This window comes from Bombina bombina, chromosome 2 (genome assembly GCF_027579735.1).
Source record: "Bombina bombina isolate aBomBom1 chromosome 2, aBomBom1.pri, whole genome shotgun sequence".
Lineage (NCBI taxonomy): Eukaryota > Metazoa > Chordata > Amphibia > Anura > Bombinatoridae > Bombina > Bombina bombina.
The window spans coordinates 1,333,321,137-1,333,393,225 of record NC_069500.1 but is presented as its reverse complement, the minus strand read 5'-3'; the positions used below and the strand labels follow the sequence as shown (position 1 = coordinate 1,333,393,225).

Sequence of the window (72,089 nt, the reverse complement as noted above, 5' to 3'; positions counted from 1 at the left end):
CATCACCGCCACTTAAAAAATGTATTAACCCCTATTCCGCCGCTCCCCGACATCGTCGTCACTATAATAAACCTATTAACCCCTAAACCGTCCCCTCCCGCATCGCAAACACTATTTAAAGATTATGAAGTGAAGGTAAACTTTGGTGAATGAAAGCCTATTTTTTAAAAATACTATTAAAAACAGGGGCTCTTTCATTTATCAAAGTTTACGAAGCAGCCGTTTTGTTAAAAAAATTACCTTTTTTTCTTTTCACAGCTAGAGCAGCTTCCCCCACCTAGAGATCCTTTATTCACATGTCAACAATGACTAATCCAGCTTCCTCCAATCACAGCTTTCCCCCCCCCCAGGGTAGTCATTGCCTGAGGCCATGCTGTGATTGGAGGAAGCAGGATTAGTCATTGCTGACGTGTGAATAGAGGATCTCTATGTGGGGGAAGCTGCTCTCGCTGTGAAAAAAAAAGAAGTACTTTTTTTAACAAAACTACTGCTATGTAAACTTTGATGAATGAAAGTGCCCCTTTTTTTAAAAGTATTTTTTAAAAAACAGGCTTTCATTCACCAAAGTTTACCTTCACTTTAACCCCTAATCTGCCGTCCGCCCACACTGCCGCAATAATATACTATTAACCACTAAACCGCAAGCAACCCCACAATGAAATTTACTAAAATAAACTATTAACCCCTAAACCTCTGGCCTCCCACATCACTACATAAATATATTAACCCCTAACCCTAACGTAACCCTAAGTGTAACCCTAACACCCGCTAACTTAAATATAATTAAAATAAATCAAAATTAAACTTACAATTATTCCTATTTAAAACTAAATACTTACCTATAAAATAAAACCTAAGCTAGCTACAATATGAATAATAGTTACATTGTAGCTAGCTTAGGTTTTATTTTTATTTCACAGGTAAGTTTGTATTTATTTTAACTAGGTAAACTAGTTATTAAATAGTTATTAACTATTTACTAACTAGCTAAAATAAATACAAAGTTACCTGTAAAATAAAATCTAACCTGTCTTACAATAAAACCTAAGATTATAATAAAAAAAAAAAAAATTAAATTAATAAAATACAGTTATCTACATTACAAAACAAAACAAAACACTAAATTACACAAAATAAAAAAAGAAATTATCAAAAATAAAAATCAATTGCTCCTAATCTAAAAGCCCTATCAAAATAAAAAAGCCCACCCAAAATAAAAAAAACCTTAGCCTACACTAAACTGCCAATGGCCCTAAAAATGGCCTTTTGCAGGGCATTGCCCCAAATAAATCAGCTCTTTTACCTGTTAAAAAAAACACCCCCCAACAGTAAAACCCACCACCCACCCAACCAAACCCCCCAAATTAAAACCTATCTAAATAAACCTAAGCTAACCATTGCCCTGAAAAGGGCGTTTGGATGGGCATTGCTCTTAAAAGGGCATTTAACTCTTTACATTGCCCAAACCCTAAGCTAAAATAAAACCCACCCAATAAACCCTTAAAAAAACCTAACACTAACCCCCGACGATCTACTTACAGTTTTCGAAGATCGGACATCCATCCTCATCCAGGCGGCAGAAGTCTTCATCCAAGCAGGCAGAATTCCTTATCGAAGCCGGCAGGTCTTCATCCAAGCGGGCAGAAGTCTTCATCCAGGCAGCATCTTCTATCTTCATCCATCCTGTGCGGAGCGGGTCCATCTTCAAGACATCCGGCACGGAGCATCCTCTTCTTCTGATCGCTGCTGTAGAATTGTTTCCCTTTAAGTGACGTCATCCAAGATGGCGTCCCTTACATTCCGATTGGCTGATCTTCTGATCGCTGCTGTAGAATGAAGTTTCGCTTTAAGTGACGTCATCCAAGATGGATGAGTGCAACAGCCAATAGGATTTTTTCACCTTTAATTCCTATTGGCTGATAGAATTCTATCAGCCAATCGGAATTTAAGGGACACCATCTTGGATAACGTCACTTAAAGGGAAACTTCATTCTACAGCAGCGATCGGAAGAAGAGGATGCTCCGCGCCGGATGTCTTGAAGATGGACCCGCTCCGCACCGGATGGATGAAGATAGAAGATGCCGTCTGGATGAAGACTTCTGCCCGCTTGGATGAAGACTTCTGCCGGCTTCAATGAGGACTTCTGCCCGCTTGGATAAAGACTTCTGCCGCCTGGATGAGGATGGATGTCCGGTCTTCGAAAACTGTAAGTGGATCGTCGGGGGTTAGTGTTAGGTTTTTTTAAGAGTTTATTGGGTGGGTTTTATTTTTAGCTTATGGGTTTGGGCAATGTAAAAGAGCTAAATGCCCTTTTAAGGGCAATGCCCATATAAATGCCCTTTTCAAGGCAATGGTTAGCTTAGGTTTATTTAGATAGGTTTTTATTTGGGGGGTTTGGTTGTGTGGGTGGTGGGATTTACTGTTGGGGGTTGTTTGTATTTTTTTAACAGGTAAAAGAGCTGATTTCTTTGGGGCAATGCCCCGCAAAAGGCCCTTTTAAGGGCCATTGGCAGTTTAGTGTAGGCTAGGGTTTTTTTTTATTTTGGGTGAGCTTCTTTATTTTGATAGGGCTATTAGATTAGGAGTAATTCGTTTTTATTTTTGATAATTTCTTTTTTTTTTTTTTTTTTAAATTCTTTTTATTGAGAGTATCACACATGAGAACACATAGTTACATCAGATATCAAAGGAACAACAGGTTCAAGCACCAACACAGTTGGGCACATTGTCATATATTAATCTTTCAACACCACTCTGGTTCTGCTGTTTATAACGCACTTATGTCATGAACGTATCCCCAGTGTGCTTACCTCTCACAAATTTTATATTTTATAACACCCCCCCTTCCCACCCCTCCGCCCCCCTAATCCCTACCCAAACTGTCAGAACTCCTTCCCACATCCTGTGAACCCAGACCTAGAAGTCTCCTTGAGTTAGCTTTTTAAGATATCCCTTAGTGAACAGCGTGAAGAGGAGAAAAAAAAAAAAAAAAAAAGGGAGGGGAAAGGTGGGGAAAGGAAGGGATACAGTTGTCTCTCCCGCCTCTCTCTCCTTTTGTGGACTTTTTAGGAGTTCCTCGGATAAAATATGTGTGCCCACTCGCCCCTCAGGGAATTCTCCAAGAATATCTCGGAGTGCTGAAATGGTAATAAAATCTGTCTTTGAATTTGGAGTTCAAAGGTCAAGATCAGTCTGCGCCATTTCCTTAAAAACAGGTTGAGTCTATTACCGACATCTACCCTGGTGTCTACCTGCTCTATAAATAAATGCGTCTTCAGGATGTTACGAAAGTAAGCTATAGTAGGTCTTGTCCTCTTGGTCCAATGATTTAGGATACACTTTCGTGCAAGTAGGATGGTCATGGTCAGTTCTATGTCACAGTGTTTATATTGGGCACCCCAGTTTAGAAACAGGATATCCGTGGAATTGAGTGAAATTGGGACCTTCAATTTCCTATTGATCCAGTATTGCAATTGATGCCAGAATTGCCGAATCACTGGGCAATCCCATATGCAGTGTAACAGACCCGGGGCCTCCGCGGCACATTTAGAACATTTATTAGGGCAATTAGGCACCCATTTGACCAGACACTTAGGGGTCAGGTAAGCTCTATGTAAAAATTTAGTTTGGGTTTCTCTGAGAGACACCGAGAGAGTCGCCTTTCTGACTTTTTCCAATGCTTTCCGGGTCTCCTCCACCGCAATCCCTGGAACCCCCTCTCTCTCCCATCCCATCACAGCAGATGACTGTACATTCGTCAGTCTGTCCTGTAGAAAGGTTTGATAGATCTCTGATAAAGAGAATCTGCCCATTTTAAAAAGGGATTGAGTAAGTCGAAAAGGGGAACCATCCCAGAAGTCCGGGTTATCCCTAATCAATGTGTTCAAATAGTGGCGTGCCTGCAAATAGGCATAAAAGTGAGCAGTCGGAAGATTAAACTCCCTTTGTAGCGTCGAAAAAGATTTAACCGAGCGAGTCAGGGGTTCCAGCAAGGATCCCACCGATTTTAAACCCAGTTTCTCCCAATAGTCAAAGGGTTTCATATCCAGCCCCGCTGGGAAGTCCGGATTACTGTGGAGGGGAAGAAAGACAGAGCTGCGGCAACTTTTTTTTAAAAATTTATGTGCCTGATGCCAGGCTCTTAATGGGTCACGATACAGCAAGTTCATGCCCACCAATTTAGCCGCTCCAGATTTCGCCATGTGTGGCAAATATGCTAGGGAGATTCCCCCAAGGGCTGCACGTTCCAAGTTAGGCCTGTAAAAATGTTGTGTGTCCACTTGCCAGTCTAAGACCAAACGGATCAGAGCTGCCCAGTTGTAAAGTTTAAAGTCCGGCAGGGAGAGACCCCCCTTTAGGTATGGCATAGATAATTTATCTGCCGATATTCGGGGTTTACCCCCTCTCCAGACAAAGAATCGTGTCGCCGCATTCAATAACTTCACATCTGACTTCGTCAGTAGCAGAGGCAGCATAAGTAGCGGGTATAGGAGGCGGGGAAGGACCACCATCTTTACTAGGCTGATCCTACCCGCCAGCGACAAGGGGAGAGATTTCCAGCTTCTCATCAAGCTGCAGAGCTTGGCACATAGGGGGGTTAGGTTCATAGAGTACATCTTATTGGGATTAACAGGGATATGAATTCCAAGATACGTTAAACTCTGGGAGGCCGGCACAAACGGATAGTCATGCACATTGCCTTTCTTTTTATTTAACCATAGGATCTCTGATTTTTGCATATTGACCTTGTATCCCGAGAAGGAGCCAAAGTCGCTCAAAGTTTGCAAAATCGAAGGGATATGCAGCTTCGGATCCTGCACAAATAACATCATATCGTCCGCATATAATGCCAGCTGTTGGGGGACCCCTCCCATATTGATACCTGGGAAGATTTGACGTAGCTTTATTGCCAGTGGCTCTAGGGCCATATTGAATAGTAGCGGCGACAGGGGGCAGCCTTGTCTAGTGCCTCGCCCTAAAGTCACATTGGGGGAGAACGTGTTGTTTACACAGATGTTCGCAACGGGAGAGGAATATAGGTTTTTGAGGAAAGCCGTGAAGGGCCCCGAGATATTGAACTTGGCCATAGTGTGAAACAGGTGGTTCCATTCCACCCTATCAAAGGCCTTCTCTGCGTCTAGAGACAGCAGAAAGGCCTCCGGGAGCGGTTTGTTCACTCCATTGTGATTGCCATCCCAGAAATACCGTATCAAGTGTAGCACTCGTCGGATATTGACTAAGGATGATCTCGCATGCATGAAGCCGGTCTGGTCCCCATGGATCACCTCTGGCAGGATGAATTTGAGGCGCTCTGCCAGCAGTTTCGTAAGAATCTTATAGTCTGCATTAAGCAGCGATATTGGTCTATACGATTCAGGAAGGAGAATGTCTTTTCCCGTTTTAGGGATAAGGGTAATATAAGCTGCAGAAAACGAACTGGACGGGGTGTCAGCCGCCGAAAAATATGCCGTGAACAGGTCTGTCAACACTGGGACTACCTGCGGCTTCAACATGCGATAGAACTCGATGGGCAGTCCATCAGGGCCAGCCGCCTTGCCCAATGCTAGTGATGCTATTGTTTTACCTACTTCTTCCCTAGAGATAGGCGCATTCAGTTTGTCCAACTGATCGTCTGAGATCTGAGGTAAGTGAATTGAGCTCCAGAAGTCTCTCAGGACCTCATCAGAATAATTTTGGTCACTGGTGTACAACCTGGAGTAGTAGGAGGCAAATGCCTCTGCTATTCTCTTGGGTTCCCTGACCACTTTATCACCATCTCTGAGGGCAGGTATAAAGCGTTTTGAGGTTTTTAAATTGACCAAGGAGGCCAACAACCTACCCGACCTGTTGCCGTACCTGTAGTATTTACCTCTGGTCCTTAAAAGGGTCTGAGATGCCTGGTAAGCCAGGAGTGCGTCATATTCACTTTTGACAGCAATGTATTTCTGATGGTGCAACCTCGTGGGTCCACTACGATAAGTCGAGTAGGCAGCAGCTAAGCTGGTTCTAAGTGCCTCTAGCCTCTCTGCATGTACTTTTCTTTTGCGGGAGAGAAAAGCCAGAATATCCCCTGCTAGCACCACCTTCGCAGTTTGCCAAAAAAGTTCTGGCGTTGCAAGATGTTGCGCATTGGACAAGTGGAAATCATCCCAGCATTTGATCATGTATTGCTGAAATTCCTGAGATGTGGTTAGGTATTGTGGGAACCTGAGAGTTCGTCTCTCATTCGGTGGATCGACCACATCAAGAAAGAGCCCCACAGGGGCGTGGTCAGACACCACTATCTCTCCTATCTTGGTATCTATGATCCGCGGGATCAAAGAGTTGGAGGTCAGGAACATGTCAATGCGGGACATTGTGGGCAAAGCCCGGGAGATACATGTATAGTCTCTTCCATCCGGATAGAGTTTGCGCCATATGTCGACAACATCCAGAGAGGAAGTTAAAGCTTGAAAAATTTCAAGCTCGAATTTACCATCCGATTTAACTTGGATTCCAGGGGCGGCCCTAGAGGTGTCCCTGAGCCTGTCACACCGCGGGTTGGGGGCCAAATTAAAATCCCCTCCAATGATAAGGGCAGAGCCCAGAAACGGAGTCAAGACTCCAATCAGGTTTTCCCAGAACCTCCTGTCTCTCTGGTTGGGGGCATAAACATTACATAACACATATTTTTTATTGGCTATTGTGGTTTGTACAATGAGGTACCGGCCGTCCGGGTCTTTAGTCACTACTGTGTCTGTGAGGTCTAGTTTCTTCCCAAATAAAATTGCTACACCCCGGCTGGCACTTTTGTAGGAAGCAAACTCAGCTTTACCCACCCAGTCTCTCTCTAATTTAGAATGTTCAATGTCAGTCAGATGTGTCTCTTGCAAGAACGCGACATCAGCTCTTTTTTTCCTCAATTGGGTAAGTATGGTCTTTCTCTTTATAGGGGAGTGAATACCACCCACATTCCAGGAGTATATATTAAATTATAGTATTAAGTAGGATACCTTGTGATAGAGAGACAACAACAACAAAAAAAAAAAAAAAAAAAAAAAAAAGAAGGGGGGGGGGGGGGAGATAGGGGATCTTCACGCTGTCACATACCTTCTGATAGATTTCTGTTCTCCAGTGCAATACAGGGTCTTGTAAGCTGCGAAGGGATAACAAGATACATAATGTCAGCCAAACATCAACACAGTTTATATCAGTGAGCAACTTATTGCAACCTAACTTATTGAACCAACATTCTACACCAGATCCTAAGAGCCCCCGTTGCAGGGCCAAGGGAAGGCTATGCCAGCCCCTTGGTAGTAGTTGTAAATGCAATATATAAGGACCTGTGGGGAGACCACTATTTTTTAACATACAATAATCAGTGATCTTAGGAGATATAAACAGGATAACCATCAACAAATTAAACCTTGCATAAGAGAGTGAGCCCGTGTTGTTAGGCATTGGGCTCGGTATTATTACAATAAGCAATTTCAGGAACTTAAACATTAAACTTATAAACAATCTAAACTTATACAGTATCAACCTGGGTGTCCAAAGACTGGGCATCCACCTTCTAGTTTTGGCTGTTGTAGCCATTTAACGCAGTATGTTGGAGAACGTGTAAGCGGTGCGAGTGTGTCAAAGTCTTCATCCCTCCCCACCTCTTGCTCTCCCTGGGCTCATTCCTCCATGTTCTATATCTAGAAAAGCTTGCGCCGTTTCTGGTGAGTCAAAAAATTTAGGTCCCCTCGGGGTCGAAATTTTCAACCTGGCCGGGTACAATAAGTAAGCCTGTCGGCCCTCACGGTGTAGTCTAGAGCATAGCGCAGAGAATTCCCTACGCCTTTTCGTCAAGTCTACAGAATAGTCCTGAAACAGCAGGAGCCTAGAGTTATCATATGTTAGGTCCTCAACTCTTCTATATGCCCTCAAAACCATGAGTTTAGTTTGAAAATGGAGGAACTTTATCATTACTGGGCGGGCCTGAGCATCGCGATCCATGGCGGGTCTTTCTGGGCCTATTCTATGCGCCCGCTCAACACTCCCTACCAACCTTTCAGAAGGGACATCTAGCAGTGTCGGGAGAACAGATTCTACAAATTTTAAAATTTCTGTAGGTTTAATCGATTCAGGGAGCCCCAGTAGGCGAACATTATTGCGCCTCGAGCGATTCTCGAGGTCATCAATTTTTTGCTGCAGAGCCAGAGAGTGTTTTTCTAGGGCCTCTAATTTACTAGTGGTAGCAACCTGTGTGTCCTCGAGATCAGAGATCCTGGTCTCTGCCTCAGTTACTCTAGTGGAAAATTGTTTCACCTCCTCCGCCAAGGTATCTACTCCCTTTTGGAGGTTTTCTATTTTGGGCAAAAACAGGGTGGAAATCTGTTTGACTATAGGGTGTGGGTCAAGTAAAGTGTGGTCTTGCTGTACCTCATAAGAAGGTCCCTGGGCTACAACTTCTGATCCCTGTCTGGCTCTGCGCTCGGCATTCTTATTGCGGTTCGCCATTGGGTCTTGTATAAGATATTTCTCCATGCACACACACAACTATTTTTTAAGATGCACCATACATCAGACTTTTTTGCCAAAAGAGTAATAGATTCAAGAAAGTCACATCAAATGTACCTATATGAGCACAAGCAGAAGGACTAGCAAAACACAGTGCCTATTAAATCAACAATTTAAAAATTACAGTAAACCTGTAGGAAGTAAAAGGAAGGTTAGATACATCAACACCATCAAAAGCACTTGTGGTAAAGGTCCTTTTCAGTCCTCTTTGTTTAGCCACGTAGGCAGCTGCAGGTACTGATAGCCTTTAGGGGGCAATGAGGAACAAAGCTTGCTCTTTCAGGGCTGTGCACAAGCAAGGTTCTGCAACAACAAATAGCTGGATGCGTTACAGTTCAGCTCAGGTGTAGCCAATCTCCAATAAGATAAGGGTTTCAGTGATATGGGAATAGGAAGTGCTAGTGGTTGCCCCACATGTCTGTTCCCCAGATGTGTGTTGCAGTGAGATCTCTCAGCTAAATTATGAGTGCTGCAGGGAGTTCATTGAGCTGTTTGTCCCAGGCCTACCCTTTCAAATCAGTAGTACTGTGCAAGATGTCAGATTGATATCTCAATTGGCAGGATTAAAGAGGCAAGCATTTAAAAGTCAATCCTGAGTAGATTGAGATGTACACAATATTTCCCCTATCTGGGCCTATGTATGGACGAATCCCAACACAATTCTCCTTAGCCCACCAATTCTGAGGCAAACAGGTGTTATGGATCTCAAGCGGTTAAGTCATTAGTGGGGACTGCACTTGTTAGGGGAGTAGCGATGTAACTGTTTATCAGGCTCTTCTGTCACCCGGTATGCCTTGTGGCGTAATGATCCCCCCTGTGCATAAAAGAAAAAAGTATTTGTTCTGAGGCAGTCGGCCTCCTATATATCCAGGTGTCCGTGTCACTCGGATCAAGGTAGTCTATAGTAAGGCCCTGAGATGCGTGTGCTATAAGCCGCTTACCGCTTACAGTAGCGTGTGTCTCCACTCCAGAAGAACAGGCCCAATCCTCAGAGCGGCACTCCTCAGTTTCCCGCCACTAACTAGCCGGGTTCTCCTTGAAGTCTGTGGCCTTATCCAAGTGAGCTGCTAACGATGTGGGGCCGTGTGTGTCTACCTTCGCCGTTGGGCTATCACCCTCTTAGTCTGCAGGCTTTCGGCTATTACCTCCGCTCTATAGTCAGACGCGGAGTTGCGGTGCACGTGGGGCCAAGATGGCGTCAGGCTGAGAGTGTTTGCACCCCGCCAAGGTCTCCGTCCCGACCAGGTGCTTGCCTGAGTCTTCCCACCCGGTCGATGTGCCGGGTATGTCTTCCCAGCGGCACAACTCTGTATTGAGGGCTTCGGTGGTGGAGCAGCGGGCGGCTCACGCGAAGAAGGCAGAGAGGGTCTTATGGCGCACCTCCCCTCCACTCCGGGCAGCAGAATCTGCCAAGGATTTTTTTCGCTGGGCTCTGGGCATATAGGCAGGCAAGTAAGCACCACGACACAGGTGGAAATCCAGTTCTGAAGGTCCCGTAAGTCACTTTTTGGATGTGTCTGTCACAGAGCTCCTCTTGCCTGCTTCTTACCCTAAAGCCCTCCCACCGGAAGTCATAATTTCTTTTTTTATTTTGTGTAATTTAGTGTTTTGTTTTGTTTTTTTAATTTAGATAATTGTATTTTATTAAATTAATTTATTTTATTTGATTATAATGTTAGGTTTTAGTGTAAGGCAGGTTAGGTTTTATTTTACAAGTACATTTGTATTTATTTTAATTAGGTAGCTAGTAAACAGTTAATAACTATTTACTAACTAGTCTACCTAGTTAAAATAAATACAAGCTTACCTGTGAAATAAAAATAAAACCTAAGCTAGCTTCAATATAACTATTAGTTATATTTTAGCTAGCTTAGTTTTTTTTTACAGGTAAGTATTTAGTTTTAAATAGGAATTATTTAGGTAATAATTGTAAGTTTCATTTAGATTTATTTTAATTAGATTTAAGTTGGGGGGGGTTAGGGTTAGACTTAGGGTTACGTTAGGGTTAGGTTTAGGGGTTAATATATTAATTTAGTGTTAGTGATGTGGGAGGCCAGAGGTTTAGGGGTTAATAACTTTAGTATAGTGGCAGCGACATTGGGGGTGGCAGATTAGGGGTTAATAACTGTAATGTAGGTTGTGGCAATGTTAGGGGAAGCAGATTAGTGGTGTTTAGACGTGGTTTTTATGTTAGGGTGTTAGGTTTAAACGTAACTTTTTCTTTCCCCATAGACATCAATGGGGCTGCGTTACGGGGCTTTTGTTTCCGCGATCGCAGGTGTTAGGCTTTTTTTTAGCCGACTCTCCCCATTAATGTCTATGGGGAAATCGTGCATGAGCACGTCAAAACACCGCTTGTATTTGGGTGAGGTATGGAGCTCAACGCAACCATATCGCCCGCACAAGCCGGGTTTTACAAAACCTGTAATAGCAGCGCTATAGGGAGGTTAAATACCGCCGCTTTTGTGGCGGTCGTTAATTTCCCTATAGCCCTCAAAACTCGTAATCTAGCTGAATGTTTTTTATTCAACCTCACTAATTATATATGTAACTAAGCATACATGTATGTATATATAGCTCTGCTTTTTGTTTTTGTTTATAACTTCTGTATTTTAGTCCTCAATAAATATATATATATATATATTTAAAAAAAAAAAAGACATTAATTACAAGCTATTTAAATCAGCTCTCCCTGCTACAGGCTCAGCAAGAGTAAATCACTAGGGATATTATATTAAAAAGTCAACCTTCAAATATTCATAAGAAAAACAGCTCTCTTTATTACATATTTCTGGGCAATGCATGTGTTTCTATGACGCAGATAGTGTTTCTTAGTAATACAATACATTACACATCATTATAACTGGTATAACCACATTTTACATAACAAGGTTCCTACAGATTATTATAATAAAGATCTGCCAACATACTAGTACAGCCTTGCTTCAGTCCTTTAGACCATATTGTAAAGAGACTTCCAGGCCAGGGAGCTGATATCTAGCTTGGTTATGCAGCTGGCTTAAAGGGACACTAAACCCAATTTTTTTCTTTCATGATTCAGATAGAGCAGGCAATTTTAAGACGCTTTCTAATTACTCCTATTATGAATTTTTCTTCGTTCTCTTGCTATTTTTATTTAAAAAACAGTAATGTAAAGTTTAGGAGCTGGCCCATTTTAGGTTCAGCACCATGGATAGCGCTTGCTTATTGCCATCAAGCAAGCATAACCTAGGGAGATCCCAGGCATCTGTGATCTTATTTGAGTATGTACAGTGGGGCAAAAAAGTATTTAGTCAGCCACCAATTGTGCAAGTTTTCCCACTTAAGAAGATGAGAGAGGCCTGTAATTTTCATCATAGGTATACCTCAACTATGAGAGACAAAATGTGGAAACAAATCCAGACAATCACATTGTCTGATTTGGAAAAAAATTATTTGCAAATTATGGTGGAAAATAAGGTCAATATCAAAAGTTCATCTCAATACTTTGTTATATATCCTTTGTTGGCAATGACAGAGGTCAAACGTTTTCTGTCTTCACAAGGTTGTCACACACTGTTGCTGGTATGTTGGCCCATTCCTCCATGCAGATCTCCTCTAGAGCAGTGATGTTTTGGGGCTGTCGCTGGGCAACACAGACTTTCAACTCCCTCCAAAGGTTTTCTATGGGGTTGAGATCTGGAGACTGGCTAGGCCATTCCAGGACCTTGAAATGCTTCTTATGAAGCCACTCCTTTGTTGCCCGGGCGGTGTGTTTGGGATCATTGTCATGCTGAAAGACCCAGCCACGTTTCATCTTCAATGCCCTTGCTGATGGAAGGAGGTTTGCACTCAAAATCTCACGATACATGGCCCCATTCATTCTTTCATGTACACGGATCAGTCGTCCTGTTCCCTTTGCAGATAAACAGCCCCAAAGCATGATGTTGCCACCCTCATGCTTCACAGTAGGTATGGTGTTCTTTGGTTGCAACTCAGCATTCTCTCTCCTCCAAACACGACGAGTTGTGTTTCTACCAAACAGTTCTACTTTGGTTTCATCTGACCATATGACATTCTCCCAATCCGCTTCTGGATCATCCAAATATTCTCTAGCATATTTCAGATGGGCCAGGACATGTACTGGCTTAAGTAGGGGGACACGTCTGGCACTGCAGGATCTGAGTCCCTGGCGGCGTAGTGTGCTACTGATGGTAGCCTTTGTTACGTTGGTCCCAGCTCTCTGCAGGTCATTCACTAGGTCCCCCCGTGTGGTTCTGGGATGTTTGCTCACTGTTCTTGTGATCATTTTGACCCCATGGGGTGAGATCTTGCGTGGATCCCCAGATCGAGGGAGATTATCAGTGGTCTTGTATGTCTTCCATTTTCTAATTATTGCTCCCACAGTTGATTTCTTTACACCAAGCTGCTTGCCTATTGCAGATTCAGTCTTTCCAGCCTGGTGCAGGTCTACAATTTTGTTTCTGGTGTCCTTCGACAGCTCTTTGGTCTTCACCATAGTGGAGTTTGGAGTGTGACTGTTTGAGGTTGTGGACAGGTGTCTTTTATACTGATAACAAGTTCAAACAGGTGCCATTAATACAGGTAATGAGTGGAGGACAGAGGAGCCTCTTAAAGAAGAAGATACAGGTCTGTGATAGCCAGAAATCTTGCTTGTTTGTAGGTGACCAAATACTTATTTTCCACCATAATATGCAAATAAATTATTTCCAAATCAGACAATGTGATTGTCTGGATTTGTTTCCACATTTTGTCTCTCATAGTTGAGGTATACCTATGATGAAAATTACAGGCCTCTCTCATCTTCTTAAGTGGGAGAACTTGCACAATTGGTGGCTGACTAAATACTTTCTTGCCCCACTGTAGCTGTGTGGGGGCCTCTGCTCTGAGATTTAATCTTGTCATGTAAGCTGACATCATAGGCTTTGCACCTGTTATACCTGAGTTATAATTTAGGCATATAGCTAGCATCAGGTATGAGGTCTCATTGTACATTTAGCTGGCATAATAGACTACAGTGATCATGTAACAAATCAGAGGTCCGTCTTCCGCATATAGCTTCAATTAATTGGCTTTGAGTGTCATATATCTGACCTGAGGTTTAATTTGCCATGTAGCTGGCATGAGAAAGATATGACTATTTACCAGATCAAATATTGCTGGCATGAGGGGGCCAAAGGGCCACATATGTGATTTGGTATCTCATTTGGGATATTTTGGACATAAGTTGGATTCAGGGGCATGCATATGCTCATTAGGGTATACAGCTGGCATAAAGGGGGCTGCAGGGGCATGCATATGAGTTGATGTCTCATTCGGGTATACAGCTGGCATAAAGGGGGCTGCAGGGGCATGCATATAAGTTGATGTCTCATTCGGGTATACAGCTGGCATAAAGGGGGATGCCAACCAGCCTGTATTTTGATGATGTGACTGGTATTTTTAAGGATCAGGTCAATGAAGATAACAAAAAATAAATATAAAAAACACCTTGTTATGGTCAAAATTCTTCTAATTGTGTAAAATGTTAATTTCAATATATTATGCTAATTTATGCTAATTACCAAGACAGATGTCAAATTTAGCAGGGGCACATATATGATCTATGGTCTCAGTTGCTTGTATAGCTGGCACATGTGACTATATCTTGTGAGTAAATATGTATTTTGATTTATATATCAATATTTAATCTTGTACCATTATTATATTAGTTTATTTCTATTTATTTACTACTTTTCTACTGCACACATGGGGGCATATTTATCAAGCTCCAAATGGAGCTTGATGCCCCTTGTTTCCAGTTCACAAGAACTGCTGGTGCAATGATAAATGCCGACAGTGTATGCTGTCTGCTTTTATCAATGTGCGGCGGGCATGATACGCTACTTTGTATCATGTCCGCTTGCACATACCCCATGAGGTGCAGCTTTTAGATGTTACAGAGGGAATAAGTCTGATTTTGAAGAGGGTATTTTAGTTACCAGACAAAAGGTTATTGGTTTATAGGATGCTGCTTTCAGGGATCATTTAATATTTTAAAGGCCACAAAATAGTTCCATGGCTAAAATAGTTTTGTAAAGATGAGGCAAGATTACATATGCGGCGTCACCCGCAAAAGCTGGCGACGCCAGTTTTTACGTGGTTTTGGTATCACATATACGGCGCTGCATATAAATGCCTGATTTGAACAGCCAATAGGATTTCAGTAGCTCTCATCCTATTGGCTGATTTGAACTTGAAGAATCAAATCAGCCAATAGGAATGTAAGGGACGCCATATTTAAACGCATACCTTGAATTCACTATTCAGTGTACGACGTCGATCGTACGAAGAGGATCCTCCACGCTCTATGACTCCGCGGTTGCCGGTCCTGCTCCACCAGGGGCGTATTATGGCCTAGGCACACGAGGCTGGTGCCTAGGGCGGCAGTATTGGAGGGGCGGCAAGGTGTGCGTCACGTGTACATTTTTTCAACAGAGCACACATGCTATACAAAAGTGTGCACAGGCCAGGAGAAATTTATTTATTTATTTATTTTTACATAGTGGTGGTTCGTGGACTAGCAAATGCTAGTTATTTTCAGTGGATCATGGGAGTTATTACAGGGAGAGAGCGCGCGCAGGTTATGTAGTGCTGACAGGAGAATGCGCGCTAGAAGCAGTAATGTCAGGGCACTGTCTAAGCAGGGCTAGTAGCAGTTAGTGCACGGAGACAGCCAGTGATGCTAATGGTACTAAACAAGTAAGTCCCCTGCTGCCCCCCTTCTCACTGACTACATGAAGACTGACTCTTCACTTGTCGCCTGGCTTAGACAGTGCCCTCTGCCCTGACTGGTCATCTGATTTTAGTGCAGCACGGCCTGTGGTCCTGCCTTTGGAGCCATAGTACAGTTTGCTCATATGCCCCACCCACATTCTTCACATTGCTGGGGATCGATCTGTCAAGCATGGTGCTGTTCCTCCTGCTGTGCCTGCTGTAGAGCTGTGCATGTGGCTGGGTATGTTTACTGCAAGGTAATGCCATATACGTTATTGTACATGCAAGCACCATGTACTGTTTCTGCATAGCTGGAATATGGTGTCTGCATATAAAATAATGAAGAAATAGAACTCAGGTACTTTTAATTTCTTGTAAAATGCAAAATAATTATGTGAAACCTGCATGCAAAATTTTGATAGATGTTAAAAACAATTATGTATAATCTGAGGCACAGTTTTATACTGCCAGGGGCAGAGGCTGGCACATTATTGTCAAAGTTAGGAAAAGCCACTTATGTATATTTTTATATATTATTTTGCATAATGTTATTCTTCACTGGTGTTTTATCTATATATCTATTTATCTATCTATATATATTTATATTATATATTTTTTATTTATATTTATGTGTGTGTGTTGTAAGCCTTGCTGAGCTTTTACTTTGGAAATGCTATGAAAAATAAAAAAATAATATGTTATACCCCGAGCAAATAATATTATAACTAAAAATGGCCTTAAATTGTGTGTGTGTGGGGGGGGGGGTGGCAGCAGAATTTTGAGTGCCTAGGGCAGCACAAAACCTAAATACGCCACTGTGCTCTAAGCTCAGCTCTGCTCCGCGCTGGCTTGGTCCTGGATGAAGAAGGAAGTGGTCCCCGATTGGAAGGGTCGGCCGCTTGGGAGAAGATTTCACCGCCTGGAACAGGACCTTCTCCGCCGGACTTTGTGGGTTAGAGTTAGGATTTTTTTAAATTTTTTGGACGGGGGGGTTTAGATAAGGGTTTTAATGGGCAATCGTAAAAGAACTACTAAGGGCTTATTTTGATACTTATATATTATATACTGTGTGTATTTTAAGATCTGGGTAGTGAATTTTTATTATACTATTTATGAGAATTGTATTCCAAAGAGGGTGTTAGCGCCAATTAGCTTGTGTGTGCAATCGTAAAAGAGCTGAATGCCCTTTTAAAGGCAATGCCCATACAAATGCCCCTTGCGGGGCAATGGGTAGTTTAGGATTTTTTAGTGTTAGTTATTTTGGGGCCTTTGGTGGGTTTTTCTATTGGTATTTTAGCATTAGATTAGGCAGTGTTTTTATTTTGGGGTGGGGCTTTTTTATTTTCATTGGGATTAGGTTTTTAATTTTTTTATGTTGGATAATTTTGTTTATTTTTTTCTGTAATGTTAATTGTAATTTGGGGTTAATTTAGTGGGGGCTAGGTTAGGGGGCTTAGTAATTAAATTAGTTATTTGCGTTGTGGGGGTTTGGCGGATTAGGGGTTAATGGTTAATTAGGGTACTTGCGTTGTGGGGGTATAGCGGATTAGTGGTTAATAATTTTATTAGGATTATTGCGTTGTGTGGGTTTGGTGGTTTAGGGGATAATAGTTTTATTAGGGTTATTGCGTTGTGTGGGTTTGGCGGATTAGGGGTGAATAGATTTATAAGGTTTGTTGCGATGTGGGTTAATGGCGGATTAGCAGTTAATAGTTTTAATAGGTATGTTGCGATGTGGGTTAATGGCGGATTAGGGGTTAATACATTTATTAGGTAGCTTGCGATGTTCGGGGTTCTGCGGATTTAGGGGTTAATACTTTTACTAGGTAGATTGCGATGTGGGTGAATGGCGGATTAGGGGTTAATAGTTTAATTAGGCATATTGCATTGTGGGGGGTTGTTGGTTTAGGGGTTAATACATTTATTATTAGTTGCGATGTGGGGGGATTGTGGATATAGTGGTTTTACGTGTCAGGTTTATTTTTGGGAGGCGGGTTAGACTTTTTTTTTTCTTTTTCTTAGGCACCGGCAGTTTCTAAAGTGCCGTAAGTCACTGGCAACTCCAGAGATGTGTATTTACGCACATTTCTGGACATCGCTAGTTTATCCGATTTACGGCACTTTATGAACTGCCGGCGCTATATAAGTGATACCACGATGTGCGAGATTAAATTACGGGCGGCACACATTTCAGCAGTTACGCTGAAGCTTGCGCCGCATATGTAATCTCGCCCCATGATCCTAAAACATGATATAACCAATTTGTTAAACAAAATCTGTCCCTGTCCCAATGAGCACCAGTGCTCAGGGATTCATTATTAAGTAGATGCTTACAATTGTGTAATATAGCTGCGTTTAAACTGTGCTTGAACATATGATTATTTGTGTAAGGCACAAACCCAGCACAGGTGCAATAGTCACAGCAGATTTCTAACCTAATTTCTCTTAAGCAACATGTAACAACTAAATTGCTTGCATTCCCAGGTGAGAATGGAGCCAAAATCAAGGTGACAAATCACTGCCACAGCATAAATTGCTCAACTTTGTTATGTCTGCACTGAGCTAAATTGGCCAAGCTAACACTGAACTTGCAATTTACACATTAAAGAGGTTTCTCTCTGCTTTGATATGCTGCTGGCATGTTTTAAAGGTACAGCAGTTGCCTTGAAACAGACCTAAATAAACCCCTAGGCTTATTTGAAAAATACAGTTCTCTGAATTGTAATAAAATTATATTATTACAGGAATGTTTCTTGGTAACACTAACTATGGTGTCAATTCTAATCTTGTCAAGTGTGTTTATTGGCTGTTTTTCAGCTCCAAGTATATCTTTCTTTCATGTAATTAGCAAGAGTCCATTAGCTAGTGACGTATGGGATATACATTCCTACCAGGAGGGGCAAAGTTTCCCAAACCTCAAAATGCCTATAAATACACCCCTCACCACACCCACAAATCAGTTTTACAAACTTTGCCTCCTATGGAGGTGGTGAAGTAAGTTTGTGCTAGATTCTACGTTGATATGCGCTCCGCAGCAGGTTGGAGCCCGGTTTTCCTCTCAGCGTGCAGTGAATGTCAGAGGGATGTGAGGAGAGTATTGCCTATTTGAATTCAATGATCTCCTTCTACGGGGTCTAGTTCATAGGTTCTCTGTTATCGGTCGTAGAGATTCATCTCTTACCTCCCTTTTCAGATCGACGATATACTCTTATTTATATACCATTACCTCTGCTGATTTTCGTTTCAGTACTGGTTTGGCTTTCTACAACATGTAGATGAGTGTCCTGGGGTAAGTAAATCTTATTTTCTGTGACACTCTAAGCTATGGTTGGGCACTTTTTTATAAAGTTCTAAATATATGTATTCAAACATTTATTTGCCTTGACTCAGGATGTTCAACATTCCTTATTTCAGACAGTCAGTTTCATATTTGGGATAATGCATATGAATAAATCATTTTTTTCTTACCTTAAAAATTTGACTTTTTCTCTGTGGGCTGTTAGGCTCGCGGGGGCTGAAAATGCTTCATTTTATTGCGTCATTCTTGGCGCGGACTTTTTTGGCGCAAATTTTTTTTTTCTGTTTCCGGCGTCATACGTGTCGCCGGAAGTTGCGTCATTTTTGACGTTCTTTTGCGCCAAAAGTGTCGGCGTTCCGGATGTGGCGTCATTTTTGGCACCAAAAGCATTTAGGCGCCAAATAATGTGGGCGTCATTTTTGTCGCTAAAAAAAATATGGGCGTCACTATTGTCTCCACATTATTTAAGTCTCATTTTTTTTTATTGCTTCTGGTTGCTAGAAGCTTGTTCACTGGCATTTTTTTCCCATTCCTGAAACTGTCATTTAAGGAATTTGATCAATTTTGCTTTATATGTTGTTGTTTTTTCTATTACATATTGCAAGATGTCCCACGTTGAAACTTAGTCAGAAGATACTTCTGGAAAATCGATGCCTGGGGCTGGAGCTACCAAAGCTAAGTGTATCTACTGTAAACTTATGGTATCTGTTCCTCCAGCTGTTGTTTGTACTGTTTTGTCATGACAAACTGTTAATGCAGATAATATTTCCTTTAATACTGTTACATTACCTGTTGCTGTTCTGTCAACATCTAATACTCAGAGTGTTCCTGATAACATAAGAGATTTTGTTTCTAAATCCATTAAAAAGGCTATGTCTGTTATTCCTCCTTCTAGTAAACGTAAAAAGTCTTTTAAAATTTCTCATTTTTCACATGAATTTTTAAATGAACATCATCATTCTGATTCTGATAATGGTTCTTCTGGTTCAGAGGATTCTGTCTCAGTGGTTGATGCTGATAAATCTTCATATTTATTTAAAATGAAATGTATTCGTTCTTTACTTAAAGAAGTCCTAATTGCATTAGAAATTGAGGATTCTGGTCCTCTTGATACTAAATCTAAACGTTTAGATAAGGTTTTTAAATCTCCTGTAGTTATTCCAGAAGTTTTTCCTGTCCCTAGTGCTATTTCTGAAGTAATTTCCAGGGAATGGAATAATTTGGGTAATTCATTTACTCCTTCTAAACGTTTTAAGCAATTATATCCTGTGCCATCTGACAGATTAGAGTTTTGGGACAAAATCCCTAAAGTTGATGGGGCTGTCTCTACTCTTGTTAAGCGTACTACTATTCCAACGGCAGATGGTACTTCCTTAAGGATCCTTTAGATAGGAAAATTGAATCCTTTCTAAGAAAAGCTTACTTGTGTTCAGGTAATCTTCTTAGACCTGCTATATCTTTAGCGGATGTTGCTGCAGCTTCATCTTTTGGTTAGAAGCTTTAGCGCAACAAGTAACAGATCATAATTCTCATAGCATTTTTATTCTTCAACATGCTAATAATTTTATTTGTAATGCCATCTTTGATATCATTAGAGTTGATGTCAGGTATATGTCTCTAGCTATTTTAGCTAGAAGAGCTTTATGGCTTAAGACTTAGAATGCTGTTATGTCTTCTAAGTCTACTCTGCTTTCCCTTTCTTTCCAGGGTAATAATCGTTTTCGTTCCTTTTGTCACCACAAGGAACAAAAACCTGATCCTTCATCCTCAGGAGCGGTATCAGTTTGGGAACCATCTCCAGTCTGGAATAAATCCAAGCCTTTTAGAAAATCAAAGCCAGCTCCTAAGTCCATATGAAGGTGCGGCCCTCATTCCAGCTCAGCTGGTAGGGGGCAGATTACGTTTTTTCTAAGAAATTTGGATCAATTCCGTTCACAATCTTTGGATTCAGAACATTGTTTCAGAAGGGTACAGAATTGGCTTCAAGATAAGGCCTCCTGCATAGAGATGTTTTCTTTCCCGTGTACCAGTAAACCCAGCGAAGGCTCAAGCATTTCTGAAATGTGTTTCAGATCTAGAGTTGACTGGAGTAATTTTGCCAGTTCCAGTTCTGGAACAGGGACTGGGGTTTTATTCAAATCTCTTCATTGTACCAAAGAAGGAAAATTCCTTCAGACCAGTTCTGGATCTAAAAATATTGAATTCGTTATGTAAGGATACCAACATTCAAAATGGTAACTGTAAGGACTATCCTGCCTTTTGTTCAACAAGGGCATTATATGTCTACTATAGATTTACAGGATGCATATCTGCATATTCCGATTCATCCAGATCACTATCAGTTTCTGAGATTCTCTTTCCTAGTCAAGCATTACCAGTTTGTGGCTCTGCCGTTTGGCCTAGCTACAGCTCCAAGAATTTTTACGAAGGTTCTCGGTGCCCTTCTGTCTGTAATCAGAGAACAGGGTATTGTGGTATTCCTTATTTGGACGATATCTTGGTACTTGCTCAGTCTTCACATTTAGCAGAATCTCATTCGAATCGACTTGTGTTGTTTCTTCAACATCATGGTTGGAGGATCAATTTACCAAAAAGTTCATTGATTCCTCAGACTTAGGTAACCTTTTTAGGTTTTCAGATAGATTCAGTATCCATGACTCTATCTTTGATAGACATGAGACGTCTAAAGTTGATATCAGCTTGTCGAAACCTTCAGTCACAATCTTTCCCTTCGGTAGCCTTATGCATGGAAATTCTAGGTCTTATGACTGCGGCATCGGACGCGATCCCCTTTGCTCGTTTTTCATGCGGCCTCTTCAGCTCTGTATGCTGAACCAGTGGTGCAGGGATTACACAAAGATATCTCAATTAATATCTTTAAAACCGATTGTACAACACTCTCTGACGTGGTGGACAGATCACCATCGTTTAGTTCAGGGGGATTCTTTTGTTCTTCCGACCTGGACTGTAATTTCAACAGATGCAAGTCCTACAGGTTGGGGAGCTGTGTGGGGGTCTCTGACAGCACAAGGGGTTTGGGAATCTCAGGAGGTGAGATTACCGATCAATATTTTGGAACTCCGTGCAATTTTCAGAGCTCTTCAGTCTTGGCCTCTTCTAAAGAGAGAATCGTTCATTTGTTTTCAGACAGACAATGTCACAACTGTGGCATACATCAATCATCAAGGAGGGACTCACAGTCCTCTGGCTATGAAAGAAGTATCTCGAATTCCGGTATGGGCAGAATCCAGCTCCTGTCTAGTTTCTGCGGTTCATATCCCAGGTATAGACAATTGGGAAGCGGATTATCTCAGTCGCCACACGTTTCATCCGGACGAATGGTCTCTTCTCCCAGAGGTATTTCTTCAGATTGTTCAAATATGGGGTCTTCCATAAATAGATCTGATGGCTTCTCATCTAAACAAGAAACTTCCCAGGTATCTGTCCAGATCCAGGGATCCTCAAGCGGAAGCAGTGGATGCGTTGTCACTTCCTTGGAAGTATCATCCTGTCTATATCTTTCCGCCTCTAGTTCTTCTTCCAAGAGTAATCTCCAAGATTCTGAAGGAATGCTCATTTGTTCTGCTGGTGGCTCCAGCATGGCCTCTCAGGTTTTTGGTATGCGGATCCTGTCCGGATGGCCTCTTGCCAACCGTGGACTCTTCCGTTAAGACCAGACCTTCTGTCACAAGGTCCTTTTTTTCCATCAGGATCTCAAATCCTTAAATTTAAAGGTATGGAGATTGAACGCTTGATTCTTAGTCAAAGAGGTTTCTCTGACTCTGTGATTAATACTATGTTACAGGCTTGTAAATCCGTATCTAGGGAGATATATTATAGAGTCTGGAAGACTTATATTTCTTGGTGTCTTTCTCATCATTTTTCCTGGCATTCTTTTAGAATTCCGAGAATTTTACAGTTTCTTCAGGATGGTTTGGATAAAGGTTTGTCTGCAAGTTCCTTGAAAAGACAAATCTCTGCTCTTTCTGTTCTTTTTCACAGAAAGATTGTTAATCTTCCTGATATTCGTTGTTTTGTACAAGCTTTGGTTCGTATAAAACCTGTCATTAAGTCAATTTCTCCTCCTTGGAGTTTGAATTTGGTTCTGGGGGCTCTTCAAGCTCCTCCGTTTGAACCTATGCATTCTTTGGACATTAAATTACTTTCTTGAAAAGTTTTGTTCCTTTTGGCCATCTCTTCTGCCAGAAGAGTTTCTGAATTATCTGCTCTTTCTTGTGAGTCTCCTTTTCTGATTTTTCATCAGGATAAGGCGGTGTTGCGAACTTCTTTTAAATTTTTACCTAAGGTTGTGAATTCTAACAACATTAGTAGAGAAATTGTGGTTCCTTCATTATGTCCTAATCCTAAGAATTCTAAGGAGAAATCATTGCTTTCTTTGGATGTAGTTAGAGCTTTGAAATATTATGTTGAAGCTACTAAGAATTTCCGAAAGACTTCTAGTCTATTTGTTATCTTTTCCGGTTCTAGGAAAGGTCAGAAGGCTTCTGCTATTTCTTTGGCATCTTGGTTGAAGTATTTAATTCATCATGCTTATGTCGAGTCGGGTAAAACTCCGCCTCAAAGGATTACAGCTCATTCTACTAGGTCAGTTTCTACTTCCTGGGCGTTTAGGAATGAAGCTTCGGTTGTTCAGATTTGCAAAGCAGCAACTTGGTCTTCTTTGCATACTTTTACTAAATTCTATCATTTTGATGTGTTTTCTTCTTCTGAAGCAGTTTTTGGTAGAAAAGTACTTCAGGCAGCTGTTTCAGTTTGATTCTTCTGCTTATAATTTTACTTAAAGAAGTCCTAATTGCATCAGAAATTGAGGATTCTGGTCCTCTTGATACTAAATCTAAACGTTTAGATAAGGTTTTTAAATCTCCTGTAGTTATTCCAGAAGTTTTTCCTGTCCCTAGTGCTATTTCTGAAGTAATTTCCAGGGAATGGAATAATTTGGGTAATTCATTTACTCCTTCTAAACGTTTTAAGCAATTATATCCTGTGCCATCTGACAGATTAGAGTTTTGGGACAAAATCCCTAAAGTTGATGGGGCTGTCTCTACTCTTGTTAAGCGTACTACTATTCCTACGGCAGATAGTACTTCCTTAAGGATCCTTTAGATAGGAAAATTGAATCCTTTCTAAGAAAAGCTTACTTGTGTTCAGGTAATCTTCTTAGACCTGCTATATCTTTAGCGGATGTTGCTGCAGCTTCATCTTTTGGTTAGAAGCTTTAGCGCAACAAGTAACAGATCATAATTCTCATAGCATTTTTATTCTTCAACATGCTAATAATTTTATTTGTAATGCCATCTTTGATATCATTAGAGTTGATGTCAGGTATATGTCTCTAGCTATTTTAGCTAGAAGAGCTTTATGGCTTAAGACTTAGAATGCTGTTATGTCTTCTAAGTCTACTCTGCTTTCCCTTTCTTTCCAGGGTAATAATCGTTTTCGTTCCTTTTGTCACCACAAGGAATAAAAACCTGATCTTTCATCCTCAGGAGCGGTATCAGTTTGGGAACCATCTCCAGTCTGGAATAAATCCAAGCCTTTTAGAAAATCAAAGCCAGCTCCTAAGTCCATATGAAGGTGCGGCCCTCATTCCAGCTCAGCTGGAAGGGGGCAGATTACGTTTTTTCTAAGAAATTTGGATCAATTCCGTTCACAATCTTTGGATTCAGAACATTGTTTCAGAAGGGTACAGAATTGGCTTCAAGATAAGGCCTCCTGCATAGAGATGTTTTCTTTCCCGTGTACCAGTAAACCCAGCGAAGGCTCAAGCATTTCTGAAATGTGTTTCAGATCTAGAGTTGACTGGAGTAATTTTGCCAGTTCCAGTTCTGGAACAGGGACTGGGGTTTTATTCAAATCTCTTCATTGTACCAAAGAAGGAAAATTCCTTCAGACCAGTTCTGGATCTAAAAATATTGAATTCGTTATGTAAGGATACCAACATTCAAAATGGTAACTGTAAGGACTATCCTGCCTTTTGTTCAACAAGGGCATTATATGTCTACTATAGATTTACAGGATGCATATCTGCATATTCCGATTCATCCAGATCACTATCAGTTTCTGAGATTTTCTTTCCTAGTCAAGCATTACCAGTTTGTGGCTCTGCCGTTTGGCTACAGCTCCAAGAATTTTTACGAAGGTTCTCGGTGCCCTTCTGTCTGTAATCAGAGAACAGGGTATTGTGGTATTCCTTATTTGGACGATATCTTGGTACTTGCTCAGTCTTCACATTTAGCAGAATCTCATTCGAATCAACTTGTGTTGTTTCTTCAACATCATGGTTGGAGGATCAATTTACCAAAAAGTTCATTGATTCCTCAGACTTAGGTAACCTTTTTAGGTTTTCAGATAGATTCAGTATCCATGACTCTATCTTTGATAGACATGAGACGTCTAAAGTTGATATCAGCTTGTCGAAACCTTCAGTCACAATCTTTCCCTTCGGTAGCCTTATGCATGGAAATTCTAGGTCTTATGACTGCGGCATCGGACGCGATCCCCTTTGCTCGTTTTTCATGCGGCCTCTTCAGCTCTGTATGCTGAACCAGTGGTGCAGGGATTACACAAAGATATCTCAATTAATATCTTTAAAACCGATTGTACGACACTCTCTGACGTGGTGGACAGATCACCATCGTTTAGTACCAGGAGGGGCAAAGTTTCCCAAACCTCAAAATGCCTATAAATACACCCCTCACCACACCCACAAATCAGTTTTACAAACTTTGCCTCCTATGGAGGTGGTGAAGTAAGTTTGTGCTAGATTCTACGTTGATATGCGCTCCGCAGCAGGTTGGAGCCCGGTTTTCCTCTCAGCGTGCAGTGAATGTCAGAGGGATGTGAGGAGAGTATTGCCTATTTGAATTCAATAATCTCCTTCTACGGGGTCTATTTCATAGGTTCTCTGTTATCGGTCGTAGAGATTCATCTCTTACCTCCCTTTTCAGATCGACGATATACTCTTATTTATATACCATTACCTCTGCTGATTTTCGTTTCAGTACTGGTTTGGCTTTCTACAACATGTAGATGAGTGTCCTGGGGTAAGTAAATCTTATTTTCTGTGACACTCTAAGCTATGGTTGGGCACTTTTTTATAAAGTTCTAAATATATGTATTCAAACATTTATTTGCCTTGACTCAGGATGTTCAACATTCCTTATTTCAGACAGTCAGTTTCATATTTGGGATAATGCATATGAATAAATCATTTTTTTCTTACCTTAAAAATTTGACTTTTTCTCTGTGGGCTGTTAGGCTCGCGGGGGCTGAAAATGCTTCATTTTATTGCGTCATTCTTGGCGCGGACTTTTTTGGCGCAAATTTTTTTTTTCTGTTTCCGGCGTCATACGTGTCGCCGGAAGTTGCGTCATTTTTGACGTTCTTTTGCGCCAAAAGTGTCGGCGTTCCGGATGTGGCGTCATTTTTGGCACCAAAAGCATTTAGGCGCCAAATAATGTGGGCGTCATTTTTGTCGCTAAAAAAAATATGGGCGTCACTATTGTCTCCACATTATTTAAGTCTCATTTTTTTTTTATTGCTTCTGGTTGCTAGAAGCTTGTTCACTGGCATTTTTTTCCCATTCCTGAAACTGTCATTTAAGGAATTTGATCAATTTTGCTTTATATGTTGTTGTTTTTTCTATTACATATTGCAAGATGTCCCACGTTGAAACTTAGTCAGAAGATACTTCTGGAAAATCGATGCCTGGGGCTGGAGCTACCAAAGCTAAGTGTATCTACTGTAAACTTATGGTATCTGTTCCTCCAGCTGTTGTTTGTACTGTTTTGTCATGACAAACTGTTAATGCAGATAATATTTCCTTTAATACTGTTACATTACCTGTTGCTGTTCTGTCAACATCTAATACTCAGAGTGTTCCTGATAACATAAGAGATTTTGTTTCTAAATCCATTAAAAAGGCTATGTCTGTTATTCCTCCTTCTAGTAAACGTAAAAAGTCTTTTAAAATTTCTCATTTTTCACATGAATTTTTAAATGAACATCATAATTCTGATTCTGATAATGGTTCTTCTGGTTCAGAGGATTCTGTCTCAGAGGTTGATGCTGATAAATCTTCATATTTATTTAAAATGAAATGTATTCGTTCTTTACTTAAAGAAGTCCTAATTGCATTAGAAATTGAGGATTCTGGTCCTCTTGATACTAAATCTAAACGTTTAGATAAGGTTTTTAAATCTCCTGTAGTTATTCCAGAAGTTTTTCCTGTCCCTAGTGCTATTTCTGAAGTAATTTCCAGGGAATGGAATAATTTGGGTAATTCATTTACTCCTTCTAAACGTTTTAAGCAATTATATCCTGTGCCATCTGACAGATTAGAGTTTTGGGACAAAATCCCTAAAGTTGATGGGGCTGTCTCTACTCTTGTTAAGCGTACTACTATTCCAACGGCAGATGGTACTTCCTTAAGGATCCTTTAGATAGTAAAATTGAATCCTTTCTAAGAAAAGCTTACTTGTGTTCAGGTAATCTTCTTAGACCTGCTATATCTTTAGCGGATGTTGCTGCAGCTTCATCTTTTGGTTAGAAGCTTTAGCGCAACAAGTAACAGATCATAATTCTCATAGCATTTTTATTCTTCAACATGCTAATAATTTTATTTGTAATGCCATCTTTGATATCATTAGAGTTGATGTCAGGTATATGTCTCTAGCTATTTTAGCTAGAAGAGCTTTATGGCTTAAGACTTAGAATGCTGTTATGTCTTCTAAGTCTACTCTGCTTTCCCTTTCTTTCCAGGGTAATAATCGTTTTCGTTCCTTTTGTCACCACAAGGAACAAAAACCTGATCCTTCATCCTCAGGAGCGGTATCAGTTTGGGAACCATCTCCAGTCTGGAATAAATCCAAGCCTTTTAGAAAATCAAAGCCAGCTCCTAAGTCCATATGAAGGTGCGGCCCTCATTCCAGCTCAGCTGGTAGGGGGCAGATTACGTTTTTTCTAAGAAATTTGGATCAATTCCGTTCACAATCTTTGGATTCAGAACATTGTTTCAGAAGGGTACAGAATTGGCTTCAAGATAAGGCCTCCTGCATAGAGATGTTTTCTTTCCCGTGTACCAGTAAACCCAGCGAAGGCTCAAGCATTTCTGAAATGTGTTTCAGATCTAGAGTTGACTGGAGTAATTTTGCCAGTTCCAGTTCTGGAACAGGGACTGGGGTTTTATTCAAATCTCTTCATTGTACCAAAGAAGGAAAATTCCTTCAGACCAGTTCTGGATCTAAAAATATTGAATTCGTTATGTAAGGATACCAACATTCAAAATGGTAACTGTAAGGACTATCCTGCCTTTTGTTCAACAAGGGCATTATATGTCTACTATAGATTTACAGGATGCATATCTGCATATTCCGATTCATCCAGATCACTATCAGTTTCTGAGATTCTCTTTCCTAGTCAAGCATTACCAGTTTGTGGCTCTGCCGTTTGGCCTAGCTACAGCTCCAAGAATTTTTACGAAGGTTCTCGGTGCCCTTCTGTCTGTAATCAGAGAACAGGGTATTGTGGTATTCCTTATTTGGACGATATCTTGGTACTTGCTCAGTCTTCACATTTAGCAGAATCTCATTCGAATCGACTTGTGTTGTTTCTTCAACATCATGGTTGGAGGATCAATTTACCAAAAAGTTCATTGATTCCTCAGACTTAGGTAACCTTTTTAGGTTTTCAGATAGATTCAGTATCCATGACTCTATCTTTGATAGACATGAGACGTCTAAAGTTGATATCAGCTTGTCGAAACCTTCAGTCACAATCTTTCCCTTCGGTAGCCTTATGCATGGAAATTCTAGGTCTTATGACTGCGGCATCGGACGCGATCCCCTTTGCTCGTTTTTCATGCGGCCTCTTCAGCTCTGTATGCTGAACCAGTGGTGCAGGGATTACACAAAGATATCTCAATTAATATCTTTAAAACCGATTGTACGACACTCTCTGACGTGGTGGACAGATCACCATCGTTTAGTTCAGGGGGCTTCTTTTGTTCTTCCGACCTGGACTGTAATTTCAACAGATGCAAGTCCTACAGGTTGGGGAGCTGTGTGGGGGTCTCTGACAGCACAAGGGGTTTGGGAATCTCAGGAGGTGAGATTACCGATCAATATTTTGGAACTCCGTGCAATTTTCAGAGCTCTTCAGTCTTGGCCTCTTCTAAAGAGAGAATCGTTCATTTGTTTTCAGACAGACAATGTCACAACTGTGGCATACATCAATCATCAAGGAGGGACTCACAGTCCTCTGGCTATGAAAGAAGTATCTCGAATTCCGGTATGGGCGGAATCCAGCTCCTGTCTAGTTTCTGCGGTTCATATCCCAGGTATAGACAATTGGGAAGCGGATTATCTCATTCGCCACACGTTTCATCTGGGCGAATGGTCTCTTCTCCCAGAGGTATTTCTTCAGATTGTTCAAATATGGGGTCTTCCAGAAATAGATCTGATGGCTTCTCATCTAAACAAGAAACTTCCGAGGTATCTGTCCAGATCCAGGGATCCTCAAGCGGAAGCAGTGGATGCGTTGTCACTTCCTTGGAAGTATCATCCTGTCTATATCTTTCCGCCTCTAGTTCTTCTTCCAAGAGTAATCTCCAAGATTCTGAAGGAATGCTCATTTGTTCTGCTGGTGGCTCCAGCATGGCCTCTCAGGTTTTTGGTATGCGGATCCTGTCCGGATGGCCTCTTGCCAACCGTGGACTCTTCCGTTAAGACCAGACCTTCTGTCACAAGGTCCTTTTTTTCCATCAGGATCTCAAATCCTTAAATTTAAAGGTATGGAGATTGAACGCTTGATTCTTAGTCAAAGAGGTTTCTCTGACTCTGTGATTAATACTATGTTACAGGCTCGTAAATCCGTATCTAGGGAGATATATTATAGAGTCTGGAAGACTTATATTTCTTGGTGTCTTTCTCATCATTTTTCCTGGCATTCTTTTAGAATTCCGAGAATTTTACAGTTTCTTCAGGATGGTTTGGATAAAGGTTTGTCTGCAAGTTCCTTGAAAAGACAAATCTCTGCTCTTTCTGTTCTTTTTCACAGAAAGATTGTTAATTGACAGCATTACTGATTGTTAATGGTGTCGGTGCTGGAAACTGGTCAAATATTGTCAAGTTAGGCTGTGTTTGACTCGGTAAGGTTGTGATCATTTTGATTATAAAAAAAATATCAGCCACTCATGTTTTTTATAGTATCGAACAAGAATGTCTTAAAGTTTGGAATCAACCCCTACAACAAATGGGTTAAAAATATAGCTAAAGTCCTGCTCAGGAACTGCAATAGATTCTAAATCCCAAGCAGGACATTGGTGAAATAGAGAAGTATATACTTGCAATATCCCTAAATCCCTTTTTTAGGAAAATTGTATGAGTGTAGGTATTCCTATTTATGCAATTCTCAATGAGCAATGAGAATTGATACCTCTTAGGAATATCAACTGTAAATAATAAAAGTTGGTGTGAGATAGGAGTCACAAGTAATAAGTTGATATATACTTGGACAGGTTGTACTCACAGAGAATAGTAATTAGTTTTGAGTCTTTGTTAGAATCTGTTTTGCGTAAAGTGATGAAACAAATATGATTGTTCTTAATTTCAATATGTAATATATCTTTGAGAATTTATGTATCCTTAAAAATAATAGTACTGTTCAACTGTAAGGTTTGTATGGAGACCGTGGTAACAAAAGAAATAGAGCCTGGTTGACACTGTTTTATAAATAAATGAGGTTATCAGTCCTATGTTAGTTCCGGTGTTAATAAAGTCAGTTTTTAGAGAATGCAACAATTGTTATTTAGTTCTTGACAATATAAAGAGTAATTGATACTTGCGGTTTCCTTGAATTGGTCTGGTAGTGTTGTAGCTATAATCGTCTCCGGTGTATGCTTAATATCCCTGCTTGAGAGCTGTGTTTGTTCAGGCAGCTTGTCGGGTGTTCCGTCTGCACACGCTGTAAGTGATGACGTCAGAGAAAGCCGGGATCTCAGGTTTGCTAATGAGAAACTTCTTGATTATACCTATACACACAAGCGGTCTGATTAAGCTTATGTTGAAAGCTGTAGAGAGATTGTTTTTGGAGGTAGACTTGAATCGGAGTTAAATCAAACAAAAACTATTTTAGTACTTTAGAGGTTTTATCCAGGATTTAGGAGAATGGTATCTGAAAGTTTCAGTGACGCTGATACCACACACTTGCAATAATCAAGCAATTGTATATTGCTTGAGTCCCTCCTTAAATAGGTGTTCCGGTTTTCAGTAGAGGTAGTCTTAAAGGGACAGGTTTTAACAATAGGATATGTCTTAAAGGGACATAGAATATGACAATACTATACATATGGCTGCCAATAATCAGTCAGGTCTCGAATATCAGCATGTCTAGCATGTCATCTTAAAATGCTGTAATAGCTACAGCATTTATTATTGCACTTGTAACAAACAGCAGACCACTTTCCTGTCCAAACATGTCTCCTCAGTGTCAGTTGTAACTGAATCAATGGCTGAGAAGCTCAGCCCACCAAAGGTCAATAAGGAGGACTCTGCTTCAAAGAGAACAAAACTCTCAATCTCTTGAAGGACACAAAGAAAGAGTCCAGATATCCTTACTATTTTTCCTGAAGAATCCTAAAATATATAAACTAATACATACGTTTATATAAAGTTTATAAATCTGTATGCATGTAAATACTCAAGCATAATACAAACATATTTGGCCTTATGTGGCCTTACTGACTAGAGAAGCACCACATATAGACCAACAGGTACACAGTAGATACATGTCCAGAATAAGCAGATACAATGGGACATATTTGTCAAGCTCCGTATGGAGCTTAAGGCCCCTTGTTTACGGAGAGCCTTCAGAAGTTATCAAGAAGTTGCTGCTCCATAACTTGTTCGCCTGCTCTGAGGGGTCAGACAGAAATTACCCCGATCAAATACGATCGGGTTGATTGACACCCCCTGCTAGCGGCTGATTGTCCGCAAATCTGCAGGGGGCGGCATTGCACCAGTAGTTCACAAGAACTGCTGGTGCAATGATAAATGCTGGCAGCGTATGCTCGCACATTGTTAAATATGCCCCATGTATACTTGAATACACAATGTGCATTGTTAATGAAAATATTCATGATTAATGTTCAGTATCTGCATGATAAACGTATGTGCATACATAGAAAATTACTCATACAATAAGTATAAAATGGCATTTTCGGTTATTTTGTTTTTCTTTTTTTGAGTTCATGACTTGACTTACTGTTTTGCATATAATAATAGTTTTCTAGGACTATACTTTATTTGGATAACTGGTAAAAAAAATACTGTTAAATCTGATTCTGTTACACAGAACTAAATAAAGAATAATACAGTATATTTATGTTTAATATTGTTTTAAAGTGAAAGTCAATCCTAGCGTTTTACAAACGCTAGGATTGACTATTGAAACAAATAAAGGCGAATTTCATTCATGAAGTATAAGATACTTCATGTAGAAAGCTCCTTTATTTGTTTCAATCGATATAGCTACCACAACAGCCCAAGGCTAAAAAAAATCTTTGCTAAGAGGTGAGGTTTTCACCTCTTAGCCAATAGCCGTGCAGTAAATCCAGCTCCCATGGGCTCCGTGCCGCCTTCACTGTGGATGACAATGATGGACCCGTCTGGAAGAAGACCTTCTCCGCCGGACTTCTGAAACCGCGAGTACCTATTGGGGGCTTTAGTGTTAGTTTTTTTTTGTTTGTTTTTTAGATTAGGGTTTATTGGGCAATTTGCAAAAGAGCTGAATGCCCTTTTAATGGCAGTGAAAAAGAGCTGAATGCCCTTTTAAGGGCAATGCCTATACAAATGCCGCTTTAGGGGCAATGGGTAGTTTAGGTTTATTAGTGTTAGTTTTTATTTTTATTTTGGGGGGTTTGGTGGGAGGGGGGTTTTACTGTTAGGGGGGACTTTGTTTATTTTTAATGTAAAAGAGCTGATTTCTTTAGGGCAATTCCCTAAAAAAAAGCCCTTTTAAGGGCTATTGGTAGTTTATTCTTAGAATAGGGGGTGTTTTTATTTTGGGGGATTAGGTTTATTTTTTTTATTTTGGATAGTGTTGTTTATTATTTTTTGTAATGTTAGCCTTTTTTTATTTTCTGTAATTTTAGATTAATGTAATGTTTTTTTATTTTATTTTAATTGTAATGTAGTTTTTTTTATGTAATTAAGGGGTTAATTTAGGGGGTGTTAGGTTAGGGGGCTTAGTCATTAAATTAGTTTTTTGCGTTGTGGGGTTTGGCAGTTTAGGAGTTTTTAGGTAAATTAGGTATAATGCGTTGTGGGGAGTTGGCAGATTAGGGGTTAATAGATGTATTAGGTAGTTTGCGATGTTGTGGTTGGCGGATTTAGGGGTTAATAATTTATTTTATTTTTTTTCTTAATACTTTGTGCGGGCGGTTAGTTTATTTTTTTTTCTTAGTAGTTCGTATAGGCGGTTATTTAAAAAAAAAAAAAAAATACTTATTGTGGGCGGTTATTTTTTTTTTTATTATTTATTGCGTGTAGCCAACATTCTTTGAGGATGCGTGCGCAACTGGCGACACTGACGGACGCGATTATAGTATAGATGGATCTCCACTGTTGTACTAAAATACAGAGAAATCTTGCATGACTGCATTTGGAATTAAACACGCAGAGTAATATGCATGAAAGGTATATACCTAGTGAAGCATATATTATAGTATTGTGTACACTAATAGCATACAACATATAGACCTAGATTACAAGTGGAGAGCAATATTGCGCTTTCACGAGTGCGATATTTGTGCTCCATTCAGTAATACCAGTGCACTTAAATGTGCGCTGGTATTACAAGTCAGGCATAATGCAAATGCTACCTCGCGTTTGCATTGCCTGGGAGCCTTGCGCTCACGAGAGCCAGCTTCCATAGGCTTCAGTGGGAGCCTCATTCTCATGCTGTCAGACACAGTAATCCAATCCCTTCATTGAGGCAATATAACTTATACAGCATCATATATACACAATATGAATGGACAAAAAGGGAAAACGAATTCAGAATTACAAGCAAAAAGAGTAAAGAAAAGAGTTGAAAAGGAGAGGAATTGTCAATATTCGTAAGAATCCCAAGTTATGTATCTACAGATTATTTTGTATATTTGTTATATATATATATATTCTTTCCAAACAAAAAGCATCTCTTGGAAGAATTATTTGCGCTTTATTTTCATATAGTGATATTCTTCCATTTGTATTGTTTTATGCATTGTATCTACCCATTGGGCTATAGTAGGGGATTGATCTTGTTTCCAATATTTAGCAATCAGGTATTTAGCACTATTACTCACTACTTGAGGAATGGCTAAGTGTACTGCGGGCAATTTTTTAGGAGGTTTATTTAATAGCCACACTAATGGGTATAATGGTACTGTATATTTGTACCCAGTAATGTTTCTGTCTGGGAGACCACTCCTTTCCAGAAAAGGTTTATATTAATGCAGTTCCACCATATCTGTCCCATGCTGCCAATATCGTGATTACAACGCCAACAGAGTTCAGATCTCTGTGGATATAAAAATTTTAAGCGTGCGGGGGTACTGTACCAGCGATGTAGGATTTTTAAATTAACTTCCAAATTCTGAGCTGAGGTGGAGGCCTTCATGGTTCTCTTAAATATTTTGCTTGCATCCCTTGGTGGTATACCAAGGTTTAGTTCCTGTTCCCAGTGTTTTATGAATTGATGTTATGTACCTGGCGGGACCTGCTGCAGTATGTTAAATATTATAGAGTATGCCTAATTGGGGAAGGTGACATACATAACTTTTCAAAATTTGTTAGGGTGCGTAGCATATTATTTTTATCTTTATGGCGTTGTATAAATGAATGTGTTTTTAAGTAAAAATACCAATTAGCAAAGATATGTACGATTTTTTCTAGTAATTCTGATCTAGTGCATATCATTCCATCCCATCCTTAGAGAGGATGTAAATGGGTAGGTTACATTGTCTGTCAATCGGGTCTAGTTTAATTGCCTCCCTTCCCGGAAGAAATTCTGGATTATCCAGAATCGTTGTTGGCAGAAATGGTTAAGATGAGACTAATGTGTAAGTAACCATCAATCTATCCCACATTTTATATGTCTCTTCTATGATATAATTTTTGGGATTACCTGCCAATCTCCCTGTATCTTCTGTCCAACATAATGAGCCTAGGTGATGGTGATGACACAGTTGGTGTTCTAATTTAACCCATATTTTCCTTGATAGTTAGTACACCAGTCTGAGTCTACCACCCTTTGTAGAAAGATTGACTGTCTATATTTATTCAAATCTGGTACCCCCAGACAACCCATTGCTTTAGGAAGACACATTAATATTTTATTAATCCTGGGATGTTTTTTATCCCAGATATAATCATTAATAGTTTTTTGTAGGGTGGGTATATGTGTTGATTCTAGGAGGGATATTTATCAAGCCGTCAACCACAAATACGCTGGAATTCCGCAGCGTAATTGTGGCGAGCCTGATTCGCCCCATTTATCAAAGCTTACAGACCAGCAAAAGTTGAAATTTGTGACATAACATACGATCCGCCGGTCTCAATCCGACACAGATCGATGCTTACGTCATTACAGATGTTCTGAATACAAATTCGGCACTATCTGTCAACTTTTGCCAATTATCAAATTTCTAACAGGTACGCTCGCCACTATTCCGGCCCAGTGTACCTGGTTTTCAATCTGCCACCCTGGAGGCCGCGGATGCCATAGGAATCAATGGGAGTCTGAAAGCAGCGAAAGCTTATGTTCGCTGCTGTCAGATATCCCATTGATTTCTATGGTAGAATAAAAGTTACGTTTACACCTAACACCCTAACATAAGCCCCGAGCCTAAACACCCCTAATCTGCCGCCCTGACACCACCGCAACTAAATAATTATATTAACCCCTATCCCGCCGCTCCCCGACACCACCGCAACAAAATAAATATATTAACCCCTATCCCACCGCTTCCCGACACCGCCGCAACTAAATAAATATATTAACCCCTATCCCGCCGCTCCCCGAGCCCACCGCAACTAAATAAAGTTATTAACCCGTATACCGCCGCTCTTGGACCCCGCCGTAACTAAATAAATGTATTAACCCCTAAACCTCTGGCCTCCCACATCACTACCACTTACTAAACCTATTAACCCCTAAACCGCCAGCCCCACACATCGCCATTAACTAAATTAAGCTATTAACCCCTTAACCTAACAACCCGCTAACTTTACATTAAATATTAACTCATCCCTATCTTATAATAAATTTAAACTTACCTGTAGAATTAAATTAAACTATATTAAACTATTCATTAACCTACCCTATTATACTAAAATTACATTAAACTAACAATTAAATTAACTATATTACATATTTAAAAACCTAACCCTACTCAAATTATTTAAATCTACCATTAAAAATGACTAAGTTACAAAAAAATAACAACTAAGTTACACAAAATAAAAAACACTAAGTTACACAAAATAAAAAACACTAAGTTACACAAAATAAAAAAGAAATGATCAAATATTTAAACTAATTACACCTAATACACCTAATCTAATAGCGCTATGAAAATAAAAAAGCCCCCCCAAAATAAAAAAATCAGCCAATAGAATGCAAGCTCAATCCTATTGGCTGATTGGATCAGCCAATAGGATGAAAGCTCAATTCTATTGTCTAATTGCAACAGCCAATAGGATTTTGTCCACCTTAATTCCTATTGGCTGATAGAATTCTATCAGCCAATCGGAATGTAAGGGACGCCATCTTGGATGACGTCATTTAAAGGGAAACTTCATTCTTCAGAAGACGTCGTAAGAAGAGGATGCTGCGTGCCGAATGTCTTGAAGATGGAGCCGCTGGGGATGGATGAAGATAGAAGATGCCATCTGGATGAAGACGTCTGACGGCTTGGATGAAGACTTTGGCACGCTTGGATGAAGACTTCTGCCGGCTTCGCTGAGGACTTCTGCCGCTTCGTTGAGGATGGATGTCCAATCTTCAAAAACTGTAAGTGGATCTTCGGGGGTTAGTGTTAGGTTTATTGGGTGGGTTTTAATTTTAGGTTAGGGGTTTGGACTGAAAACGAGCAATGCCCATCCAAATGCCCTTTTCAGGGCAATGGGGAGCTTAGGTTTTTTAGAGGGGGGTATTTGTATTTTTATTTACAGGTAAAAGAGCTGATTTCTTTGGGGCAATGCCCCGCAAAAGGCCCTTTTAAGGGCCATTGGTAGTTTAGTGTAAGATAGGGTTTTTTTATGGGGGGGTTATTTTCATAGAGCTATTAGATTAGGTGTAATTAGTTTAAATATTTGATCATTTCTTTTTTATTTTGTGTAACTTAGTGTTTTTTATTTTGTGTAACTTAGTTGTTACTTTTTTGTAATTTAGTCATTTTTAATAGTAGATTTAAATAATTTGAGTAGGATTAGGTGTTTAAATATGTACTATAGTTAATTTTTTTTTTTTTTTTAACAAGTTTTTTATTGAAGTTTCAATGAGAACTAACAAACATGTTTCACCCATAGAGCAAAATTACATCACAGTATGACATATAATGCTGTTACACGAAAACTATCCAACAAGATTAGTAAAGAATTACAGCGTTACTCATCAGGTTTATGTTCTAATTTCGGACACCCCAATAAAGTAATATGAGAAATAATAGAAAAACCAGCCTACGGGTGTGATATGATAGGGTGTCAGGTTATGATAATGTCATATGAAAAAGAGATGGGATCACCAAAGTGTGATGAGTATGTAAAAAAGGGATCAGTCTTCATGTCTTAATGTGGCTAGAGTGAAAGGTATGGGTTGCAGTAAATGGAACTTCATTTTATATTATATGAGTTTAAATGGTCTCCTTACATCCGTTTGTGAATATTTTGTAACTGTCAGTTCTAGGGCTAGGAAGATATAAGGAGTAAGCTTATGTAATTTGGGTTATAGAGATAAGGGTAAGACAGAAAGAAAACAGCGGGCAAGAGCCGCTCGGTGTATAGGGGGAAAAGAAAGGGGAAGGGGGGGCGGAGGTAGAAGAGTTAGAACTTAATGCAATAGGCTAGTTGCAATAGGCTAATAAGTTAGGCATGTAAACGGGTGGAGGATAGATATAATGAATAAGGAAATGAGGGTTTTCAGTAGTAGGTATTTATATAAAGGTGGGAAAACTAATTATTATTCAGTTCAGTGCTGCATTATGTATTGCTATGTCGTGATACTTAGTCAAAGCAGGGTTTGGGCTTAATGTGTCTCTCTATGCGTAATGTATACAGCTATGGTTCTGATAACAGAACTGATGAACATAACCGGACCTGCTCTAGAGAAGAATCAAATATATACAATCTATACTATCATAAAGGTGACTTGTACTACTTTCTTGTCCTACAGTATACCAAAGTGTATATATATGCTGTGGAGCTCATACTCAAAAAAAAAAAAGAGACCTACCTGGAGCAGAGTTACTAAACCCTAGCACACAGTAGTGACTATGGCTGTGAAAATGTATGATAATAGCAATAGTATTTCCTATGTTAGTAGGGTTAACTGTGGGAGCAACTGTAGCTTATTACTGAACCCCTCTCACTAGTGAGTGGTTGCAAACAACATATATCTTGTACATCATTAGAAAATTTTACCCCAGAATACAAACCTAATAATAACAGTAATGAAACAAACATATAACCTGCTAAGAATACTACTTGGGAGGTCTGGTCTTCAGGTCTTTACAAGGTTAAGGCACCAGGTATAATGGCAAAGTGAGTTGTTAAAGTAAAAGTCACATAAATGAATACCCATTTAACTATAACATTAGTACAAAGACCCTTTCACTAAAGAAAATATGGATAAGTATTTGCTAGACAATGATATTAGTTATAGGGAGGTTTAAACTGTATAGTATTCATTTGCGATATGTACATCTTAAAATCTGAGCTTTTTGCTATATTTAGAGGGACCATATAGCCAATATCCCAAGTGACACAGGTGACCAGTAAAGAAAAAGGAAAAAACAAACAAACAGATGAACCGTTTAAGTCAATATAAAAGTCCCAATCTAACTAGGGAGACTAATGTATCCTCTGAGATTACAATCTTCATAAGTATCTTCCGGAGCTTATAGGTATCTGCTAGGGGCCTGTCTGCCTTAGAACAACATAATAATGAAAACATGAACTATAATACAAATCATTTGGTATGCAGACATCATCATTTTGTTCCAAAAACAGAGTGTCCTGAGACAACCTGAGCCATAAACCAAAGAAGCCTATCTCTCATAATTCTTATCCCAAGCCGATCTGTTCTGAACTCCTATGAGAGCTGTCCTCCAGCTGCATATTTAACCTATGCCGGACTTATATAACTGTAGAGTAAGGAGAGGGGTGATGTTCCCAAGTCCGGTATACTGCCTGGTTATCTGCTGTGCCGGGTGGAAGCTAAGCGGTCTCTCTTTTTCCTTAGGTACAGAAAAATACTCTGGTGACTGTTTCTTTAGACAGCTGTCACTAATCTCTTGTATGAGGGCTACGAGTTTGCTTACATAGTCACTTACATTTCTCAGAGGCATGACCATACTACTTGAGGCAGGTAATGTGGGAAAGTTAGATCGTAAAGTGCTCTGATCTCGGCCTGTGTTCCTCAGAGTCAGAGATGGCAGCCGCATCTTGTCCAAATGAGCGCTATTCTCAGAAGCTACAAAGGCGCCATCGGTATTCTGGGAAAAATCCTCGTTAGTGTTCCTCTGCGTGACCCATTCTGTAATTACTTGCATATCAGGGTCCCAGCGCTTGTCATGTTGTGCACAAGAGTCCTCCTCTGGGTTAGATAGATTCACTAGTAGCGCAGAGAAGAGGCGATCAAAATGTAGCCTGAGATCTTGATAGTGCTGATCCAAGGAGAGCAGCGTCCTCCCTTCCCATTGCTCTATGGTGGCTATTATAGTGGGGCCCTGGCTCATGGTGTTCTCCGAATTAGGCAATAGTATATCAGTACCCAAGGTGCTGTATGTGGATAGCAGTGTTAGAGACATGATCACAGCTTACGGAAAGTCACAGAGATGTCTGAGTCAGGTCTTGCTCCTATCTCCACGTGGTCGGCAATATGGCTGTTCCTTAAGCAGACTGTGCGTAGGCCGTGGTTGACAGGGAAGTTCTTCAAATGTATCAATCCGGGTCCTCTCGTAGCTACTGAACCCCTCAGCACTAATCTTCCGGTTATCAGTTAGAATTTGGCACGGTCTAGGGCAATCCTGAGCGATCTTATCAGGAATTTAATATATTATAGCGACAGAGCTCTCTTAGCTTGCGACTGCTCAGGTGCCTGGCTTGCTCCGCCCCCCACTATAGTTAATTTAATTCTTAGTTTAATGTAATTTTAGTATAATAGGGTAGGTTAATGAATAGTTTAATATAGTTTAATATAATTTAATGTAATTTTAGTATAATAGTTAGGGTAGATTAATTAATAGTTTAATATAGTTTAATGTAATTTTAGTATAATAGTTAGGGTAGGTTCATTAATAGTTTAATATAGTTTATTTTAATTCTAAAGGTAAGTTTAAATTTATTATAAGATAGGGATGAGGTAATTATAATGTAAAGTTAGCGGGTTGTTAGGTTTAGGGGTTAATAGCTTAATTTAGTTTATGGCGATGTGGGGGGCTGGCGGTTTAGGAGTTAATAGTTTTAGTAAGTGGTAGTGATGTGGGAGGCCAGGGGTTTAGGGATTAATACATTTATTTAGTTGCGGTGGGCTCCCGGAGCGGCGGGATAGGGGTTAATACCTTTATTAAAGTTGCGGTGGGCTCCGGGAGTGGAGAGATAGGGGTTAATAACTTTATTAGAGTTGTGGTGGGCTCCGGGAGCGGCGGGATTGGGGTTAATACATTTATTAGAGTTGCGATGGGCTCCGGGAGCAGCGGGATAGGGGTTAAACATTTTATTATAGTGGCAGTGTTTAGTGACAGGGTATAAATAAAGTTGGGAAAAAGCCGAATAGCAGCGAGATCGATGACTGTTAGTTAACAACAGTACGCTGCTCATCGCCCTGTATTTGGTGTGCAGCTTTTTGACAGCTTTTTCTGACAGCAATGTTTAGATCTCCAAGAGCTAAGATCAGCTATTATGTTATTTTTAATTGTGTCATAATTAAAAGCTAATATGTCTGATGGTTTGCGGGTTAATGAGATTCCCAAGCATTTGATAGATTTAGGGGCAGATCTTTCTAAAATCATGTATCTCTTTCATCAATTCCGGGATTGAGATACTAGGTTCTGTTAAAGTGAGTAATATGTCGTCTGCGAAGAAAGACAGTTTGTATATGTCAGATTGGATTTGGAAACCCTTGATATTATTATTTTCCAGAATTTTTATGGCTAGAATTTCAATAGCACAGGCAAATAGAAGGGGTGATAGGAGATAACCCTGTCTAGTGCCATTTCATATATGGAAGGGGTCAGATAATGTGCTCTGTTTACTTGGATACAATTGATTGATGATATAGGGCAAAAAAATCCCTAATATTCTGTCTCCAAATCCAAATCTTTCCAAAGCATGATGTAAAAATACCCTGCTCTACACGGTTGAATGCTTTTTCTGCATCCGTCAAGATTAATACTGTATGAGTATTAGTAGTGAGAGCGTGTTGTATTAGATGTGTTGTCTTTTGCTTCCCTATTCATGATGAAACCGACTTGGTCACTGTGTATAAGGTGTGGTAGGAGAGGGCAGATTCTATTGGCTAATATCTTAGCAAAAATCTTTGAATCTGTATTCAGAAGTGAGATGGGTCTATAATTTATTACCTGGTCAGTGGGTTTTCTTGGTTTAGGGAGTAAAACTATCGTAGCGTCTATTGATTGTCTAAGAAAAGGGTTATGTTTGTCTATCCCATCATAAAGATTGTACAACTGTCGAGCTAACACTGTTAGAATCCATCTGGACCAGGTGCTTTACCGTTAGGTTAATGTTTAATGACATTAGTTATTTCTTCCATTTAAATAGGATGGTGCAGATGGTCTTGTTGTTCCTTTGAAAGTGATGGGATCCAAAGATTAGCTAGGTATCTTGAGATATGATTTTGTATATCTTTAGCTTGGGATGAGGCTATGGTATTGGTGTCTTTCAAGTTATATAGGCCCCCAAAATAGTCCCTTAAAGATTTAGCTTTTGAGGAGGTATTATGACATTACAACCCTTTTGCATTTTTTATTGACATAATATGTTTTGTTAGTTCATCTACACAGTTTCCTGGCTAAGAATCTTCCACTTTTATTGTCAATATCATAATATTTTTTTCTAAGATATAAAGCATTTTGTTTGTATGCATGTATTAGTTGTGTGTGCATATCTTGTCTTTTTTTAATAAGCTCAGTATTCATAAGACCATCATCAGGGTCCTGTTTGTGCTGGGTTTCAAGCTTAGCTATTTAGCTATTTTAGCTCTATTTTTTTGTTTAAGAAGCATAGTTTTAAGGCTAATGCATTCCTCTCTCATTACGCTTTTGTGTGCTTTCCATATAATTCGGCTATCCATGTGGAGTAGGATTAAAATCAAAATATTCATTAAGGGTTTTTTCCAATCTCTCAACAATGAGAGCTTCTTCTAGAAATGATTGGTCAAATTTCCAGTTGAAGCTTTTATTGGAGATAGTTAGCCATTTTAAATTAAAACTCATGAAAGAGTGATCAGACCAGGTACATGACAGAATTTTGCTTATAATTATTTATGAGAAGCTAGTAACATCCATAAAGATGTAATCTATCCTAGAGTATAGTTTATTGGGAGCAGAGTAATATGTATAGGGGCCCATTTATCAAGCTCCGATCGGAGCTTGTGGGCCTGTGTTTCTGGCGAGTCTTCAGACTCACCAGAAACAGAAGTTATGAAGCAGCGGTCACAAAGACCGCTGCTCCATAACCCTGTCCGCCTGCTCTGAGCAGGCGGACAGGAATCAGAATTCAACCCTATCGAGTACAATCGGGTTGATTGATACCCCCTGCTAGCGGCTGATTGGCGCACTGTCGGATCAGGTCCGTAAGACCTTTGATAAATAGGCCCCATAATCTTTAGTTAAGGGATTGAGATGTCTCTAAACATCATGAATAGCAAAATCCCGTAAGTGTTGCTTAATCGCTGTTATTTGTTTTGTGGGAATAGACGATATGTATGTAGAACAATCAATGGCTGGATCGAGTGGAATATTAAAGTCACCTTTTATTATTAATTAACCTTTTGAGATCTCAAGTAATCTATTAGATATAGTTTTAACATATAGATGCTGTTTTATGTTTGGGGCATACAAGCACGCTAAAGTTACAATTTTTCCATACAATTTTCCTATAACTGCTAGAAACCTCCCTTCTTTGTCTTTATGAGTTACAATCTCTTGAAAAGAAACACAATTTTTTATCAATATCCCTTCCCCATTTGTTTTGTTTGAGGAATAAAAGCTGTGGCCAAATTTATATTTAAAAGTTTGGGGTTCTCTACCTTTTTTTAAAGTGCGTTTCATGCCACAATGCCACTTTTGTTATGTTTGAAATCTTGTAAGGCCAAGTGTTTCATTAAGTTTAATCATTTCAGAATTAGTTGAGATTATCGTGATATAAATTTTCTCTTTATCTGTAATATGTTAAATTATAGGTTCGGTTATATAATATCACTGCATAAAGTGAAATGGGTATTTTGAATGACAGGTTGTGAGATTGGGATCTACTGCATACAGACACTCAGAGATTTAGAAAAAGAGTAGTAAAATCATGGCTTTCATAAACCATGAGAAAGAAAACAGAAGTAGTCTCATACAGCTAGATTACGAGTTTTGCGTTATGACTTAAAAAGCATTGTTATGGCCCATAATGCTGCTTTTTCCCTAACGCTGCTATTACAAGTCTTGTAGGTATAGCTGTACTGCACACCTTTTTGGCCGTCACGCAACGTCAGTACCGCACTTTTAAAAAAGTCCTTTTTCAATGGGACTTCCATAGCGCTGGTATTACAAGTTTTGCGGTGAGGCCAAAAAGTGAGCGGTACACTCTAAAACCACAAGATCTGTACCGCCATCTAAAGTCAGTAGTTATGAGTTTTACGCTACAAAGCTGTAACATAAAACTCATAACTAAACTGTCACAAAGTACACTAACACCCATAAACTACCTATTAACCCCTAAACCGAGGCCCTCCCGCATCGCAAACACTAAAATAAAATTATTAACCCCTAATCTACCACTCAGGACATCGCCGCCACTTACAAAATGTATTAACCCCTATTCCGTCGACACTATAATAAACCTATTAACCCCTAAACCGCCACCCTCCCACATCGCAAACACTATTTAAATATTATTAACCCCTAATATGCCGTCCCCCCACACTGCCGCTATAATAAACCTAATAACCATTAAACCTCAAGCCCCCCACAACAAAATATACTAAATTAAACTATTAACCCCTAAACCTCTGGCCTCCCACATCACTACATAAATATATTAACCCCTAAACCTAACCCTAACATAACCCTAACCCTAAGTCTAACCATAACACCCCCTAACTTAAATATAATTAAAATAAATCTAAACCTTACAATTATTACCTAAATAATTCCTATTTAAAACTAAAAACTTACCTATAAAATAAAACCTAAGCTAGCTAGAATATAACTAATAGTTATAATATTGTAGCTATCTTAGGTTTTATTTTTATTTCACAGGTAAGTTTGTATTTATTTTAACTAGGTAGACTAGTTAGTAAATAGTTATTAACTATTTACTAGCTACCTAGTTAAAATAAATACAAACTTACCTGTAAAATAAAACCTAACCTGCCTTACACTAAAACCTAACATTACAATAAAATAAAATAAATTAATCAAATACAATTATCTAAATTACAAAAAAATAAACACTAAATTACACAAAATAAAAAACGAAATGATCAAAAATAGAAACAAATTACTCCTAAGCTAATAGCCCTATCAAAATAAAAAGCCCCCCAAAATAATAAAAAAAACCATAGCCCACACTAAACTGCCAATGGCCCTTAAAAGGGCCCTTTTCTGGGCATTGCCCCAAAGAAATCAGCTATTTTACCTGTAAAAAAATATATACAAACCCCCCAACAGTAAAACCCACTACCCACACAAACAAACCCCCAAATAAAAACCTATCTAAATAAACCTAAGCTAACCATTGCCAGTTTTCGAAGTCTTCATCCAAGCGGGCAGAAGTCCTCATTGAAGCCGGCAGAAGTCTTCATCCAAGCGGGCAGGTCTTCATCCAGACGGCATCCTCTTCTTACGATCGCCGCTGGAAAATGAAGGTTCCCTTTAAGTGACGTCATCCAAGATGGCGTCCCTTACATTCCGATTGGCTGATAGAATTCTATCATCCAATAGGAATTAAAGGGGGAAAAAATCCTATTGGCTGTTGCAATCAGCCAATAGGATTGAGCTTTCATTCTATTGGCTGATCCAATCAGCCAATAGGATTGAGCTTGCATTCTAGGGCCAGCAGATTAGGGGTTAATAACTAATGTAGGTGGTGGCAATTTCGGGGAGGCAGATTAGGGGTGTTTAGACATGGTTTTTATGTTAGGGTGTTAGGTTTAAACATAACTTTTTCTTTCCCCATAGACATCAATGGGGCTGCGTTACGGAGCTTTTCATTCCGCGATTGCAGGTGTTAGGCTTTTTTTAGCCGACTCTCCCCATTGATGTCTATGGGAAAATCGTGCACGAGCACATCAAAGCAGCTCTTGTATTTGGGTGAGGTATGGAGCTCAACGCCACCATATCGCCCAAGAAAGCCGGGTTTTTCAAAACCTGTAATAGCAGCGCTATGAAAGGTGAGCAATGAAAATAACGTACACAAAATTAGCGAGCAGCCATAACGCCATAACTTGTAATCTAGCTGATAGTGACTTAAAAGGATAAGGGGTATGGGATCCAGGAACTTTGAGATAGGCATTCCTGAAAGAATATAGCATATATGGTTGAGGTTTAGTTACTTACAGCGAGATTACAAGTTTTGCGTTAGAGGCTATGCGGTGCTAACGAGCAGTTTTCTCTCACCGCTCACTTACATGCAGCGCTGGTATTACGAGTTTTTACAAACCCGGCGTTAAAAGACAAAAAGTGATTGTAGAGCAAAATTATGCTCCAAATCTCACTTCAATACCAGCACTGCTTAAGTCAGCGGTGAGCTGGTGTAACGTGCTCGTGCACGATTTCCCCATAGGAATCAACGGGGAGAGCCGGCTGAGAAAAAGTCTAATACCTGCAAAAAAGCAGCGTATAACTCAGTAACGCAGCCCCATTGATTCCTATGGGCAAATAAAAGTTATGTTTACACCTAACACCCTAACATGAACCCCAAGTCTAAACACCCCTAATCTTACACTTATTAACCCCTAATCTTCCGCCAACACCTACATTATATTATTAACCCCTAATCTGCCGCTCCGGACACCGCCGCCACCTACATTATACTTATGAACCCCTAATCTGCTGCCCCCAACATCGCCGACACCTACATTATATTTATTAACCCCTAATCTGCTGCCCCCTATGTCGCCGCAACCTACCTACATTTATTAACCCCTAACCCCTGATTGGAACAGCCAATAGAATGCAAGCTCAATCCTATTGGCTGATTTGATCAGCCAATAGGATTGAACTTCAATCCTATTGGCTGATTGCATCAGCCATTAGGATTTTTTCTGCCTTAATTCTGATTGGCTGATAGAATTCTTGGATGACGCCACTTAAAGGTACCTTCATTCAGCTTTAGTCGTCGGATGAAGAGGATGCTCCACGTTGGATGTCTTGAAGATGGACCCGCTCCGCGCCTGATGGATGAAGATAGAAGATGCTGTCGGGATTAAGACTTCTGCCCGTCTGGAGTACCACTTCACCCGACTTGGATGAAGACTTCTCCCGGCTTCGTTGAGGACTTCGGCCCGGCTTGGATGAAGATGTCTCCCGGTAAGTCGATCTTCAGGGGGTTAGTGTTAGGTTTGTTCAAGGGTGTATTGGGTGGGGTTTTTTTTTTAGGTTAGGGTTTGGGCGGCAAAAGAGCTAACTGCCCTTTTAAGGGCAATGCCCATCAAAATGCCCTTTTCAGGGCAATGGGGAGCTTAGTTTTTTTTAGATAGTATTTTATTTGGGGGGTTGGTTGTGTGGGTGGTGGGTTTTACTGTTGGGGGGGTTGTTTTTATTTTTTTTTACAGGTAAAAGAGCTGATTACTTTGGGGCAATGCCCCGCAAAAGGCCCTTTTAAGGGTTATTGGTAGTTTAGTTTAGGCTAGGGTTTTTTATTTTGGGGGGCTTTTTTTATTTTAATAGGGCTATTAGATTAGGTGTAATTAGTTTAAATATCTGTAACTTGTTTATTATTTTCTGTAATTTAGTGTGTTTTTTTGTACTTTAGCTAATTTAATTTAATTTAGGTAATTGTATTTCATTTAGGTAATTTATTTAATTGTAGTGTTAGGTGTTAGTGTAACTTAGGTTAGGTTTTATTTTACAGGTAAATTTGTATTTATTTTAGCTAGGTAGTTATTAAATAGTTAATAACTATTTATTAACTAGTCTACCTAGTTAAAATAAATACAAACTTGCCTGTAAAATAAAAATAAATCCTAAGCTAGCTACAATGTAACTATTAGTTATATTGTAGCTAGCTTAGGGTTTATTTTACAGGTAAGTATTTAGTTTTAAATAGGAATAATTTAGTTAATGATAGTAATTTATTTAAATAATATTTGTTAGGGGGTGTTAGGGGGTTAGGGTTAGACTTAGGTTTAGGGGTTAATAACTTTAATATAGTGGCAGCGACATTGGGGGCGGCAGATTAGGGGTTAATAAATGTAGGTAGGTGGCGGCGATGTTAGGGACGGCAGATTAGGGGTTAATAATATTTAACTAATGTTTGCGAGGCGGAAGTGCGGCAGTTTAGGGGTTAATATGTTTATTATAGTGGCGGCGACGATGGGGGGCAGATTAGGGGTTAAAAAGTGTAGGTAGGTTGCCTCGACATTGGGGGCAGCAGATTAGGGGTTAATAAATATAATGTAGGTGTCGGCAATGTTGGGGGCAGCAGATTAGGGGTTCATAAATATAATGTAGGTGGCGGCGGTGTCCGGAGCGGCAGATTAGGGGTTAACATTTTTATTATAGTGTTTGCGATGGGGGAGGGCCTCGGTTTAGGGGTTAATAGGTAGTTTATGGGTGTTAGTGTACTTTTTAGCACTTTAGTTATGAGTTTTATGTTACGGCGTTGTACCATAAAACTCATAAATACTGACTTTTAAATGCGGTAGGACTCTTGACAGGAGAGGGTGTACCGCTCACTTTTTGGCCTCCCAGGACAGACTCGTAATACCGGCGCTATGGAAGTCCCATAGAAAAAAAGACTTTACGAAGTTTACATAAGTCGTTTGCGGTAAGGCCAAAAAAGTGTGCGGTGCCCCTAAACCTGCAAGACTCGTAATACCAGCGGTAGGGAAAAAGCAGCGTTAGGAACTGTTAACGCTGCTTTTTCAGCCTAACGCAAAACTCTTAATCTAGCCGTTAGTTTGCATATTGTGAGAGACAATTGCAAAATTTTGCAAAATTTTTGTTAACTGAACATTTTCAACATATATTAAAAGTCAAGTATATGGAGTACAATATCAGCATTTCTAGTATCCGTGGTAAATATACATTCAGGCGGTATACAGGTATTCCCCACATGTGTTACACATTTAAGAACTGACTTTAATATACCCACCTTGTGTAAGAGAAGTATACCTATTTTCACCTTATTAAACAAGATATCCTAATCATCAGAAATTATGTTTAATATAAAACTATAAGTGAATAAATAACATTCCAAATATAGAACATCGTTTGTGAGAGAATATAAACATCAGAACAGAACTTTGTTTAAAGGATACTGGTCAGTGGCTATGGATTACCGCCAGTTGCAATCAGTCTGGGATATCAAGTAGGAGAAACAGATGGAAGGTCAGGTTGATTACATGAGTGTTTTGTGTTTTTCCTCTGATGATGAACTGTTGCCCAATCAAGGTGTTGTTCCTTTGGCCTAGATGAGTCCCCATGTGTTGTGGTGGGATCAGGAAATCCTGTTGATAAAGGGAGGGAAAGGTTAAGCCCCTTGGAAAAAGAGTCCAAGTCACTCAATGATCTAAAAATCCATATTTTAGCCATCCAAAAGCACAATTAGGCGGAAAGGGTATGCCCATCAGTATTTAATGTTTTTGTAAAACTGAGGTGATGAGTTGTCACGCTCGGCCACTGGGAAGCTCCGGCGGTCCTCTCTGTGTGCTTGATTGGCAGGTGTCTGAGCCGCCCCTTCCTGATGATGTAACTACCAGGCTTTTTATTCAGGGCTTCCTGTTTCTTCAGTGCCCGTTTGTTTGTTCCTCTTTGTGGCTCCTGTGAGGACTTCGCTGTGGAAACTCTCTAACTGCTGATTTTCTGTTGCCAAACTCTGCAAAGACTGACTATGCTGGGTTAACCCTCAAACTTCCTGATAACATGTTGCCAAACACTGCAAGTACTGTTTATTCTGTGAAACCCTCAAACTGCATGTTTACCTGTTGCCAAACTCTGCAAGTACTGTTTATTCAGTGTAAACCTTCAAACTGCTTGATATCCTGTTGCCAAACACTGCAAGTACTGTTTATTCTGTGAAACTCTCAAACTGCATGTTAACCTGTTGCTAAACTCTGCAAGTACTGTTTATTTAGTGTAAACCTTCAAACTGCTTGATATCCTGTTGCCAAACTCTGCAAGTACTGTTTATTCAGTGTAACCTTCAAACTGCTTGATATCCTGTTGCCAATTGAGACAATTTCCTGTTCGCTAATTTGGAGAAATGCTCTTTTCATCAGAGTTTCATTCCCTTTTTGGGTTCTATCATTTCAGAATCAGGTTTTGAGATGGATCCTGCTAAACTTTCGGCTATCAAGGACTGGCCCAGACCAACTACTCTCAAATCCCTGCAGAGGTTTCTTGGCTTTGCCAATTACTATAGAAAGTTTATTAAGAACTTTGCTGACATCATGTCTCCGCTCACTTCTCTTTCTAAGAAAGGGCAAAATTGTAAGAACTGGTCCACTTCGGCAGTACAGGCTTTTGAAACGCTAAAATCAGCATTTTCTTCTGTACCTCTTCTCAGTCATTCAATTCCTGATCTCCAGTTTATTTTGGAGGTTGACGCTTCTTCTATAGCAGCTGGAGCTGTTCTCTCCCAACGTGATCCAACTACCAGCAAGATACATCCTGTGGCGTTCTTTTCGAAAAATTCTATCCTGCCGAGTTAAATTATGATGTGGGCAATAAGGAACTTTTGGCTATAAAATTATCTTTGGATGAATGGAGGCATTGGTTAGAGGGTACCAGTCAACCTTTTTTTCATTCTGACAGATCATAAGAATCTTTTATACCTCCATACAGCTACTTGTCTCAATCCTCGTCAGGCTCGGTGGGCCTTGTTCTTCTCCAGGTTTGTACTTTCCTATGTTCCTGGTTCAAAAAATTCCAAGGCAGATGCTTTATCTAGGCAGTTCCAATCTTCTGAGCCTTCTCATTTGGATTCTGAACCTATACTACGTCCAGTCAAAGTTTTGGCTCAAGTATCCTCTTTTCCAGTACAGGCTTTACATGCTGCTCAAGTCCGGGTACCATCTTCTACCTTCTGGTATCCTGTATGTACCCAAAGGATTACGTCTTAAGCTTCTACGTTGGGCTCACAACAACATTTCAGCAGGTCATCTTGGAGTAACTAATACTTTGTGGAAACTGAAGCAGCATGTTTGGTGGTCCACAATGAGGAGGGATGTTAAGGATTATATTGCTGCTTGTAGTTCTTGTGCTTTGAACAAACAATCTTCTCATCGACCGTTTGGTCTATTACACCCTCTTCCTATTCCTCATTACCCTTGGTCTCACTTATCCATGGACTTCGTTACAGATCTTCCTGTTTCTGCTGGAAATACGACCATTTGGGTAGTGGTGGATCGGTTCTCCAAGTCTGCTCACTTCATACCTCTTCCAGGCTTGCCTTCAGCTCAAAGACTTTCTGAACTCTTTGTTTTACATATATCTCGTTTACATGGTTTTTCCACTGACATAGTCTCAGATTGCGGAGTTCAATTTGTTTCAAAATTTTGGAGGTCTTTTTGTAAGCAATTCGGAATCAACATATCTCTTTCTACTGCACATCATTCTCAATCCAACGGACAGACTGAGCGTGTAAATCAAGCTTTGGAATCTTTTCTTAGACATTATGTAGACCATCACCACTCCAACTGGTCTCAGTTATTGCCTTTGGCGGAATTAGCTCACAATTCACGCTATAACGCCTCATTACAGACCTCTCCCTTTAAGGCAGCTTATGGTTTTGAACGTAGAACCGTTCCTATGATTACCAGTTCTACTGAAGTCCCTGGAGCAAATCGTATTGTGAAAAATCTCAGTAACCACTGGAAACTTATTCGTCAAAATCTACTTTCCTCTTCTTTAAGACACAAGAGATATGCTGATCGCAGAAGGTGTAAGGCTCCTTTACTTCATACTGGAGACAGAGTATTTTTATCCACCAGATTCATACGTCTTAAATAACCTTGTATTAAGTTGGGTCCTAAGTACATTGGACCTTTTCGAATTGTTTCCAAAGTTTGTTCTTCTGCATACCGCCTGGCTTTACCCAAGACTCTCAAGAAGACTCTCAAGATCCATCCAGTGTTTCATGTCTCCTTACTCAAGCCAGTCATCTACAACTGGTACTCTATCAAGAGTAAACCACCTCCTCCTCTTTCCGTAGAGGTAACTTCTGAGTTTGAAGTCAGCCACATTTTGGATTCCAAGCTACGGGGCAATCGGCTGTACTACCTGGTACATTGGAAGGGTTATCCTATCTGTGAACGATCTTGGGAACCAGCCTCTCATGTTAATGCTCCAGCTCTTGTCAAGTCTTTTCACAAGAAATACACTGCCAGGCCCGGTCGGGTCCCCCGGAGGGGTCCTTGAGGAGGCAGCACTGTAATGCTCGGCTGCTGGGAAGCTCCGGCGGTCCTCTCTGTGTGCTTGATTGGCAGGTGTCTGAGCCGCCCCTTCCTGAAGGTGTAACTACCAGGCTTTTTATTCCGGGCTTCCTGTTTCTTCAGTGCCCATTTGTTTGTTCCTCTTTGTGGCTCCTGTGAGGACTTCGCTGTGGAAACTCTCTAACTGCTGATTTTCTGTTGCCAAACTCTGCAAAGACTGACTATGCTGGGTTAACCCTCAAACTTCCTGATAACCTGTTGCCATACACTGCAAGTACTGTTTATTCTGTGAATCTCTCAAACTGCATGTTAACCTGTTGCCAAACTCTGCAAGTACTGTTTATTCAGTGTAACCTTCAAACTGCTTGATATCCTGTTGCCAAACACTGCAAGTACTGTTTATTCTGTGAAGCTCTCAAACTGCATGTTTACCTGTTGCCAAACTCTGCAAGTACTGTTTATTCAGTGTAAACCTTCAAACTGCTTGATATCCTGTTGCCAAACACTGCAAGTACTGTTTATTCTGTGAAACTCTCAAACTGCATGTTAACCTGTTGCCAAACTCTGGAAGTACTGTTTATTTAGTGTAAACCTTCAAACTGCTTGATATCCTGTTGCCAATCTCTGCAAGTACTGATTAATCTGTGTTAACCTTCAAACTACCTGATATGCTGTTGTCTAACTCTGCAAGTACTGACTATTCAGTATTAACCATCAAACTGCCTGATAATCTCTTGCCAAACTCTGCAAGGACTGACTATACAGTGTTAACCCTCAAACTACCTGATATCCTGTTGTCTAACTCGGCAAGTACTGACTATTCAGTATTAACCTTCAAACTGCCTGATAACCTGTTGCCAAACTCTGCAAGGACTGACTACACAGTGTTAACCCTCAAACTGCCTGATAACAAGTTACCTACTCCTGCATTATTAACTGTTTCTTGTTTTACCCTTCCTCTGTCTGAGTATAAGTGGACTATCCCTGCTCTCCTGATTCTGTGGAAGACATTTCCTGAAACCAGTTCCTTACTCAGAAGTCTATTTGGCTGATATCTTGAATTACTTTGGACTCAGGCTAACTGTGCTCCATATAGTGAGTACATTGTTTTTTAGAGGTTGTCGTGGGGTCGCATCCTGGATTAAACTCAGAGTGCAAGGGTGTTGTTTAAGTTCGCCCTAGCATTTGGGTCTTCTTCTGGACATTTCCTAACCTGACATGAGTCTAGAGTCTTTCCTTTTTTTGTATCGTCAAGGTGCTCAAATTTGAGTAGGCTTGAATGTTGTGATCCATGTAGTTGAATTTAGGGTTGACATATAGAGTCTTTATCTTTAAAGCTAAGGAACTTTATAATAACATCTCTTGGTGGGGCTGGACTCAGAGGTTTTGCTCTAAGAGCTCTGTGTGCTCTCTCTAGAGGGATAATAGCTGTAGATACTGAATAGGTGTTGGAACAATGACTGTAGATATTCTTCCAATTCAGGGCTCGTTTCCATTGAGCCGTAATTCGTTTTGCGTGCACTCGCAAACCGATAAATATGCCGTCGGAAGCAATTTCGTTTATCGACTGTTTCCGATGACGCGTTATACCTCCGGCTGCCGAAAAAAATCTTTGCATCCCATAGAAAGTAATAGAGGCCGTTAATTGATAAATTATACCAGGTTTCCAATGAAAGCGGAAACCGTTAAAAAGGGACAGTAAAGTTACAAAAAATCTTTCATGATTTAAATAGGGCATATAATTTTAAACAACTTTCCAATTTACTTTTATTACCAATTTTGCTTTGTTCTCTTTGTATTCTTAGTTGAAAGCTAAATCTAGGAGGTTCATGTGCTAATTTCTTAGACCTTGAAGACTGCCTCTAATCGGAAAGCATTTTGACAGTTTTTCACCACTAGAGGGCATTAGTTCATGTGTTTCATATAGATAACATTGAGCTCAGGCACGTGAAGCTCCTAAGAGCAAGCACTGATTGACTAAAAATGCATGTCTGTCAAAAGAACTGAAATAAGGGGGCAGTTTGCAGAGGCATAGATACAAGGTAATCACAGAGGTAAAAAGTATATTATTATAACTGTGTTGGTTATGCAAAATTGGGGAATGGGTAATAAAGGGATTATCTACCTTTTTAAACAACAAAAATTCTGGTGTTTACTGTCCCTTTAATACATTGTCGGAGGCTGTCGATACATTGAGAAATATTACACCCAGCTCAACTAGGTGTAAAAGAGGAAAATTGTGCTTTTTGAAACCTATTTTCTATTGAAATTATAAAACTTGCAAATAAAGCAAGTGTTTTAATGTAGAAATAAATTGTTATAAGTAATATTTATTGTTGTCTCATGTATAGGAATAGTTGAACTTATATTCTAATAGAAATATCAGTATATATTTAAATATAATAATATATGCAGGAACTGTGTATGACCCAAAGCAGAAGAAATAAGATCTTAAACTAACACACAAGGTAATGGAATTTTCAGAACTAACCAACCGATGAACCACACCTAAAGCTCTGACAGGTCAGGAAAACACACGAACGCTAGAACAGATTATAAATGCTACTTTAAATTTTGATGAAAAGGTATTGTTTGATAGGGCTATAAATGACCTAAGAGTAGAAATACTTCAAAACCACACATATTGAATAGCAATTTTATAATGATACTATAGATCTGACAACCGGTTTCTCTTTATGTTTACTATATAACTATAATAAAGGTTTAATATTTGACATACTTGAGAAAAAGAGAACCAGTTGAATGTCCAATTAAATGTTTCCATAATGCACAATAGACTGAAGTATAGGATTCTATATAGGGCTATTTTTTAACACATCTACACCCCTATAACTCTGACGTGAAGAGTGGTTGAGGCCACAAAAGTCTTAACAGTCTAGTCAATATCGTTTAATTTCAGAAGAGATAGGCTTAATGAGTTCTAAAAGATAAAGCATAAGGTTATTCCTCTCGTGTTCATGAAGTTTATGAGCTGGAGATTTAGAAAAAGACATGCTACCTCAAGTTTGAAGTTATGTTAGTCTTTACAATACATTCTTTTTGGTTTTTGTGTTTAATCCCTTTACTTTTGAGTTGTGTCCCCGTCCTGTCCCGCAGCCCCGGCCAGACTTTTAAAATAAACTTTTACCTAGGGATATCACATATACAATTCATTCATTCCACATACCACCCAGAATATGGCTAACAAGCTAAATCATCCTTCACCCACAAACGACTTACGTTTATTCTCAGTAAATGCAAAAGGCCTCAACATACCCAATAAAAGATCAGCAGTGTTGAGAGAATGTCGTAGTCAGGGAACTGATTTAATGTTTCTTCAAGAAACCCATTTTAGAAAAGGAAGAGAACCCTCCACTTTCGCCCGCCTATATGGCACATGCTTCTGGGCATCACACAATAAATATAAAAAGCACGGTGTAGGCATTATTATTAAAAGAGGTATACCCTTTATTGAACTACAAACCATTAGGGATAAAGAGGGCCGTTATATCATTCTAATAGGTATGTTATATAACAGACCAGTTACTTTTGTCTCTTTTTATGCTCCTAATTCTGGCCAACACTCATTCTTTAGAAAATTATCTAACTTAATATTAGATAACCAGAAAGGAGTTCTCATCATGTGCGGGGACTTCAACATAGCCTTAAATCCTGCTATGGACTGCTCATCAAATTACTCCTCGTTCCCTACCTCCCATCTAAACAAGATAAAAATGTATCTTAAAAATATTGTAGCACAAGACGTGTGGAGAACATTAAACCCACAATTTAAAGATTACTCTTTTTACTCATATCCACATGAATTATACACTAGAATCGATGATATATTCACAGATGTGGGGGGCTTAGCCTTATTTAATTCAGCAAAGATATGCACGATAACATGGTCTGATCACTCCTCACTGATTAAGAGGCGGTCAAATCTTATCTTTATAGAATACAACAACTCGAGGCTAGACATAAAATCTTTCCATCAGATAAAGACACCTTAGTGGAACTCACATTGGAGAGACAAAATCTTGCCTCTCATTTATCAAAAGAACATAAACGAAAAGCCCTGCATAACCAACAGAAAAACTACGAGGGGCGCAACAAATTTGGACGCCTTTTAGCGAGATATCTAAAGCATAAAGCACATAAAAAATACATATTGCATATTACCGATGAAAAAGGACGTTCACAATACTCCACTCTAAGCATAGCCCAGACATTCCGAAAATTCTTTCAAAAATTATATAATATCAGAAATGATTATAACAATCACACAACAGACACACAGACGCGACCGCAAGGGATAGATACTTATCTTAACCATCTAAAGCTACCTAACATTACACCAGAACAAAAGGAGGAACTAGAGAACCCAATAACTCTAGAGGAAATAAATATAGTCATCAAAGACCTGCCAACCGGTAAAACACCAGGCCCAGATGGTTTTGGCCATAGATACTATTCCACCTTTCGGGAAACATTATCCCCTCACATACTAAATTATTTCCAATCTATCGATAACACAAAAGCCTTTTCGGCAAGAGCCCTAGAAGCCCACATTATATTATTACCAAAACCAAATAAATGCCCTACCCTTCCCGCAAACTACCGTCCTATCTCACTATTAAATACAGACACCAAAATTTTAGCGAAAATATTAGTCCATAGACTAAACAGAATTCTCCCATATATTATTCACCAAGATCAAGTTGGCTTCATCCCAGGTCGAGAGGCCAAAGACAACACGGTCAGAGCCCTCCATTTAATACATTGGGGGGTAGTTATCAAGCCGTCTACTTTTCTGGCTTCGCCGGCCCAATACGTCCGCCTAAGCTCGCCTACCTTCGCCGCCGCGGACCTTGAATACGTTCGCCTAAGTTATCAAATAAAGCTGTCAAAAAGCCGCGGGGCGATGAGCAGCGGACTGTGACAGTTATCACTCATCCGATCTCGCTGCCCTTCGGCTTTTTCCCAGCTTTATTGCTAGCCTGTCACTAAGCACTCACACTAAACTACACTGATCTACCCCCTATACCGGCGCCCCCGGAGCCCCCCGCAACTAAATAAAGTTACTAACCCCTAAACCGCCGCTCCTAGACCCCGCCGCAACTCTTATAAATGTATTAACCCCTAAACCGCCGCTCCCGGACACCGCTGCCACCTACATTTTACCTAGTAACCCCTATCCTGCCCCCCCTATACCGTCGCCCTCTATTATAAAATTATTAACCCCTATCCTGCTGATCCCGCACCTCTCCGCAACTAAATAAATAGTTTAACCCCTAAACCGCCGCTCCATGAACCCGCCGCAACCTATATTAAACCTATTAACCCCTATCCTGCCCCCCCTACACCGTCGCCACCTATATTAAACCTATTAATCCCTATCCTGCCCCCCCTACACCGTCGCCACCTATAATAAATTTATTAACCCCTAATCTGCCCCCCCTACACTGTCGCCACCTATAATAAATTTATTAACCCCTATCCTGCCCCCCACTACGCCGCCGCCACTGTAATAAAATGATTAACCCCTAAACCTAAGTCTAACCCTAACCCTAACGCCCCCCTAACTTAAATATTAATTAAATAAATCTAAATAAATTAACTCTTATTAACTAAATGAATCCTATTTAAAACTAAATACTTACCTTTAAAATAAACCCTAATATCGCTACAATATAAATAATAATTATATTCTAGCTATCTTAGGATTTATATTTATTTTACAGGTAACTTTCAATTTATTTTAACCATGTACAATAACTATTAAATAGTTATTAACAATTTAATAGCTTACCTAGCTAAAATAAAGAGAAATGTACCTGTGAAATAAATCCTAACCTAAGTTACAATTACACCTAACACTACACTATACTTTAATAAATTATTCCTATTTAAAAATAAATACTTACCTGTAAAATAAACCCTAAGATAGCTACAATGTAATTAATAATTATATTATAGCTATCTTAGGATTTATATTTATTTTACAGGTAACTTTGTATTTATTTTAGCTAGTTAGAATAGTTATTAAATAGTTATTAACTATTTAATAACTACCTAGCTAAAAGAAATACAAAATTACCTGTAAAATAAATCCTAACCTAAGTTACAATTAAACCTAATACTACACTATCATTAAATTAACTAAATAAACTACCTACAAATAACTACAATTAAATACAATTACATAAACTAACTAAAGTACAAAAAATAAAAAAAGCTAAGTTACAAAAAATAAAAAATTAAGTTACAAACATGTTAAAAATATTACAACAATTTTAAGCTACTTACACCTAATCTAAGCCCCCTAATAAAATAACAAACCCCCCCAAAATAAAAAAAATCCCTACCCTATTCTAAATTAAATAAATTTCAAAGCTCTTTTACCTTACCAGCCCTTAAAAGGGCCATTTGTGGGGGCATGCCCCAAAAAGTTCAGCTCTTTTGCCTGTAAAAGAAAAATACAACCCCCCCCAACATTAAAACCCACCACCCACATACCCCTAATCTAACCCAAACCCCCCTTAAAAAAACCTAACACTAATCCCCTGAAGATCATCCTACCTTGAGTCGTCTTCACTCAGCCGAGTCACCGATGGAACTGAAGAGGACATCCGGAGCGGAAGAAGTTAATCCTCCAAGCGGCGCTGAAGAAATCTTCCATCCGATGAAGTCATCATCCAGGCGGCGCTGAAGAGGTCTTCTATCCGGGCGAAGTCATCTTCCAAGCCGGGTCTTGAATCTTCCTTCCGCCGACGCGGAACCACCTTCTTCACCGACGGACTACGACGAATGACGGCTCCTTTAAGGGACGTCATCCAAGATGGCGTCCCCTCAATTCCGATTGGCTGATAGGATTCTATCAGCCAATCGGAATTAAGGTTGGAAAAATCTGATTGGCTGATGGAATTAGCCAATCAGATTGAGCTCGCATTCTATTGGCTGTTCCGATCAGCCAATAGAATGCGAGCTCAATCTGATTGGCTGATTGGATCAGCCAATCGGATTGAACTTGAATCTGATTGGCTGATTCCATCAGCCAATCAGATTTTCCTACCTTAATTCCGATTGGCTGATAGAATCCTATCAGCCAATCGGAATTGAGGGGACGCCATCTTGGATGACGTCCCTTAAAGGAGCCGTCATTCGTCGTAGTCCGTCGGTGAAGAAGGTGGTTCCGCGTCGGCGGAAGGAAGATTCAAGACCCGGCTTGGAAGATGACTTCGCCCGGATAGAAGACCTCTTCAGCGCCGCCTGGATGATGACTTCATCGGATGGAAGATTTCTTCAGCGCCGCTTGGAGGATTAACTTCTTCCGCTCCGGATGTCCTCTTCAGTTCCATCGGTGGCTCGGCTGAGTGAAGACGACTCAAGGTAGGATGATCTTCAGGGGATTAGTGTTAGGTTTTTGTAAGGGGGGTTTGGGTTAGATTAGGGGTATGTGGGTGGTGGGTTTTAATGTTGGGGGGGGTTGTATTTTTCTTTTACAGGCAAAAGAGCTGAACTTTTTGGGGCATGCCCCCACAAATGGCCCTTTTAAGGGCTGGTAAGGTAAAAGAGCTTTGAAATTTATTTAATTTAGAATAGGGTAGGGATTTTTTTTATTTGGGGGGGGGGGTTGTTATTTTATTAGGGGGCTTAGATTAGGTGTAAGTAGCTTAAAATTGTTGTAATATTTTTAACATGTTTGTAACTTAATTTTTTATTTTTTGTAACTTAGCTTTTTTTATTTTTTGTACTTTAGTTAGTTTATGTAATTGTATTTAATTGTAGTTATTTGTAGGTAGTTTATTTAGTTAATTTAATGATAGTGTAGTATTAGGTTTAATTGTAACTTAGGTTAGGATTTATTTTACAGGTAATTTTGTATTTCTTTTAGCTAGGTAGTTATTAAATAGTTAATAACTATTTAATAACTATTCTAACTAGCTAAAATAAATACAAAGTTACCTGTAAAATAAATATAAATCCTAAGATAGCTATAATATAATTATTAATTACATTGTAGCTATCTTAGGGTTTATTTTACAGGTAAGTATTTCTTTTTAAATAGGAATAATTTATTAAAGTATAGTGTAGTGTTAGGTGTAATTGTAACTTAGGTTAGGATTTATTTCACAGGTACATTTCTCTTTATTTTAGCTAGGTAAGCTATTAAATAGTTAATAACTATTTAATAGTTATTGTACATGGTTAAAATAAATTGAAAGTTACCTGTAAAATAAATATAAATCCTAAGATAGCTAGAATATAATTATTATTTATATTGTAGCTATATTAGGGTTTATTTTAAAGGTAAGTATTTAGTTTTAAATAGGATTCATTTAGTTAATAAGAGTTAATTTATTTAGATTTATTTAATTAATATTTAAGTTAGGGGGGCGTTAGGGTTAGGGTTAGACTTAGGTTTAGGGGTTAATCATTTTATTACAGTGGCGGCGGCGTAGTGGGGGGCAGGATAGGGGTTAATAAATTTATTATAGGTGGAGACGGTGTAGGGGGGGCAGATTAGGGGTTAATAGATTTATTATAGGTGGCGACGGTGTAGGGGGGGCAGATTAGGGGTTAATACGTTTAATATAGGTGGCGACGGTGTAGGGGGGGCAGGATAGGGGTTAATAGGTTTAATATAGGTTGCGGCGGGTTCAGGGAGCGGCGGTTTAGGGGTTAATACATTTATTATAGTTGCGGTGGGCTCCGGGAGCGGCGGTTTAGGGGTTAATATGTATAGAGTAGCTTGCGGTGGGCTCCGGGAGCGGCGGTTTAGGGGGTAATAACTTTATTTAGTTGCGGCGGTGTAGGGGGGGTCAGATTAGTGGTGTTTAGACTCGGGGTACATGTTAGGGTGTTAGGTGCAGACAGCTCCCATAGAAATCAATGGGATGTCTGGCAGCAGCGAACTTGTACTTTCGCTATGGTCAGACTCCCATTGATTCCTATGGGATCCGCCGCCTCCAGGGGTGGCGGATTGAAAACCAGGTACGCTGGGCTGTAAAAGTGCCGAGCGTACCTGCTAGTTTTATGATAGCTAGCAAAAGTAGTGAGAATGTGCCGCACTTGTGTGCGGAACATCTGGAGTGACGTAAGAATCGATCTGTGTCGGACTGAGTCCGGCGGATCGATGCTTACGTCACAAAATTCTACTTTTGCCGGTCTCGAGCCTTTGATAACTAAGGCGAATCAGCCTCGCCACAAATACGCTGCGGAATTCCAGCGTATTTGAGGTTGACGGCTTGATAACTACCCCCCCAAATGTTAAGAAAAACAATATCCCTACCTTATTCTTGTCAACCGATGCCGAAAAGGCTTTTGACCGTGTTGCCTGGGACTTTTTGAAAGCCACTTTGTTGCATATAGGACTAGGCCCTCAAATGCTATCCCGAATTTTCTCTCTATATTCTCAGCCTAGCGCACGTATCTTGATTAATGGCTCCCTCTCAGATCCTTTCCTTATTAGTAATGGGACACGCCAGGGGTGTCCCCTGTCGCCACTCTTATTTACTTGCGTTATAGAAACATTAGCCAAAAGTATTAGACACAACCCGCAGATACATGGCATCGATATTACCTCCCAAAAATACACGGTCTCTCTTTTTGCGGACGATATGCTTTTCTCTCTGACAAAACCCGACATTTCTATCCCACACTTGACTAAAGAGTTCGAAACATTCCACACACTATTCAACTTTTCAGTCAACAAGACCAAATCCGAGATCTTAAATATAAAAATAAATAATACTGACCTACAGGCCATTAAAAAGCTCACCACATTTTCCTGGTGCCATGTCATTAGATTTTCTTCTTTTATACCCTTTCTTGCCAGCCACGCTGTGGAGTACTTGGACGCGTGTGATGGAGCATTGTCCTGCATGAAAATCATGTTTTTCTTGAAGGATGCAGACTTCTTCCTGTACCACTGCTTGAAGAAGGCGTCTTCCAGAAACTGGCAGTAGGACTGGGAGTTGAGCTTGACTCCATCCTCAACCCGAAAAGTCCCCACAAGCTCATCTTTGATGATACCAGCCCAAACCAGTACTCCACCTCCACCTTGCTGGCGTCTGAGTCGGACTGGAGCTCTCTGCCCTTTACCAATCCAGCCACGGGCCCATCCATCTGGCCCATCAAGACTCACTCTCATTTCATCAGTCCATAAAACCTTAGAAAAATCAGTCTTGAGATATTTCTTGGCCCAGTCTTGATGTTTCAGCTTGTGTGTCTTGTTCAGTGGTGGTCGTCTTTCAGCCTTTCTTACCTTGGCCATGTCTCTGAGTATTGCACACCTTGTGCTGTTGGGCACTCCAGTGATGTTGCAGCTCTGAAATATGGCCAAACTGGTGGCAAGTGGCATCTTGGCAGCTGCACGCTTGACTTTTCTCAGTTCATGGGCAGTTATTTTGCGCCTTGGTTTTTCCACACGCTTCTTGCGACCCTGTTGACTATTTTGAATGAAACGATTGATTGTTCGATGATCACGCTGCAGAAGCTTTGCAATTTTAAGAGTGCTGCATCCCTCTGCAAGATATCTCACTATTTTTGACTTTTCTGAGCCTGTCAAGTCCTTCTTTTGACCCATTTTGCCAATGGAAAGGAAGTTGCCTAATAATTATACACACCTGTTATAGGTTGTTGATGTCATTAGACCACACCCCTTCTCATTACAGAGATGCACATCACCTAATATGATTAATTGGTAGTAGGCTTTCGAGCCTATACAGCTTGGAGTAAGACAACATGCATAAAGAGGATGATGTGGTCAAAATACTCATTTGCCTAATAATTCTGCACTCCCTGTATAAATTGTTGATTCAGAAACTGCCAGGATATATACACCCATACTTAGAGAAATGGGAAAATGACCTGGGAGTTGTCATAACCCCTCAGACGAGTAATTCTATACTCCAAGCTACCATAAAATCCTCTATTTCATCCTCCTTTTTGGAGACTAATTTTAAATTATTACATACATGGTATTTTACCCCGCAGAAATTACACCATTTATTCCGCTCACAACTAAATAAATGTTGGAGATGCGGACACGTAAACAGCAATGCAGCACACATGTGGTGGTAGTGTAATGCCATCCAGAATTTTTGGAGGCAGGTAATAAGTGAAACCATACTGGAAATAATATTCCCCCTAGACCCCCTAATATGGCTACTAAATAAAACCCCTAATATTAAATACAAACCTTATCTCTGTTTATTTAGGATAATGACCAATGGGGCAAAACAACTGATAGCCAAAAACTGTAAATATAGCAGAGCTCCTCCATTAGATATGTGGGTACAGAAGGTTTCCGAATTAATTGCCATAGAAGAATATTATTACCTTAAAAATGTGAAAATGGATATATATGCTGTGATATTCCAAACTTGGGACACATATATTCAATTGTTAAAAGAAAAACATGCGAAAGTAAGATAAGCTGGTCTGGAGCTTCGGACGGGACGGGACAGGCTCTCTTTTAATCCTTCCTTCCCCCTCCTATTTTCAGTATGTTTCCCCCTCTTTTTTTTCTTTTATTTTCTCTTGTTTAATGTTATAGAGGTTTTATCTTTTCAATCGATTTGAAACAATTGCTAGAAAAACTCCTTAGGGAGTATTAGATATAACTGTGAATTTCAGACGCAGATTACAAGAAAGTTGAATTGATCTATTCTGTTACGATAATATAATTTGTACCACTTATGTAACAATAAAAATATAACAACTATTGGAACTGCAACACAAAGGAGCTGCGCCTCCTAATACATGTAATACAATTTATAATTTTCAATAAAGTTGTTTTAAAAAAAAATATATATATGCAAGAACATATCTACATAATTCAAACTAGACCTATGCCTAGGGCAGCAATACAAATTACTTATATTTATGAAGTGGTAAATATAATTATATTAAAAAATAGTATTTGATTATTAAAAATATAGATAAGTGTATCTTTATTTTTCTTGAGAGGTAATCACGTAAACGTAAATTCTATAGCGTAAGGTTGGGTTACCTTAGCAACTAATTGATTTTCAAGAAATCCGACATCAGATGGAAGCGTTAACACAACAACTTACAGCTACACGAAAAGAGCGACTGCACGCAATGCGTAAAATATTTAAATGGAAACCTGGTACTAAAATGGAGCCGTAAATTACTTTTAGCTGTCGGCCACTTCGGTAGCTTACGGCTCAATTTTTAACGACTCAATGGAAGCGAGCCCTTAGTCGGTCCAATAGATTCAGGTATTCCTCTAAGTCAAGTTATTTCTACGACCTCTATTGTCAAGATCCTCAATTTTACTGTGTAGGTCTTCGATCAGGTGATTTTGCTGTTCCTGGTGGCATGTTAGATCTTTAAAGGGACACTGAACCCAAATTTAATCTTTTGTGATTCAGATAGAGTATGACATTTTAAGCAACTTTCTAATTTACTCTTATTATCAAATTTTCTTTATTCTCTTGGTATCTTTATTTAAAATGCAAGAATGTAAGTTTAGATGCCGGCCCATTTTTTGTGAACAACCTGGGTTGTGCTTGCTGATTGGTGGATAAATTCATCCACCAATAAAAAACTGCTGTCCGGAGTAGTGAACAAAAAAACTTAGATGCCTTCTTTTTCAAATAAAGATAGCAAGAGAACGAAGAAAAATTGATAATAGGAGTAAATTCGAAAGATGCTTAAAATTGCATGCTCTATCTAACTCACAAAAAAAAAATTGGGTTCAGTGTCCCTTTAAAGGGCCAAAATACCCAAATGTTTAAACACTTGAAAGTAATGCAGCATAGCTGTAAAAAGCTGACTAGAAAATATCACCTGAATATATCTATGTAAAAAAGAAAGATATTTTACCTCAAAAGTTCCTCAGTAGCCATATCCCATTGTAAAGGACTTCTAAGCAGCAAATCAGTATGTCTGTCCCGGGACAGTGGAAGGAGGGAGCTTTCGTGCACACTCATCTTATTTCCCTATTCAGTGTAAGGAAGTTTACAATGAAATCTCATGAGAGTTAAGTGAAATCTCATGAGATCACAGTAAAAGAGTTCATGACCTCAGCACTGTTGATGCTGATTGGCTGCTGTTCATTTCTTAATTATTATTTTTATACCTGCAGCTGGGCTGTAGCTGAGTATAACTTTTTACATAGAACTTACTCTGCTGAGCTGAGGAGATTGTGAGGTAAAATATCTTCCTTTTTTACATAGAGATGCTCAGGTGATATTTTCCTGTCAGCTTTTTACAGTTATACTGCATCATTTTCAAGTGATTTAGCATATGAGTATTATGTCCCTTTAATGTTTCTGTCTGTTTCTTCTTGTGGAGTCTCCAGAGTTTCCACTCAATTACCAATGTCAGTGATATCCTTTTTAAATTCAGAAATCTCTGCTTTAATCAGATCTTTTAAGGAGGCAATATCTGTTTTTGCTGGGAGCTTGCTCACCTTATTTAAAATTTGTGTCAGTTGACCCTGATGTTCAATAGATGTGGGAGCCTCTGGGGTTATATTTATATCTGACTTATTTGAGTTTTTGGGGTCTTGCCTTGGACTCTCCTTATCTTGGGCTTGAAAAAATAACGATACTGGAACCGGATGAGGATTTTGTGCAGGCTTTCACAAGTTGTGCAGGCTTTCACATAATCCTGAGCGTCAGACTTCATAGTGGGCCACCATACATTTTGGGAAAGACGCTTAAACGTCCTAGTCAAACCAGGATGTCCTGAGAGTTTACTATCATGAGCCCAGGATAGCACAGGGGTGCATAGATTCAGAGGAACGAAGAGGATATCAGAGGCCACGGGGGCTCCAGGAGGTTTACTAGACTGGGCGCGTTGTAATCCTTGCAGAAGGGTGGTATTTAGGTGAGCAACCACACAGGAGGGAGGTATAATGTGTTCAATATGAGCTTCAGAGGAGACACTTGAGTGAGTGAACTGACGGGAATGGGCATCCGCCTTCTTGTTCTTGGTTCCAGGAAGATAAGAGACCACAAATTTTAAAAGGGAAAAGAACAAGGCCCACCTGGCCTGTCGAGGATTGAGTCGATGAGCAGTCTCTAGGTAAGTCAGATTCTTGTGGTCAGTGAGAATCTGTATGGGATCGGTGGTGCCCTCTAACCAATGACACCATTCAGTCAAGCTTAATGGCTAAGAGTTCACGATTGCCCACATCGTAATTCCTCTCAGCAGGAGTAAAGTGTTTAGAGAAAAAGGCTACAGGGTGTGACTTGAAAGTCAGTTTGGGTTAGAACTGCTCCAGCCCCTATCATGGAGACATCAACCTCTAAAGTGAACTGTAGGTCAGGATCAGGATGGCGGAGCACAGGAGCAGAACAGAAAGACTTTTTCAGACAAGAGAAAGCATTTATGGCTTCAGGAGGCCAGTGTTTAAAGTCTTTGTTCCGTTTTGTCAATTCAGTGAGAGGACTGTTTGTAAAAAGTTCTTTATAAACTTGCGGTAATAATTGGAGAACCCCAAGAACCTCTGCAATTCCTTTAAAGAAGTAGGTTGAGGCCATTCTAGAACTGCGGTGAGTTTAGCAGGATCCATGGCAAAACCTTCTTTCGAGATGACATAACCAAGGAACTGGATCTGAACTTGATCAAACTCACATTTTTTCTAGCTTGGCTACCAAAGAATTGTCTCTGAGCCATAGAAGAACTTGTCTCATGTGTTTATGATGCTCCTCTAAAGTGGAAGAGAAAACAAGGATGTCATCCAGATAGACAGTGCGGTTGAGGAGGTCATGGAAGACATAGTTGACAAATACCTGGAAGACTGCAGGGGCGTTACACAGCTCAAAGGGCATTACAAGGTATTTGTAATGCCTGGATCTTGTGTTGAAGGCGGTCTTCCATTCGTGGCCTGCAAAGATACGAATCAGGTTGTATGCCCCACGTAAGTCCAATTTGTTTAAAAAGCGAGCATCCTGGAGCGAGTCATACAGTTCGGTGATCAATGGAATGGGATAGCAATGTTTGATATTTATGTTGTTCAAGGCCCTGTAGTCGATGCAGGGTCTGAGCCCACCATCCTTCTTACTGACGAAAAAGAAACCTGCCCCAGCAGGAGAGGAGGAAGGGCGATTGAAAACTTTAGCTAAGTTCTCTTGGATGTACTCCTCCATGGATTTGGTTTCAGCTTTGGAGAGTGGATAAGTCCTCCCTTTAGGAAGTGGGGCTCCGGGAAAGAGATCGATCTTGCAGTCATAAGGACGGTGGGGTGGCAGCACGTTGGATGCTTTTTTCTCAAATACATCTGCAAAGTCTGCATATACCGAAGGAAGGTCTGGAGGAGTCTGTATACTGGCTATGGGGATGCGGAGCAGAAGAGTGACTTTAGCAAGGCAGGAATGGAAACAGGAGGTACCCCAGGAGGCCAGTTGTCCCTCAGCCCAGTCAAACTGTGGATTGTGCATCCGAAGCCAAGGAAGACCAAGGATGACAGGCTGTGCTGGGGAATGAATGACCTCGAACTGCAGCTCACCCCCATTAAGACTTTCAGAACAGCTGACCGGCTGCAACACAAATGGATTTTATGCATTTGGCTTGAGGAATAGCGGACTGACTGACTAAAGATCCCAGTGTTTCCGGCAGCTCTGCATATACCTTAACTGTGGGGGAGTCTCTTTACGGTGATATAATCACACACTGCATCTAATTGTTTTTATCCTGTACGTTTATTGTTGTTTATGCGCTTTTATCTTTTAGTAAAGACTTTTACTCTTAGATTGGGCTGTGCGCTCTTGTTCCTTTTGTATTTCACAGTTTATCTACAATACGAAGAAGTACTCCTCCTCTGCCTACAGCAGCTCCACGGCAATCTCCGTTCCCACAGCCTGACCCGCTCACACTGTCGGCTCTGATGTCACTCTTCTGAGCCGCATCTTCCACAGCGTGTGCTCTGAGTATTACCTGCTCACTTGCCTGCTTTCAACGCTCACTGATTTAACAACTAGAAGGGGTAAGCCTTTCTCTTCACTCCGTACTTCATGTTATTTTTTGCTTCTCATATACCGGTAGCTAACAGTCATTTTTATCTGCAGTATTCTTTAGGGAAAACTTATAGTGTTTGTTTATTTTCCACTCTGTTGGTATTACCATCTCCAAACTTGCACGAACCTATACGTTTCCCTAAGATTAAACTATCATATATGACATAGGTGATATTATAAAACTTAGTATTTACCTATATCTATACCATGATACATTATTTTACTAAACTTCTGTTAAATGATACAGATATTAAGCCCTAAGTACATGTTTTCTATATTAACTGAACTCTGGTCAGATACTAAGGATAATTTGAAGCTTTATGTTACAGAATACCAAGCCTATAAAAGAGTTGTTACATCACCATGATGAATCCTGGGGATATTACAGCACATGTAATGGACTTGTCACACAAAGTGGATCAATTGTCTCAAGGTCTTAGGGACCTACAAGTAGAAAACCTTAAACTAAGAAACATTATAAAAGAGGGCTTAAGTGCTGTTAAAACCCCAGAGATTAATGTTCCTGATCCACCCATATCCCCACCATAGAAATTCTATGGAGATAGAAAAACCTTTAGGCAATTTCATAATGCCTGCAAGTTATTTCTCACACTTAAACCCAAAACATTCCCAAATGACCGTATTAAAGTTTTAACTATAATATCCTTCCTGAGGGGAGAGCCCAGATTATGGGCTGATATTTTCCTAGAAAAAGATGACCCTATCCTTAATTCCATAGATGATTTTTTTTAAAGCTATGTCTGATCTGTACGAGGATCCCCATAGGCAGTTAACTGCCGATACTAAGCTCTGTGCACTTAACCCCTTAAGGACCAGCGACGTACCCTGTATGTCGCTGGCCTTTTTTTGGGACTTGATTGTTTTATAGCGCGGTCTTGCCACCAGCGTTGAGACTGCTCTATTCCACAAATCCTTCTGGAGGGAGGGCATTAATAGAGTGTTCTTGCTAGACTTGTGCTATTATGTCCTGAAAAAACACTTAACGACCAGTGACATACAAGGTACATTGTGGTCATTAAGGGGTTAAACAAAACAAGAGACCTTGGTTTAAATGAGCATATAAAAGATGAATTAGCCAGGATAGATATCCCTGATAGCTTAGAGTCCCTCATGTCTCTAGTAATAAAAATAGATAGACGCATAAGAGAAAGGAAACAAGAAAAGTACAATCCTGAGATATATGTTAAAACAACTCCACACAAAACTCCTTTGCATTCTACAAGGAATACTGAAGAAGCAATGGAGATTGGGTTCATTAGAGGACCACTCTCTTCTGAGGAAAAGGTTCGAAGAAAAGAAAAGGGGCTCTGCCTTTACTGTGCATCCAAGGACCACCCAGTCACCGATTGTCCATCCCTGAAAAGACAGAAATTGGGTAAGATTCATAACTCTGAAAATGTAGTCTCTTTAACAACTATGAACCCCACTTATTTCCTTGTTACTGTTTCATTACAGTGAGGACAACACAGGCACAATCTTGATGCAGTTGTGGATTCTGGAGCATATGCCAGTTACATAGATATAAGTGTTGTAAACCATAATAAAATACCTATAGTTGAAAAGAAAAAAAACGATATCTGTGCATCTCATTGATGGCAAGCATTTAGAAACAGGTCCTATCACTCATCAGACTATCCCACTTCTAACTACGATACACAATTCCCATCAGGAATATATTTCATTTGACATTGTTACCTCCCCTATCTTCCCGTTGGTATTGGGGTTACACTGGTTAAGCAAACATCAACCCCAAATACATTGGGCAGATAAAAACATTGATTTTACATCACCATACTGTCTCTCTACCTGTTTCCCATCTCATCCTCTTCTTCATGTTTCAGAAAACCAAATACCCCACTTCTATTCTGATTTTTTTTACAAGTGTTTGATAAAAAGGAGGCTGAGACACTACCACTTCATAGGGATTATGACTGCCCTATTGAGCTATTACCTGGGTCAGTAGTCCCATATGGTCATATATTTCCCCTTTCCAAACCTGAACTAGACAAACTCAAGGAATATATCAATGAAAACCTTAGGAAGGGCTTTATACGCTCTTCTACTTCCCTGGCTGGGGCAGGTATATTTTTCGTGACCAACAAAGATAAAACTCTTCGTTCCATAGTGGACTACCGAGAACTCAATAAAATCGCTCATCCAAGAGTTGATTAAAAGGCTTCATGGATCAGTTATTTACACTAAACTTGATTTGCGCAGTGCTTACAACCTGATCCATGTCCGCTCTGGAGATGAGTGGCTCACTGCATTTAGAACCTGATACGGGTTGTTTGAGTACAGTGTTGCCCTTTGCACTGTGTAATGCCCCTGCAACTTTCCAAAGGTTCATCAATGATGTGTTCCGTGACCTATTGGATACATTCATAGTCATATGTAGATGATATCCTCATATTTTCACCAAATCTTACAGATCACATCAAACACGTTAGAATGGTTTTATCCAGGTTACAGGCCCATCAGTTGTACGTCAAGCCCGAAAAATGCACCTAATAAAATCACTTTTTTGGGGTACCACATCTCTCCTAAGGGTATATACATGGAGAAAACAAAAATCCAAACAATATTAGACTGGCTTATACCAAAAAATAAAAAGCAAGTCCAGAAGTTTCTCGGTTTTTCTAACTTTTATAGGAAGTTTATTAAAAACTTATCTTTGATTGCTAAACCCTTACCTAACCTCACTAAAACCGAGTTACCCTTTCTTTGGAACACTGTTAGGAAAAAACATAATGGAAAGAGGCGCCAATGGTGCAGATCAATGATGAATCTTATATGTTGCTGATGTAGGACGAACACAGGGTACTCACTTGTATAAAAGGCAATCAGTTATGCCCATAGAGACGGGCTGGATTTCTACAGCAGTCCAGCTAGCTGATCAAAAAGGCAGCTCTCTAACGACATCCAATAAAAAGGCAATCTGTTAGGAAAAGACAATAGATAGAGGCGCCAATGGTGCAGATCAATGGTGGATCTTGAAAACTTATAACAGGAGGTGAACACAGGGTACTCACATGTATAAAAGGCAATCAATTATGCCTATAGAGACAGGTTGGATTTCTACAGCAATCCAGCTGGCTGGTCCAAGGTGGCTCCAAAATACAGGGGGTTATCAAACCCAAACTGTATATCAACAAGGTATAAGGGCAGGATACTGGGGTAAGGGATTCTCACCCTAAAAGTAGCGTAGCAATAGACCATACACAGCACTTAGAGTTGGTAAAGTTATTTATACCTTAGTACTTGTTCTTGTTTATGAAAGATATTGTATGTTGATTCATGCTTTCTCAATAAAACTTTTTTTTTTTATATAATAAAGGTATCTGAAACGCAATCACAGATGTAAGGCTGCCATCTAATGGTCGATTATGATATAAAAAAAAAAAACAATTGCAGATGATTGATGTTGAGACTTTGGGGTCTCTGTGCTTAAAAGATTCTGTAAGAAATCTTGCTGCAATTCTCTAAAGACAGTTTTTACCTTGAAAACAGCGTGTCTCTTAAAGAATTATTCCCTGCTTTTATGTATGTTAAGGAGATGCATACATTACAGTAGTGCTTACAAAAATATTAGATATTTAGAATTAGTATAAAACAAATAAATTAAATATTGTAAGAAAAACATGGCATAAAAAATGGTATTGTGTATTTTAATTTAAATTGGCAAAAAAAATTACTGCAAAAATGGTTATTTTATGGATAAAGTAAAATTCATATTGAAATTATGCAGCAAAAAAAAATATTTAATGCACACAGTAGAAATTGTAATAAAACTAAACTTCATATAATTGATACGTATAATAATAATAAAATTGTTTTACTTATTGTTTTCCCACCTCTGCTAATGGGTTGAACAGGGCAGGGTGTTCCATCGCTGAAAGTTCTGGTGTATTCTCTAAACATTTTTCCTCTGCAGATCTCGCTGTTTTATTGTGTGGTGAGTTTGTGTGAAAACAATTATTACCCATGTTATTGTCTTTTATTTTGTTCTCCCATTAGCATTTTGCTCATCTGTAGATACTTTAAGAACCTGTTATTTTTTTTGGTTTTGATATTTTTTTTATTTTATTGCTATAGACCACTGGTTTTACAAACCTGTCCTCGGGCCTCCCCAACAGGCCTGGTTTTCAGGATTACCTTGGATGAGAGCAGGTAACATAACCATGTTTACTAATCAGCTGATTATTTCACCTGTGCTCTAGTTCAGATATCCTCAAAATTTGGCCTGTTAGGGAGGTCTGAGGGCAGGTTTGAAAACCAGTGCTATAGAAAATTGCTGATTATTCTTTTTTTGTGAACACTGTACATTGTCTGCATTAAAGATAAAGACAAAAAATGTAAACAAATA

At 39.7% G+C, this 72,089-nt stretch overlaps 1 long non-coding RNA gene across 1 annotated transcript; it reads left to right on the top strand.

Annotated features, from left to right (window-relative positions):
* The first annotated feature begins 15,478 nt into the window (after positions 1-15,478).
* Positions 15,479-69,028, top strand: LOC128648287 (uncharacterized). Its single transcript, XR_008400560.1, has 3 exons — positions 15,479-15,542; positions 67,479-67,674; positions 68,950-69,028. It is a non-coding gene; the product is annotated as an uncharacterized LOC128648287 (long non-coding RNA).
* Positions 69,029-72,089: the final 3,061 nt, after the last annotated feature.